Source organism: Aedes albopictus, chromosome 2, assembly GCF_035046485.1.
Source record: "Aedes albopictus strain Foshan chromosome 2, AalbF5, whole genome shotgun sequence".
NCBI classification, from domain to species: domain Eukaryota; kingdom Metazoa; phylum Arthropoda; class Insecta; order Diptera; family Culicidae; genus Aedes; species Aedes albopictus.
This window is the reverse complement of record NC_085137.1, coordinates 170,929,187-171,001,275: the sequence shown is the minus strand read 5'-3', so window position 1 is coordinate 171,001,275 and position 72,089 is coordinate 170,929,187. Positions and strand designations below refer to the sequence as shown.

The window sequence follows — 72,089 nt, the reverse complement described above, 5'->3', positions numbered from 1 at the left end:
TGTGGGAATATCTAAGCATATCAAGCTCCTGGGACCTTGTAAAAATCACCAACCAGCATAATTGAAAGAACAGCCACTAAGAAGGGCAAGCATCTCTATGGAACAACTGGTTTCGGATCATATGGCCGAAAAAAAAAATGCACCAATGTGGCCATGACATTTTTCCATTTAACAGTATAACTTAAAATAACAGCCTGTGATTAAAAAAAGGAAAAATCTCTGATAAAATTGATCACTAGAAAGATATCCTATGTTTTGAAGAAGGATACATATCTGATGTATCAGTTAGAATGTCAGTACGATCAGAAAGAACTGGATATGCTCACTGGTGGATCACTTGGTGTATTGTTATTTACCTAGAGTGGGTTTCCAGATAGGCTTGTAGATAAATCATTCGGGGGAATTGGTAATGGAATTCGTGGTAATGGAATTCGGGGTAATGGATTTCAAGGAAACACCCTAAAGCTGTTCCAGGGGGTCTCAAGGGCATTTTAGGAGGCCCCAGGAGGTTTCAGCGGGTGCCAAGGAATGTTAATGGACTCCACGGGTTTCAAGGGTATTTCACGGGGTACCAGAAAATTTCTGAGGGGCCTTAGGGCCTCAATAGCCATTCATTAGGCCTCAGGACAATTATTGAGGGTTCCATGGGATTTCAGGCTGGTGACTGAAGGTCTCAAATGCGTTTCAAGAGGTCCCAGGGAAGTATCAGGGATCTCAGGGATTAAAGGAGAGTTTCAGTGGGTCTCTGAGGCACTTCAGACTATGTTCAAGTATTATTCCGATGAGCAATTAATCTTGTGAAGGTTTTAAGAACCGTTATAAAACCTGATACCATTTATTTTGATTTTATGATGGTTCTAAGAACCTCTTTTAGTATAATTGATTGAATAATGTTACTTGGGTTGAAACGCTCCTGAAATTCCCGTAATCTCTTTGAGATACCTCTGAACGCCATCAATATCCTGAGGACCCTCCATAATCCCCATGAAACTCCTTGAAACGCCCCGTTAACTTCCTTGATCCATTTGAAACGCCCTTCATTACCCCGTAATCTGAAATTCTTCAAACATCCTTTGGAACGTCCTTGAAACGCACCTGAAACCCTCTTGAAGCGCTTTTCAAACACCTCTAAAACCTCTCTGAAGGCCCTTCAAACGTTCCTGGCCCTTTCTTTCATCCCCTCTTTCTTTTGTTTATCAAGGAGAGTGAGTGAGAGAAAAAAAAACAATGCCTTTAATGGCTCCTAAGATCCTTCTTAATCGCCCTTTATTCGGATTAATGGAGTCGGAGCGGAGGAGTCATGTAAGACCCCGACAATGAAACCGAGCATTACAAAAGTGGTCAAAGCCAGCGAGGTTGCGACATCAGCGGAGAAACCAACTGGCTCCAAAAGGTTAAGTCCCTTGAAACCCCCGTATTATTATTGAGAAGCCCCTGAAATTCCAAATAGCATTGAAATACCAACGAAACCTGGCAGAACGCCCTCAAAAGGTTCCTGAATTCCCCTATATAAACACAATGACTGACCTGAATTGGCTTGGACCAGGTGAAAATTTTAGTTTTAACACCGTATGGATGTTTTCGTCATGACGCTTGATCATTGCAAAATTACATAACGAAGCGCGTGAGTACTCGTTTCATCTTGTGACGATGATGAGACCAACTTGTTAGCCGACATGCGGTGGTCACGACAAATAACAGCGCTGATCTCTATAAATAATAATTATCCCAAGTAACACAGTTTGTTATATAATAGTTTAAAATTCACGTTTCAGACTCAATCAGATGTATTTTGCTTGTATTTTTAACTTGATATCAAGCACTTATAATCTCAAAACAGCGCAAAAAATGGCGGCTTATAAAACATCTTTATAGTTATATAAGATGTATCCTAATACATATATAAAACTAATAATGACGTTCCAACTTAACGCTCTTATATTGACAAGGTATTATCACGTCAACTTTTAGTAACAGATGCTTTCAAAACGCATATATAGTACAATCAAATTTTACATTGCAATATAGTTATTTTAATGACATCCAGCTAGCAGAAAACATTTATAGAACATACAACATGCATAAAGATTAAAACTGTTTTTTTGCCAATCATATGACTTGTACAAAACATGTATAATACAGGTCAATAAAACTCCGCACTAAATGTTTGGCGTAGCAGCAGACATAAAAGCGAAATGAAAAAAAGGTATAATAAATAAAAAAAGAATTTACTTTACCAGATTATTCATTCCGATGAAGGGTTTGATGGTGATGAAGTCAATGTTCCTATACGATAATTGGCGAATAACAAATAATAGAATGACTGACACTTAGTTATGATGATGCTACCTGCGGTTCAAGATTTGTGGTGAATGTTATGATTTTACTTGCCTATTTTTCATGCGCCATTGACCTAGACGAAATAGTATATCATGATCAATCCAATTTACGAGATTTTTTTTAGATCCACATGAATATCAATATGGCTGGCTCTTCTTGAAGCTTACAGTGTCGTTCTAAAGATTTAGGACCACATTATGTTTCAATTGTGGTTAAAATTTAGTCTCTTGTTCATTACTAAATATTTATAAAATAAGATTTGAGTATTATAAACTTAACAAATATACAAATTTCTTCTGAATGATTAACAAAGTTAAAAAATATACATTTATTTTTTCCCGTAATAATACTTGTACTCACATTTTGAGCAGGTACTGTCAGCTAGATATTTTTTCCGAGTGGATTTAGAAATAAGTGGAAAATAGGTTGAAAGAACGTATTGAAAACGACTATAAAATAAAACGTGGAAATACTTGTAATAAAGTTTTTCACACGTTTTTTCTACATCTTTTAGACATGCTCACACATTAGCTGTGAAGATATGTTGCGACAAACAATAAAACAACGTTAAAATAACTCAATTATAACTTGTTTCTTAGCCAGACTCAATCTGTCAAAACATCAAATCAAAACAATTATTTTAGTTTGTTTTGCAAATGGCCCCGTGGCTCGTAAATTTTTCCCCACTCGCAAATGTAAAAAGTCCCGCGTTCCACAGGAATACAAGTTCCCTGTGGCCAACCCTGTGAAAAGAATCGTCGATTCACGAATTCGTTGCTCTTAAATTAAACAGCAGCTGGGCGTGATGGATTGTGATGCACCACATCGGACAGCTGAAGCAAGACTCCGAACCACACCAAGTGGCGCTGTGGTAAGTAGTAGACGATGACCTGTTTTGTTGCGGATGCTTGATGATGATGATGATGATGAGATCTAGCACATCAATATTGATGAAAAGCGGCTCAATTTGTTGTTTTTTTTTTTCGAGAGCTGAAGTGGGTAAAAAGCATTTCGTCCCTTGGACACCAAGTGACACTCGAACATTATCGGGGTCAGTTTCTTGACATATACTAATGTGAAAACGTTAACAGAAGATAGCAAAGTTGTTGCGTTTGCCTGTAGTGTATTTGATGCTCTAATAACGTTATACAACAGTACAAATAACACATTTCGTACCTGGTGAAATTATTGATAGTATTTTGAGGTTATTCATCGTCCAGCCTAAATAGAGCATTATTATAGCTCCAGATGTATTTCCATCCACTTATGTAACATTTATAAAACAACTTTTGATCTTTCAATTTTTTAAGATGTTTTCTGTGTTACTTGGGATCCCTGTGTCTAACAAATATCATAAACTGCAAAATTTTTTACCTTGCCAACAACTATGTCAAAAACAACATCTTCTAGTTAATCGGGATCCATACATGTATGAGTTTTAAAATTTTCATCCTCACTAGCGCCGCATAGTGATGAAATATCAAATCAAACGGTTCTTTATGTGTTTTACCAAATAAACAACGTTATCGAAGATACCAACTCTGTAAGTTCTATCATTTTGTTTAGAGGCATTTCAAACGCTCTTTTGTGCCACTTCCAAAACTAAATTGCTCATCACTTGATAGGTCCTGATTTTTCTAACATATTTACAGAAAATATCACCTTTCTGAAAAGTAAGACGCGAAATACGAAATACACGAAACACGAAATACGCGATAATACATATTGGGGTCCAATGGACCCCAGGGTCATAAAACGGACCTACATTTTATAAGGTATCATCTTGAGGGTTAAAACACAGGATTAAAGCGCTATTTGTTTTTCTTATCAAATTTTGTATTTTTCGGTGAAAGTGAGCATGATTGACACCAACAAAAAAAAAGAATACCTTGCTTCGTGCCATCCACCTCGTTTCACATTGTCATAATGTACCGGTCATAAATGCGTAAGATTTCCGGAAATGGCAAAATAGGCTTCGAACGTCACCAAACATCACGCCGTGTTGAAGAAACATAGGAAATTGAGTTCCAACCTGTTTAATGCAGATCACCGCACCATCGTCGGTAGCGCTGAACCCCCAACAAGGTCTCAATTTTTATACGTATTTCTTGCTGCGGGTGAAAAGCGATTCCCCCGTCGTCGTCACCTTGCCACGCATCCTCTAGCCTCATCAGCAACCGTAAAGGAGGCGGCCCCATCCGAATAACAGGCACGTTATAAAAAATTAAACGGTTCCAATCTGAAAACATTTATAAGGAAATTAGAATAATTGTTACCAAAACCGAAGCTGGTGTGTGCGGCAAAGCAGCCGAAAAAAAACAGATCCAAAAATAAGACTCCGAGACGAGGTTGAACCAGGGAAACGAGGGAAACGATACGTGCTCAAGAGAGCCTGCGTGGTGCGGCGGAAGGTGGAACAAACAAGAGCCAAGTGTGCCGAGCTGAGCCAAGTCGGAGCGAGCGAGGGAGGGATGCAAACAATCAGACTGAAAACCAGGCTTATAAACGCTTCTCGAGGGTTAAGGTACTTAAAGTAGGATCAGGTTGCTAATTAGCGGCGGAGATAAGTGTTTCGCAATTTTGAATTTCGGGGTTCATCATCATTGCAGCAGGGGCCGCCGCCGCGCGCGGTTCGTGGCAGCGCACTCATTTCGGGCTGAGCCCCAGGTTGTGTGGTTGGTAATGATTTCTTCCTCATTTTTTGTAGGCTTTTGTTTTGCGTGCCCCGATGGAGGTGGTGGTGTTCGAATGATCTTTTGCGCAAGGGAGTGATTAAACGAAAGAGATATTTCCACGCAATTAACCGAGGGAGGCTTTGTGGAGACCGTCCTTGCGGGTGAGCGTCCGTTTCGGTAGTCATAATGTGGGGGAAAATATGGTTTACCGTGACGTCAAATGCATTACCGTTATTATTTTTCTCTTTCTTCGCATTACGAGCCTATCAATTTTGTATTTGGACTCCGTTTGTTGTGTTGTGTCCCCTATCCACTGTGAAGTGGTTGCTCCCTTGGTTATAGATTCCGGGGAACGAGTATTCCATGTCCATCCGCTGGATGACAGAACAGACGCTGTTTTAGCTGAACCTCCAAACGCTTGAAACGTACCTCCTGGATAGCAGTGCTTAAATTGTATTGCCAGCTTAACACATTAGTCTTTATTAAGACTGCCGATCTTTGTCATCAACTGACCTATAAATGCATGACGAAAGAACTGCGGACCAGAGGCATGTTAATCTTTCCCTCGAGATTGTCTCACCATTTTGCATTTCAAGTGAAAATTTGCGAAAATTACATATTTTACTCTACATCAATCTTTATTTTACTATAATAACAAACGAACTATTCGACACTCTGAACGGACAGCCATTGCCTTAATTGCAGCCATAAATTAGCAACGGAAATTCCAACGCCATGATTAAGCCACAGCATGCAAACAAAGAAAACAGATATTTCATCGCAACGACAACCGACGCAGTCTTTCGCATCTTTCTTTGTAGACAATCCGACTCGACCAACGCTCCTCAAGGCCTAAGGTGAACCATCATCGATGAATCTCTATAACGCGGTTGACTCTCCACGTCTCCGAACATCGATCGCACGCTGGTTCTCGATTTCAAATGCCATTTCCCACCCACGAATGATAATTTTACACCTGATCAAGCCGCCTGTCGGTCTGTTGCTGGACCTCCATCGGGTACAACCACCGTCATCATCATTTCCCCAATCCAGCCATTCCTCACCATCTCAGCGAATGGCGACTTGACAGGGACATGATCTTTTGCGTTTTTGGTCTTCTCAGTTTTGTTCGAGCGAGCAGCAGGGACATGCGTTTGAGCTGGAAAGATCTCCGCAGACCGAGTGGCACTACGCCGCGCCGCAAACGGCCGCCCATATTTCAGCGGAGATGGTGTGAATTAGTGAACAATACATTCAGGAAAATAAACGACAAATCGTTACACAGCCAGCGCGAGGATGAAATCGGTGTTTTTGGAGTGCGAGCACCGATGAACTCGCGCGAGTTGTGAGGTGCGATGAGTTGACAAATTTGATTTCCAATCCAAATGAGTGGGTGGATGTGGGCCATTTGTTGACAATAAATTATTTTGAATTGAAATCTTGATCACAGTTAAATATCCCTAGTAACATTTTGATGGCTTATTAGTCTTGTAGAGGTTTTTAAGACCGTCATAAATCCTTATACCTTTTATTTTGGTTTTATTATGGTTCTAAGAACCTATTCTAGTATATGTGATAAAAAAAATGATACTTGGGATGTGAGCATATAAATAAATAAAATGCCGGAATTCACAAAACAGAGTAACCCCTATTCAAGGTGTTTTCAGTAGGTTGGCTCCAGAGGCACGTTCTAATCCATTTGGGACTTTTTTAAGGTGTTAAGTGAGCCGCGGCGAGAAATGCATGATCGAGGTGTAAAAGATGCTCGATCGCTAATGGGGCACATGGGCATCCCTAACAGTAATTGGTCGGTAAACGATTGGTACCTAATGGCGACGGCGGGCACAACTAACCGATTCTGATTTTTAAGTTCCTTGCTGATCGCAATCGGTTGACGCCACCGAACAGTGAATGAAGGAGAGAGGAGGAGAATGAAACCGCTTCGACTTTCCCCCAAGAAACGTCAAAATCCGAACCGATTACTAGTGCCTCCCGCCCTCATCACCGCTCGCGATAAGTGGATACTACATGCATTAATTCTTATTTTTGTAAAAATCTTAAAAATAGAATCTTATCTTAACCTTTGAGGAATTCTTCGAGGAATCCCGGGAGAAATTTGTGAAGAAATCCCGGGAGGAATTTGGAGGGAATCCCGGGAGGGATTCCTAAAGGGATCCCGGGAGGAATTCCTGGAGGACTCCCGGGAGGAATTCCTGGAGGAATCCCGGGAGGAATTCCTTGAGCAATCCCGATAGAAATTTCTGGTCGAGTCCCGGGACGAATTCCTGGAGGAATTCCGGGAGGAAATCCTGGAGGAATCCCGGGAGGAAATCCTTGAAGAAGCCTGAAAGGAATTCCTGGAGAAAATCTGGGAAGGATTCCTGGAGGAATCCGGGAAGAAATTCGTATAAGAATCCCAGGACAAATATTTAGCGAAATCCCAAGAAGCATTCCTTGAGGAACCCCGGGAGGAATTCTTGGAGGAATTTTGAGAAGAATTCCTGGAGGAATTTCGGGATGAATTCTTTTAGAAATTCTTTAAGGAATCCCGGGAGGAATTCCTGAAGGAACCCATGGAAAATTCGTGAAAGAATCCCGGGAGGAATTCCTGGAGGAATCCCGGGAGGAATTCCTGGAGGAATTCCAAGAAGAATTCCGGGAGGAATTCCGGGGGGAATTCCTGGAGGAATCACGGGAGAAATTCCTAGAAGAATTCGTGGAGGAATCCCAGCAGGAATTTCTGGAGCATCTCAGGAGGTTTTTCTGGAGGAATCATAGAAGCAATCCCAGGAGAAATATTGGGCGAAATCCTGGGAGATGTTCCTGGAGGAATTCTTGGAAGTATCCCAGGAAGAATTCCTGGAGAAATCCCGGGAGAAATTCCTGGAGGAATCCCAGGAGGAATTCCTAGAGGAATCCTTGAACGAACTCCTGGACGAATTCCGGGAGGAATTCCTGGAAGGGTCCCTGGTGGAATTCCAAGAGGAATCCCGGGTGGACTTGCTGGAGGAATCCCGGGAGGAATTCCTATAGGAATCCTGAGAGGAATTCCTTGAGGAATCGTGGAAGGAATTTCTGGAGGAAATCTGGGAAGGATTCCTGGAGGAATCTGGGAAGAAATTCGTAGAAGAATCCCAGGACGAATATTTAGCGAAATCCCGAGAGAAATTCCTTGAGGAACCCTGGGAGGAATTCTTGGAGGAATTTTGAGAAGAATTCCTGGAGGAATTTTGGAATGAATTCTTTGAGAAATTTTTTAAGAAATCCCGGGAGGAATTCCTGGAGGAATCTCGGGAGAAATTCCTGTAGGAATCACAGGAGGAATTTCTTCAGCATCTCAGAAGGTATTTCATGAGGAATCATGAAAACAATCCCAGGAGAAATATTGGGCGAAATCCCGAGAAAAGTTCCTGGAGGAATCCCGGGAGAAGTTGCTGGAGAAATCCCGGGAGGAATTCCTGGAGGAATCCCGGGAGAAATTCCTAGATAAATCCCGGGGGGAATTTCAGGAGGATTTCCGGGAGGAATTCCTGGAGGAATCCCGGGAGAAATTCCTAGAAGAATCCTGGGAGGAATTTCTGGAGGAATACCGGGAGGAATTCCAGGAGGAATCCCGGGAGGAATTCCTGGAGGCATTCCGGGTGGAATTCCTGGAGGAATCCCGGGAGGAATTCCCGGGAGCAATTCCCCGTGTCCACATTTTCCGCACCATTCGGTAGCTCATCGAAATGCTGCTTCCACCTTTCAATCACCTACACTGAAAAAATATTTTGATGCATTGTACGAAATCGCTCGTCCGGTTTACGAATGCCATTCGTTGTTTTCTGCAACGAAAAGATTTGTAGTGTGCCTGAGTTCATTTCGTAAAAAAGATCACTCCGACGCAATAACACAGATTTTTTCAGTCTCTCTTTTTTTTTGTCGGACCGACATGATTCATGTTGAAAAAAAAAAATAGCACTCGTATATCAGCTTGGTTTTCACAGGCTCCGAACACGTATCTTCTGATTGATACCTACCAGTGCTAGACATCCATCTGTAGGCGCTTGTTGAAACCGTTCCGAAACAACCAGAACGCTTTCTATTCTGATTCAATATATAAATAACTTTTACTTCCAACTGAGAGCATGCTTCCTTTCCTCTTCTCGCGCATGCATCGTCATATGCACATGAAAACAGGTTGCTTTGTTGTCTCTGCGCTCCACTCAAACATCAGTGATGACTACAAAGCTTTGTTGCATTCTACGAAGCGAAATTTTCTTTTTACGCATGGTTAGTAAAAAACGATTGACATTTCTTTGTTTTGTTTCATTCTACAAAGCGGGAGCTAAAATCTACGAATGAGCAAGCTTAGCGTCTGTCGGATTCGTGATTTCGTACATGATACAACTCCATTTGTACTGTTTCAGCGTGGTGGTACGAATGGACCGTACATTTTACGCAAATTGCTTTCAATTTACGAAAACTGGTTTTACGAAGCATATTCGTTGAGCTTTTACGAAAGTATTTTATCAGTGTAACGTCCGCCCATCAAGATGCCCTCATTTACTCTTGCAGATTTTCGCTTGCGACACGAAGCCATTGCGGAATGTATGAGTCTACTGGCAGAATTTTAGTGTTTAGGCAGCGTTTTTTCACCTGAAAGAGGTGGAACTGCTGCTTCCACTTCTGATTGTAACGTTCCATGTTCTGTCGGGTTCCTTGCTGCAGTATTACTGCCCAGGCTGCGCTCTTCTCCTCCAAAATCGCACTGCACTCCTCTTCAATCCATTTGTTTCATCGACTCCATTCCACTCCAATCGCGCCACTTGGGCGGTGGTTTCTATTTTCGTCTGTTTCCCGCTATAACTCAGTCAAATTTGAACCAATTGACACAATTTTGAAGTGAGATAGGTATAGTATCTACCCGTGTACAACATTTCAAGTCAATTGGTTCAAAATTGACTGAGTTATAATGGAAAACAGACGAATATAGAAGCCACCGCCCAAGTGGCGCGATACCCTATCCGATTTTTAAGCGCCACGATAGGTTCTGATGTCAATAATGTCGGAGAAGTGCCGTCCACCAATCAGAACGTGATCGATTTGCGATTCCGTCTGATGTGGGGATCTCCAGGTGTAACGGGTCGGGAGGTAGTGCTTGAAAAAGCTGCTTCGCATGGAAAAACTCCAACTCCTGCATACTTTTTGAGTTCCATTTAGGTGATTTTCCCCATAGTAAATCGTATGAAAACTTAAAACGGCTGGCGCTAAAATATAGTTTCTCCGATCGAGCTGAAATTTTGCACAGTTGATATGGGGTCAAGATGGAACTCAAAAAGTGTACAGGAGTAAAATGTGTTTTTGTGTCCCACGCTAATGGCCGTGTCTAGGAGGCAATGAAACCAATGAGCCGTGAATTGTTTTTGTTTGTCGGTTGGTGGGCGCAAAACTTTCCAATCATCGATCTGAACTTCTTTTCCTGGACTATCTATGCGTTTAGCACTCCTATGATCTTGATCTTGACACCAACCTTGTACTTTCCGGAGAACCGCAGTGTACAGAACAGCTTAGAATCCTTCCCTGATACTCGAATGTCGATCTTCCGACCCAAACATGGAGTACAAACGCTGTTAAATCCGCACTTCCTGGAGAACATGCGCTCGAGCTTGTAGAAGCAAACCACCTCTTCTTTGACAGCTTTCGATTAAATTTCCCATCGGTGTTAGTTACTCGATCTTCCTTAAGGTTGCTCGCAGTTTCCGGATGAAGCCACGGGGAGGTAGGGATAGGAGTTGCTGGATAGAAACTACTGATCTCATTTTGAGCTTATTTATGCAATATCTGGGATATCAAGGAATTTTCCATCATAAAACACCCTCAGCATGATGGTGCAGAATACCCGAGCATTTATCGATCGAGCTATTCGTGCCCCGTTGTACAGCCTTCGAAGCGCCAGAATCGAAATAGCTCCAGTTTCTACAAAATTCGTTAAATAAGTAATTATCCCGACACAATCAATGAACAACGCACCTCACCACAAATACCACAATTAAAAACCATTTGACGTAAGCGCCAAATTATACATCTTCATTACGCACACCAGAGCTTCCACTTTCTCGGTAGTTGCTACCACGGCGCCACCGCCGTATGGTATAGAAGGAACAGTCACTTTTCGCTTTTCGGGAAGCGCTGCTGCTGCAGATTGAGTGATAGAGCAGAGCCGATGACCTAGCGCCTAGCATCGTCCGCGGGGAAGTCTCCCTAACGGTTTAATCAGCATCGCGTACACGCAGCATTCACATTACGGAAAACCTCTGACCTCGAAAAGAAGGAAAAAAATCGTAAAGAAATGATGTTTTCATCTACCGAGTCAGGTTCACCCAGAGGCGTAATCACCGGTTAGGAGTTAATTTCGCATATACATATTTACCGACATTTAGACAATGCATACATGGTCCAGACTCAAGTGGCTTGCCCTAGACGTAGCTTCCCGAAAAAAAAAAAACCAACTTAGTCGAATTGAAATAATTGTAGGGGAGGTATTTTCTCTTTCCAGCTTCGGGTCCTCTTCAAGGGGAAAAAATTGAACCGATAATTACAACAACAGCAGAAGCAGCCACAACCACCTCTTACACTTTGCCCGTTTTTCTATTAATTACATATTTGCAGCTTTAATTGTGATAATTTTTTTTGCGCACCATATTGAACGGTTATGGGATTTGTACGAGCCACTTCCTCCCTTGATGGGCACCGGGTGAGGAATTTAGGCGCCGCTGGCCGACGGATGGATGGACGTACGTCGACGACGGGCAGTCAGCGTCCGAATAATTGCAGTGAACAATTAATCACGTTTTGAGTGCTTGTGGTTATCCCACAATTAAGGCTAGCACGATTTGCGGGTAGGGTAAGCTGCGATGCAAAGAAATTGTTATTATAATTTAAAGAAAGACTTTCTTGTATCCGTTTGGCAGCACATGTCGGTGTTATTGCGTCTGTGAACTGTACTTTCAAAACAGCTGATATTGAGGGTCATTAAATTGTCAGCAATAGAAGTTAGGAAAATTTAGTTTCAGAGCTTCATCTTACCAGAAGCTTAAACAATAAAATGTTTGCACTAATTTTGTCCGGGTCTCCGGGTTTCCCCGCCTTTGGCAATAGAACCAGGCTCTGCCTCTTCCATACTTCTAAGAAAACTCCTTCGTCCAGGCATTTCTGCATACCAGACCCAAACATATCGGGAGACTCTGCAATAGCTACTTTTAAGACCAGGTACGGAAACCCGTCCAGACCTGGGGCCTTATACCTACGCTAAGGGTTTTTGCTATCCCCGAAAGTTCCACATCGGTGACCCTCTTCTCATCGCCAGCCCCGGTCCTTGGCTGTCCTACGGAAGGAGGCCCCTTCATGATCGCCTCCAACATCAATGGAGATTGCTCTGTAGGAGCCATTACACCTCTCGTCTTGACCATCACGATCCTGTAGGCATCACCCCAAAGATTCGCATTGGCACTTTGACAGAGACCCTCAAATCGCACTCAAAATATTTTTTGTTCAACCTTAACGTTGAACTTTTCGTCATTGAAATCATCGTCATTATCAAACATTTAAAAGCAGTTTTTTCGTTCAAAACAAAAGTTTATCCTATGAAAATATATTCACTGTACTCCACATGAGGAATATAATGCAGTGAATATATTTTCATGATCCTTGTTTTGATTTGCAGCGAGAAAACTGCTTTTTATTTTCCGAAAAATGATGACGGATGCTTGAGCCTTAACGATAATGTTTCGTTAAACCAGTTTTCGTAAATTAAAATCAATTTGCGTATATGTAATGTACGGCCCATTCATATCACCATGCTGAAACAGTACAAATGGAGTTGTATCATGTACGAAATCTCAAATCCGACAGACGGTGAATTTGCTCATTCGTAGATTTTAGCTCCAGCTTTGAAGTATGAATCGAAATATACAAATGTCAAACGTTTTTCACTAACCATGCGTAAAAAGAAAAAAATCGCTTTGTTGAATGCAACAATGCTCTGCAGTCATCACTGATTATTGTTTGGGTCGCAGAGAAAACTAAGCAACCTGTTTTCATGTGCATATGACGGCGCATGTGCGAGGAGAAAAGAGGAAGCATGCAATTTTTTTTTCTTTTCATCCCCGAATATATGGTTTTTGAGAATTACGATTGGTCCATGACCATGGGTTGGAAACCACTGATCTTCGAAATGCATCTGTATTAAAGATACTGCTCCTTGAGGTGAACAATCAGAAAAAAAACTCTATTTTCTACTACTTTAGGTGCTTCTGAAATTTTCGTGGCCCATGACCTCATATTGGGAACCACTGGGCTATATTATAGTAAGTCGGGTCAAAGGTGTATAATCTGAAAATCATTTTCATTTCGTCGTCACATTGACGGCTCTTGAGATATCCACGTGGCTCGTGATCATAAATTGGAAACCACTGTTTTTTTTTCAACATAATATTATTATACCCCTTGGTGCTTACGTCTCTTTGCAGAATTACTGCAGAGGTGGTCCCAAGGGGTTGCCGCGGGGTACCAGGAGATCTCAGGGGGGTTTTCGGGGGTCTGAGGGGGTTTCGTAAGTATTGCAGAGAGTTTCAGAGGATTTTCGATGGGGTTTGGACGCGTTACAGATACGTTTTCCGGGGTTTCCGAGGGTCTCACATGCGTTGCATGGGGTCCAAGTGGGTCTTAGAGGGATTCGGAAGCGTTTTTGGGAGTTCAGATGCGTGACCCTATGTAACGCATTTTAGAGATTTTGAAGGCATTTCAGGAAGTTTTAGAGCATTTTTGGCGGGATTCAGAGGCCTTACGGAGGCGTTTTCAGGGGGTTCGGAGGGTCTCAGGTGTGTTACATAAGATCCCCAAGTAACATAATTTGTTATAATAATGTACGTGTTACATGTTTCATACAAACGCCCATGTTTTGTTCCAAATATCGGAAACGTATTTTCGTACACTTATATCACCGAAAAAGCGCAAAAAATGGCGGCTTATAAAACATCTTTGTTGTTACTAAAGATGTTTTTCAATACATTATTATAACATAAAATTAAGTATTGAAAATGTTTTCTGCGAACATCGTAAATACTTCCTTGTGCTTGCAGAGGAATCATAAATTATCAAACACACACTATGTCAATAAATATGACAACTATTTTGGTGCTATTTTGTCATGGCTCAAAATAATTTCTAAGCCTCTCATTTCACTTGTAATTTACCATCTCGATGTTTAGTTACTATAACCCAATTTTATGTGCCATTAAAAATTTATGGTGAAATAAACATATTCACTTTTCATGAATTCATGCGCTTTCCATAGGATTGGAAACCAGTAGGGAGGTTTTTGTCAATCCTCTGATTGTTTTGAGAATGTAGAGCACATTTCAAACATGGCTTCCTTACACAGTACCGTCGTTAAGTTTTGGAATGCTATTTTCATTTATGTTGTATTGATGTGCTTTTAGAATTAGAATTAACCTTCATCGATAAGGAAATAATATTATTTTAATCAATGTTTTTAATATCTCAGATAATCCCAGATAATTAATAATTGAGAGAAAAAAATGTAGATACATCAACGGCTGAAGTGTTATAATGTGAAACTTTTTAGCAGGCACTGTAATCCATCTGGCCTGATATAGTAAGTACAAAATATTAGATATACATTCAAATTACATCTTATAGACATCTTAATAACAAGTTTCTCGAATACCTTAAAAATACATTGAAAAACATCGTTGCAACGTATTTTAAACATCCATTTGACAATAGCGCATACATGGATGGGATTTTTGTTTTTTTTATACCTATTTGAACATAAGTAAGTATAACAATAACAAACTCAGTGTGCAGCTTACGGTGCCAATTACAACGAATTGTTTTCTAATATTTCGCGGGGGCAATTATTGTGTTTAAAGTAGGCTTTTCAGTGCGATTAGGCCGCCACGTAAGTATCGAAAGTGATTAAAAGGTGATAGTGGGACGTACATTAAAGTGAAGTTAAAAATGGTTAATTCTTTCTACGGATCCATTCATGCCTGAAGTGGTTTCCACAGTCACCAACCATTGTAAAGAATATTTCTATACCTGTGTTTACTTGTTAAGCAAACGGCAAGGGAAAAATAAGTGTTGGATGCTACCATTACTTAATTTTCGTGTATTCTATATGTAAAAGATGTTTCATATAATATTCAAGACAGCGATGTTCAAGAAGATACTGTGAACTTATTAACTTGTACATTAACGTATTTTTCATTTAAAAATAACGTATTGGTTACATATTTGGAACCAATGGTTTAAACTATGTGCTGCCAATTTTTCAAAAATCATATTAAATTGGAGCAGACGATGATTAAAAAATCTTGTATAATCAACGTTAAATTTACGTCATTCTAACTTGAGGAGTTGTTGATAAGATATTTTCGAAAGTTGTTTTTGTCAAACATAGATAAAACATGATTTCAACATAAGATGTGTTCAGATACGATTATAGTACTGTACTATAACATCTTTTTCAAATTTAATTTTCAAAGATGTTTTCTGTGTTACTTGGGTCCGAGGGGGTTTTAGACATTTCGGGCAGTTTCAGAGCATTTTCAGGCGAGATTCAGAGGCGTTACGGAAGCCTTATGGAGTAGTTTTTGGGGGTTTCAGAGCGTCTCAGATGCGTTATATGGGGTCCGTGGGAAATTAAGGGGGATTTTGGGGTTTGGAATTCAGAGGTGCTACAGAAGCGTTATGGAGGAGTTTTCGGGGGTTTCGGAGCCTCTCAGGTGCGTTACATGGGGTCCGAGGTGGTTTAAGGGGGATTTTGGTGGCATTTCAGGAAGTTTCAGAGCATTTCCGGTGGGATTCAGAGGCGTTACGGAAACGTTACGGGAGGTTTTAAGGGGGTTTCAGAGTGTTGCTGGTGCGTTACATGGGGTCTGAGGGGGTTTAAGGCTCAAGCATCCGTCATCACTTTTTCAAAAAAATGAAAAGCAGTATATTTTGCTGTAGACCAAAATAATGCCCATGAAAATGTATTCGCTGTATTCCATTCCTAATCTGGAATGCAGTGAATACATTTTCATTAAAAAATCTTTTGTTTTGAAAGAAAAAACTGCTTTCAAATGTTTGATGATGATGATGATGATTTCAATTGTTCAACGTTAAGGGGGATTTTGGAGACATTTCAGAATGTTTCACAGCATTTTCGGCGAAACTCTGAGGCGTTACGGATGCGTTACGGAGGAGTTTTAGGGAGCTTCTGAGCGTCTTGGGTGCGTAACATAGGATCCAAAAGGATTTTAGGAAGATCTTTGAAGCGTTTCAGGGAGTTGCAGAGGATTTTTAGGGACCCCATTTCAAAATCCTTTGAAACCCCCCTGAAATGCTATTTGATTTAAAGATGTTCTTGAAACCCCATGACACGACCCTGACCTGAAATACCCCGAAATGTCCGAAATGCTATCATACGCCCCTAAAATCTCTAGGAACGCCCTTGAAATGATCTTGAAACCCCCTGAAAGTCGCTGAAATTACTCTGAAATGCCGTGAAACGTCGCTCAAACCCCTTGTAACGCCTTTTAAAGGCTCCTGTGATCCCCTGAATAGCCCTTAAGACACATTAAAACATCCCTGGAACCCCCCAAATTCTATTGAAATACCACCGAACTTCCCGTAATCCCATGAAAACGCCATCAAAACCTTACAGATCGCTCTTAAAAGGCACCCCAAATCTCCTGAAACAACCCCCTGAAACGCCCCTGAAGCCCCTTGGAACCCCCTTTTCTGGGCTCTCTGGGAACTTAATGGAAACTTACTTAGCCCCACCTCTAATGCTCAGGACCTGTTCTCACGAACTACATTCCCTCATTTGAGCCCAAACTAAATTTATACATAAATTTCCCTCATTTTATGCCTTTTTTAATTTATGCACCTCCAGCCATGTGCATAAATTGAGGTTTTAGTGTACCTTCAAACCACCTAGAACCCCTTAAGCTTCATGAAACCTTATAAAACACCCTTGTAAGTTTCATGAAATCTCCCAAAACCCGTTTGAACCTTCTTAAATCTTTTTGGAAGCCCCTTAATAACGGCGTCCTGTAACCTTATATTCCATTAAGGTAAAATCACCATTTTTGCATATCTGACTGATTACCAAAATATGTTAATGTTTCGGAGTACTCGAATCGAATTCTACCAAAACAACTGGTAAAGGTAATGCATTTGCACTTTTTTGTAATATTTAGTTCTGTACACCTTAAGACATTAGTAAAGGGTACCTTTTCCTAATTCAGCCGATAGCATAGATCTTGCACATGTAGCTTGAACATGATTTTGCCTTGGGGCACGCCAGAGGTGATATGAAAGTATCGAGATCGAGATTGCGTGCCGTTGATACTACGAAACGTTTGCGGTCTAAATGGCCTGGTCGAAAACGTGCCTAACGCAAATGCTGTAGGGCCAAGGCTGCTTCAGACGGTGCGGCCTGGAAATGCGTTGTTCGTATGCCTACGACTTGCAGATATGTACTATCATTGAATTTGTAGCTTTCGGAGTTCTTAGTAGGGTCTGAGACCAATCCCAGTTAACACAAAGTCGTAAATTATGTTGAATAGGATGCAAAAGTGGAGGCCATATGCGTGCCTGCTTCCATTTAACCGTGTGAAAAGTGTACGCATATCGCCTCCATTTTAGCATCTTATTCAACATCATATGCGATCGTGTGTTGACTGGGTTTGGACAGGGGGAACAATTTTGGGCGTACAGAATCTAGTCATGTGCAACAATTGGGCATCCCCTACCCAAATGGTACCAGACCCTATTATTACCTAAAATTTTTCCTTTCACACTGAAGCAGATTCCCAGGGCCGGATCTAAGTAGGGGCCGGGAGGTCCAGGGCCCCGAGCCCCCACATTTTAGGGGCCCCCACAAAACACAATTTTGGTTCAAGTACGACTCAAAAACAAATAAAAATTGTTTTGCTTATCGCATTTATACCTCCGAGGGGCCTCCACAACTGCAAGGGCTCCGGGCCCCCACAATCCTTAATCCGGGCCTGCAGTTTCCCAACCATGGAAAACCACACTTTTTAAAGAACATTTTAGTTCACTTCCCAGAATATTTAGACTGGGTTTGGGGATCTATTATGAAATTGCTCACGAGAACCAAATATTCGTTATCGTCCATTCAATAGCGCACATTCTTATCAATATCTCACCTAAAAGTCACTCTGAATCACCGTTTGTTGTCTGTACATATCGTACTCATCATGTGCGGGTGACAGCTATCCGCACTTCCTCTGTCGGCTTTCTACGCCCGAAGACAACGCACTTTACCACGAAGTCGATTGTGAAGGTGGCGCTTCGGCTCAGCACCCGGTTTCACTACTTCAGGAATAGGTAAGTAGCGGCGGCGCCTTACAAAACATAGACAAACTCCCCGTGTGTTTGCATATAGATACGCCCCTCTCTAGGCTCGAACCGTTCGTTGTTGTCTTGGAGGCGGCTTTAGATCAGTCACCAAAATCGCTCCCGACGGATTTCGATGCGGCACATAAGCCCTTAATCCGAAGTTTATTTTTCACTTCGACCAAATCGAACAACAGTCGGTAAGTGCCACTGCCACCGCCGCCGCCAGCGCCTTTTGGGATACGGTTCTACAGTATGGGCTCCTGTAATAGATTACCTAACGAAAGCAGAAGCTGCTGCAGACTGAGGTTAGCGAACGTAGTAGAACTTTGGCTTGGCACGTTTGCGGTCAGGGCTTTCGAGAGCCGCACCCCTTCTCGCGTGATTTTCTGGAGACACAACGATGCACGACCCGGGATTAATTGGACCTCTGACGTGCGTTTTTGTTTGTTTGTAGAGAACAGTTTTACCATGTGCGCAGCTGGATGGCGATAAAGAAAGCACACATTGGGGTTTTGCGGGGATGCAAAATGTTGTGATTAAATTTAAATCCGATAATACTGGCTGCTGACTGTGTGTGACTTTCAATTTCGGGGCGCGTCGGCGGCGTTCGTCGGTCAACGAGACAGTGTGACGAACGGAAAGTACTTTATGCCACAAAGAGAGATAGCCGCGTACGGACGGGCGCTTGTTTTTCATCGCGAAACGACGGAAACACGCCTACACCCACGTTGAACTCGTGTTAACCAGATAGCGGCGGAAAGTGATTTCAATGCGTAGGTGGAGGGAAAATCGAACCTTGTTATGAATGGGATGTGGATGTAGTTGATTCTGGAAATAAGGAATTTTTCCAAGCCAAAGCAATGGCAATGCGTCAGATGTTAAATATTGTACACAACTTGCTGCAAAATCGATAACTTCATTCAGATGCAAGTTCTTAATCCACAATGTGTGAAGATCCACAATCTATCAAGTTTACATCTACGATTAGACTCTCCCACTTCATTGCAAATTGATTCTTGCTCTGATGCTGTTTAGTTAAAACCTCCAACTATTAGCACTGTTGATCACGTGTAGCAGATTTGTAGACGATGAGCCAAATCGTTTTCACGCTCTGGTGAGTAGTCTGAATGGGTAATTTGCGCTTCTCTATGTTGTGTACCGACTGCCGACTGTTGAGCGCCCCCAACAAACATGTATGGACCCCAAAGCTGTTGCCGGCTAGACTGGCGTGCAGTTGTGGGTTGTGTGCTTGGGCACTGAAGTTGATGATGATGATGAAGGTTTGCGGCTCCACAACTTTAAAGCAGGGGCGGGTCAGAACTAGTGTTGGTTCACCACTAAAAATTAAAGAGTTGTTTTAGCCTAGCCAAACGTCGCGGTTTTGAACTCTTGCCTTGTGTGAATTTGTTTAATATTGAACACTTTGTTGAGCATAATTATAGCACCACATGGGCATTGATGTTTTTATAATAACAAATATTTGGCGTAGGAAAGTAAGTGGTGAATTTATCACAATAACAAGAATAATGTGGATGTCTGTTATTGGATGGTAGGCAATCTCTTTTTCTCATTTTGCTTTTTTTTTTATTTTACCTTATTTTGTTTTATGTTTTGCAAGAACAGCACCTTTCGACCAAATAAAAATGCCAAATGTTATTGAAGAGAGATTTAACTTTTATTATCAACTATTTTAACATTGAAGCCATTATTTAGTTTGATATTTGTGTTTCTACTTCTACTGCTGCTATTGACAATAAAAACCCGGATTAATCCACCTAGTGGTGATAGTGCCTTTCTCGTCAAATATGTATTAATGATCTTTCCGTCGACGTAAGCATCCTGAATTCTGTGAATACTATATATATATATATATATATATATATATATATATATATATATATATAAACATATATATAAAAGCAAGAATTTTCTCCAAGCCATCATCAAAGTTTGGAAACTTATTGATGGCACATATTTCCGACGTTATGTTCAATGTATAGGTAGAGCTCAATATCAGACCTCTTAGTTGACTACTTGAACACCTTCACTATTACTGGAGGCCTATCAGTACCAAGATGATCATAACAAGCTAAAAAATAACTTATTTCACAATCAAAAATCACTTTACAATCTACGATAAACTTTCTGCGCACTTTAGGCTATATTTTATAATTATTGGTTACTAGATTTATGAAATTTTCCCAAAAAATGAAAGCAAGTGAAATTGTTCATACTGAATCCAATTCAAATTTGATCCATATCACAGAGCGCGAGGAGCAACCAGTTGGATCAAAATTTTGCGCAAATTTTAGACGCAAAAGAGGATTGTAAAACTTTGTTCGAGGTTGATGCGATTTAATTTCAATTTTCCCATGTTACCCCCATTATATCCCCATATGTACATTTTCCCTTCGGGATTTTGAAAAGGTGTGATTTGATGAGCGTGCTTTAGTTTTGTCTTGATGTTGTTCTTTAACACATATTTATCGCTTGCGTTGATTATTTTCACTGTTTTTACCACTTACTGTGAGATACCCGGAACCGGTTCCATGACTGTACCTATTGTCTCAAATATGGTCTGAGACTAGCTTCTATTACTAGTTAATATTCAACAGGTTTTCTGAAAGGCCGAAAATTGATGTGCATGCATGGGTCTCCAGATAGCCTAGTGGTTAAGGCTATGGATCGCCGATCCGGAGACGGCGGGTCCGATTCCCGTTCCGGTCGAGTTAATTTTCTCAACTGCCTGAGCATAACATATCATTGAACTTGCCACACAATGTTTCAAAATGCATGCAATGGCAGGCAAAGAAAGCCCTTCAATTAATAACTGTGGAAGTGCTCTCAGAACACTATGTTGAAAAGAGGCAGGCCTAGTTCCAATGTGAACGTCGAGCCATAAAGAAGAAGAAGCCCAAGTAACACAAGTTGTTATATAATAGTTATAAATTCACGATTCATACATAATCGTTTGTTTATTTCTTGTATTCTTAACTCAATATCGAACACTTATATAAGCAAAACAGCGCAAAAAATGGCGGCTTATAAAACATCCTACAGGTTGTATAAGATGTATCCCCATACACTAATAATACTCCCCATGTACGTTCCCATCAACTCTGTAACGTTGATTAGTTGCAATCAGGCTATTTATCAGTTTGAAAATCATATAGAATATTGATATAATACAATCACATTCGTAGGCTGGAATTAAGATTTTTTCAAGTCATTGAACGTGCATAAAATGTTTATAGTACATAACCATCTGCATTTTCATAAATAAGCTATTTGAAAGGTATATGACTTGGAAAATTCACTTATACAACAAAATATCAAGTGACAGTCGCAAAACAGGGTAACCGACAGAAAAAAAACCACATCAAAACAAATGTTGAAGGCGGTAAATAAAGAGATAAATATATATTTTACGAAAAATCACGATGATGTAAACTTGAAAAATGCTTTCCAAATGTTGAAGTTAATCATATTAAATTATTCGAACAACTATGAAATGGTCTTGCTCAGTAGCGATGGTGTTGTATCATATGCGCTTCAGAATTTATCGTGCAGTTTCCAATTTAAATTTTCCATAATTCATGCGCCTCTGAACTGGACTAAAAAATGTATCATAGACTAGCCATATTATCCAGTTGTGTTATTTTTTTTAAATCCACACGAAAATAAACTGCCCATATTCGCATAGTCGATGTAACCACCACTGGCAATGCCATCGTACAAACGCTAATATCTAACGCGTGTGCATATTTGTGACCAGTTTTATTCAATAGATCACAACATCTAACCCTTAGTTAGATGCCAACGTGGTAAAAAATCTTGAAATTTATATTTATTCATTGTTGAAACTCCAAAAGCATGCTGAAAAGTACAGTGGCGCTTACATCGACTATGCGAATATGGGCAGTAAAGCAATATGGCAGACAGTCCAGGAAGCTTACAGTACCGTTCAAAAATGTTAAAATAATTTAAATTTCAATAATCTTTATAATTGAGTACATGATCTAATCCAGTGGAGACGTTATGCCAAGAAGAAGAAGGAGAACATCTGATACGGAGCTATTACTGCCTTAAGCCTTCACTACACGCTTTGCCAAGTGTGCAAATTTTTCCGCACGCATAACCCAGCAGGCCAACAGCGGTCGCAACATTGACAAAACATCGGAAATGTCAAACGTTTGCTTTGATGTTGATTGATGCTTGCGGAAAAGTTTGCACACTTGGCAAAGCGTGTACTGAAGGCTTTATTAAAGCCCAAGTTCTTCTTCTTCTTCTTTGCGTGACATCCTCCCTTCCTCGCTTCTCAGATTAGTGCTTCCGGGAATCGAACCCGTCACCCCCAGCATAATCCTGCTGAATATCCACGCTTTTACAACTGTGGCTATATGAGCCCTATATAAGAGATTCAAGTAAAAGCCTCAAATTACTACCTAATACAATATCCACTTGTTTATGATGACCAACAAGTAAGGGAAAATTAGTTGCAACTTATTAATTTTTATTTGTGGATCTATATTTTTATCCGTATTTTTATTTGATGAATATGATGGTTAAAATTACATATCAATAACATCATTTGAACAACTCTGCAATAAATTTCACAAAACTTGTTAAAACGTTTATATTACATCTAGGTAACATTTGTTCAGCATACGTATTAATTGGTTTTATTTTTGATTTTCGGTACTTATCACAACGCCAAAATAACAGTATTATACCTTATTGCCAAGCCTGGCGAAGTCTATCGAAATGTCAAAATATTATCAAAAGTAAACACCAATAATTCTGGCAATAGTCCATTGCCTCGTTATTGTTTTGTAGTTCCCGCGGGATTTAACAAGAGCCCGAAATAATCCGCAATTGCGCGGTTCACGGTTGGGAAAATTAGCCTGCAGTTCTCAGTGACGCGATCAATGGCAATGCAGTTCATCAGATCAAGACAGTCGCGGGCCGCGACTCGTGGTGGTGATGTGACCGTGATGCGAAGTTAATATGATGTGGCCGGATTGGGGATTTGGTTGTGGATTCTATTTTGACCAACCAGAATGTGAAGCGCACCGACGGGATGCTAGCCAGGATTGCAGATGTTGACCCTTTGATGACGTAACGGGAAAAGCGGCGCGAATAAAGATGAGACCCCTGTAGCGCGTCTTGCAGGAGAATTCAGCTTGATCGATAGCTGGTTCTCAGTTGGGTGTCAAGCAGTTTCGTCCCATTTTAAATCAAGTGATATTCGATTCTGCTGGTGTTTAGTTTTGTTAACAAGTTACTTTATATTTTGAAGAAACCTTTGGTGTATACTTCGTTGATGAAAAAACAATTTGGCTGGAGCATGGTCATAATGTTTGTTACGATTGAGTGAAAAAGTAAACATTGCGTATTGCCAAGATTATAAGAAGAACATAAACAATGTTCTATAAGTGTTGTATAATCACATAATCATCAAATTTCGAGCATGATGGAGTTAATTATATTATTTTCTTATTTGTTATGAGCCAACATAAATAAAACTAAATAAAAACATAAGATGTTTACTAATACGCTTATAACTCTTTTATAAAACATCTTTTGAAGTTAAGATTTCTAAAGATGTTTTCTGTGTTGCTTGGGAGATGATGTACATGCATGGATTTGATTCATTTTACATTTTGGTCATTCTAGCGCTACATACACAACGGGTCCTGGAACACTACCGATAGTCTCTATCGTGATCTGAGACTTATTTTCTTGTAAACCGTTCATCAGGTTATCTAATGAGCCGCGATTTGATGTGTCGCATGCATGCAAAGGCCATTTTCCTGCTCACTGTTCATCAGGTTATCGAAAAAGCCGCTATTTGATGTGTCGCATGCATGGATTTGGCTCACTTTTATATTTTGCCACATCCGGCGGGACACCCGGAACACTACCGGTTCAGATATGGCCTGAGACTATTTTCCTGCTTACCGTTCGTCAAATTATCGAAAAAGTCGCGGTCTGATGTGTCCCATGCATGGTTTTGTAGCACTTTCATATCTTGCCCCTTCCTGGGGTACCGGTCCGGAACACCTAAATGGCCATAACTCCGGAACGGCTAGACCGATCTGAACCATTTTCAATAGGAAACAATGGGACCAGATTCAGCGTCGAATGAACTATCGGTCATTAAAATTGGTTAAGGTTTATTGCCAAATAGTGATGTGAGTTTTTTTTGTACATACACGCAAAACAATAAAGGCTACAGAAAATTGAGATATGCCTTTTCTACCAATTAATGTATTAAAAACGTACAGAAAATGTGTTAAATCATAATCTATTCGCAGGGCCGGATCTAAGGGGGGCCGAGGGGGCCGGGCCCCCACATTTTAGGGGCCCCCACATTTTAGGGGCCCCCACAAAAACATTTTTTGGTTGCTAACATTAACTTTATTTTTCATATTGCTCAAGTACTGTTCGAAAATAAGGAAAAACATTTTTGGTCATCTCTCCGAGGGGCCTCCACATCCGCTCGGGCCCCGGGCCCCCACAATCCTTAATCCGGGCCTGTCTATTCGTTGTATTAAGATGCGCTACACGGTTCCACAGGTTCCATACTACTACACACAAACACCGCTATTCAAACCCGAGAAGTTGAACCGGGTTGCGTCTAAAAATAACTTTCGCTTCACTGCTGAGCTTCGCGTCCTATTGTCTACTAGGAAATTTCCACTAGTAAACAGCACACTGCCGGATGCGGGCTGTTCAGTGCACAATGGGTTTAGAGTCGTATTTACGAAGACAAAAATGTTTCTGCCAAGTTCTGTCATTTTTTTTGTATTATTGTGAAATGAGTACGGTCACTCGAGTGTGGCTTATCCAAAAATCTGTTGATTAATTATTTTCTATGCAATTTCATAATGTTCTACAAAGTTGTAGCAAATTTGCACACAAACCAGCCGCTCACTCTCTAGCATCCATTGCGGCACTCTCAAAATGAGTGCTCAAACAAAAGTTAGAACAAACATGTTTTTTGCCTTTCTCGTACACTAAGTGTACTGGAAAGGCTATATGTTCACTCCAAAAATGACTTTTTGATAGAAGGCCCGGAGGGTCGAGTCACATATACCAATCGACTCAGCTCGACGAATTGAGGTGATGTCTGTGTGTGTGTATGTGTGTATGTGTGTATGTGTGTGTGTGCGTGTGTGTATGTGTGTATGTGTGTGTACAAAAAACTCACATCACTTTTTGGCAGTAAACCTCAACCGATTTTAATGACCGACGGTTCATTCGACGCGGCATACAGTCCCATTGTTTCCTATTGAAAATGGTTCAGATCGGTCCAGCCGTTCCGGAGTTATGGCCATTTAGGTGTTCCGGACCGGTACCCCTGGAGGGGGCCAGACATGAAAATGCAACAAACCCAAGCATTCGACATATCAAACCACGGGATTTTCGATCATCTGATGAACGGTTAACAGGAAAATAGTCTCAGATCATATCAGAACCGGTAGTGTTCCGGAACCGGTTCCGGATGCCCCGCCGGAAGTGGGCAAATATAAAAGATAACCAAACCCATGCATGCGACACGTCAAACTACGGCGTTTTCGATAACCTGATGAACGGTTAGCATGAAAACAGTCTCAGACCATATCTGAACCGGTAGGGTTCCGGAACCGGTTCTGGGTGTTTCGCCTGAAGTGGCCAAATATAAAATTTAACATAAATCATTCATGCGACACATCAAACAGCGGCATTTTCGATTACCTAAGCAGGAAAATAGTCTCAGACCATATCTGAACCAGGAATGTTCCGGAACCGGTTCCGGATGTCCCGCCGGAAGTGGCCAAATATCAAAGATAACCAAACCCATGCATGCGACACATCAAACAGCGGCATTTTCGATTACCTGATGAACGGTAAGCAGGAAAATAGTTTCAGACCATATCTGAACCGGTAGTGTTCCGAAACCGGTTCTTGGTGCCCCGCCGGAATTGGCCAAATATAAAATTGAACATAACTAATTCATGCGACACATCAAACAGCGGCGTTTTCAGTAACCTGATGATCGGTAAGCAGGAAAATAGTTTCAGACCATATAAGAACCGGGAGTGTTCCGGAACCAATTTCGGATGTCCCGCTGGAAGTTGCCAAATATAAAAGAGAACCAAACCCATGTATGCGACACATCAAACAGCGACATTTTCGATAACCTGATGAAAGGCTAGCAGGAAAACAGTATCAAACCATATCTGAACCGGTAGTGTTCCGGAACCGGTTCTGGGGGGTCCCGATGGGTGGATGCAAACTTTTTAAGGAGTGATAGAGGGGTCTCCAGTTAGGCTAATGGATAAGGCTATGGATCGCCAATCCGGAGACGGCGGGTTCGATTCCCGTTCCGGTCGGGAAAATTTTCTCGACTCCCTGGGCATAATGTACCATTGTACTTGCCACACAATGTACAAATTCATGCAATGGCGGGCGAAGAAAGCCCTTCAATTAATAACTGTGGAAGTGCTCTAAGAACACTAAGTCGAGTCACATATACCAATCCACTCAGTTCGACGAATTGAGATGATGTCTGTATGTGTGTATTAGAGTGGGTCAACATTGTATGGAGCTGAAAAAGCGTTGCTTTTTCAATCTGTATTAGCGTCCAAAGCAACTGTGCAAAATTTGGAAGCGATTGGTTGCGTCCCCGTAATCCGCATTGCGATTGAAATTTGTATGGAATTTAGTATGGAAAAACGTTCTTTTTTGCATTTTATTCCCAATTTGAATTCTTTTGTCTAACACCATGTAACTAATGACGTTAAAGTATAGCCTAGAATATGCCGAAAAACTTTGTCGAAGACCGCAAAGTGATCCGACGCTTGTGAAAAAAGTTATTTTTTCGGTAACTTAGGCCAAAAGTTGAGATTTTATTGATGTTATTCCTTTACATGTTAAATGTTAAGCACCACTGGGCAATCTGCACGTTATAACTTTTTTCACAAGTGTCGGATTATTTTGCGGTCCTCGGCAAAGTTTTTCAGCATGTAGGCTAGACTATACTTCAACGTCATTAGTTGGATCGTTTTAGACAAAAAAAAATCAATTTAGGAGAAAAATGCAAAAAACACGTTTTTCCATTCTAAATTCCATACAAATTTCAATCGCAATGCAGAATACGGGAACGCAACCAATCGCTCCCAAATTTTGCACTGTTGTTTTGGACGACAAAAGGAATCGAAAAAATCGACTTTGTTGATCCAGTCTATTGTGTATTGCTATTAAAAATGGTACGGATAGGTCGAGGCGTTCCGGAGTTATGGCCATTTCAGTGATTCAGACCAGCACCGGTGGAACTGGCCGTATATAAAACTGAACCAAGCCCCATTATGCGACTTATCAAACCGCGGCGATTTTTGTAACCTTAAGCATGGTTTACGAATTTTATGCGAAAATGAAAACTGGAGACCAGAAATTCCACGATATCGGTCGAAAATTCAAGATGGCATCCTAATATTCAAGATGGCGGCTGTTTAAAGGAGTTTCAGGCTTTAAAACCATGCAATATTTGGTATTGGAAAGATGTGGGAAGTCCAAAAATGACGATTAAAATATCCTAGATGGCGACCAAAATATCCGAGATCGCGTCTCAAAACTCAAGATGGCGACTGTTTAATGGAGTTTTAGGACTTGAAACCATGCACCAATGGTGGGGAAGAAATCTTTACTCCAAAAATGACAAACAGAGTATCCAAGATGGTGGTCTACAATCCAAGATGGCAGATCAAAACTTTAAATGACTTCTGTTTAATGGAGTTTCGGGCGCTAAAACCGTAGGGGTAGGCGGGGCATAATGAGCAGGTGGGGCATAATGAGCACTTTGTATTTTCACTATAAATCTTCAAATTAACAAAACAAATTGCTTGATTGTAGCCTTATTATCTAAAATCCAATGAGTTGATGACAAAACATTAGTCAAAAAATCCGTTTACCTTGAAAAAAAAATATCAAAATGCGTAAAGTGGTCATGTACTTGGAAAATATTATAAGAATCGGGTGACCTAAAATAAGGTTTTGGGTATCAAAATCACAACTTAGTGGGCATCTATCGATTTTCTTGATATTCCCTAGGCCAATAAAATGTATTTGTAACACTTTTCAACTATTTGTATGATTATTTTGTTGAAAAAATATGCTTCAAAGAGTTGGTAGTAGGGTGGGGCAGAATGAACAACTAGTGATAAAATAATGAAAATGGTAAACATCTTCAACAAACAAATTTTAATTTTGGTTTTCTCTGTTTTGATGCATATAGTAAGGTTTTGTTTGTAACTTTCAATTTATTAACTTGATAATTTCAGTATCTGTAAATTATCATCGTTTAAAAATTCCTCAATAGAAGACTCATTGAAACCCCACAGTTCCCTACAAATTAAACCCCGTAATCCCTTCAAATTCTCATTGATTGTTGCCGGTATGCTTTATCATTGACAAGAATAGTCAATTAGCATTTGATTGTGTACAAAACTGATATTGATCACCCTGCCCCACCTAGGGTGCTCATTATGCCCCACCCCCAAAACGCAACTCGCAATTTTATACGTTTTTAAAAACATAAAATTCTACAACATTTATAACTTTATTCGGAATTTCAACGATTAGCTTTTGTCAGTTAAGGTTCAAATGAGGATTGAACGTTAAAATTACACATTGGTTGCATTTAATTTACTGGATTTGGTGGCAAAATGCTTAGGCTGCTCATTATGCCCCGCCTACCCCTACAATATGGGTGTATCTTGTATGGGGAAGAAGTCTGGAGTCTAAAAATAGTGACCAGAATTTCCAAGCTGCCGGACTTTAATCCTAAACGGCGGCTCAAGAATCAAAAACCAGATAAACGATATGGTCTCTGATGCCATGAAATGGATTTCTGTTAAATGTATGAAAGTGCAATATCCATCAACATGTCACTTGAGTTGTGTTGAAATGTGTTTTCGAAGGCACGAGAAAGGCGCCATCACCGCTAGGTGGATTAATTAGGGTTTTTCAGTTACTGCCTGCACATTTTGTGCGCGCAGAAAATGTGCACACAAAAATTCGTGTTAAGAGCGCACTCAGTCGTGCTTCCAGTGCACGACAAGTGCACAGACAAGTAGATGTGACACTAACGAAATTTCAATCTCATATGTCTCATGATCCTGATTACTTAGAGAGTTGGTGTCTTCGGCAAAGTTGTTCGGCTGGTCAAGGACTAACCAATAATGAGACTTAAGATTCAAAATTCCCCCGCTAGGCGGTGCTAGTAAGCTAACAAATTTTGATTTTCATATATATCAGGAAACTTTGCAAAAATTGCAACTAGCGCCGCCTAGCTGCAGAAACTTGGACCAAACGGTAATTATTCTGAAAGCCCTTGATCTACCAAACAATATTGCCGAAGACACCATCTTTCTACAAAATGAGGATGCTGAGATATGCGAAATTTGAAATTTGTTTGCTCTCTAGCGCCGCCTAGCGGTGGAATTTTGAACCTTAAGTCTTATTATCGGTTAGTTCTTGACCAGCCAAACAACTTTGCCGAAGACACCAACTCTCTAAGTACCGTAATCTGGGGGGTAGTTGATCAGCGGGGTGAAGTTGATCACAATGGGTTCCACGTTCTTCAACCGCTGAGGACGCCTCAATACTGTTTCAATGGAAGAACTTTTGATGTAAATCGATCGTGTGAATATATTTGAAGAATTTTTGAAAATTTGTATGGCAATTGTGACAGATTTTACACAAAAATATCTACTTTTTTGGATGCGTATTGACACTCGGTGAAAAGACTGCCTTTCAAAAAAACGGCTCCCAGCAACACCTTGTATATCGGATGACTTACAAAACACTTTTATTTATTCATGGTAGGCTTATTGAACATAGCTTTGAGTTAAATTTGATGTTAACATATAAGTTTTATTAAAAAAAAGTATATTTTTGCGAAAGTAAGACGTTTTCTTAAGGCAATTGCATACCTTTAGGCGTTTAGTGTGGGTCATTTTGTAACTTACTAAACTTTATTTTATTTTTAACTTACAAATTACACCAGTTGTAAGAATTTTAAAAACTTATTCGGATTCAGCATCATCAAATTTAATTTGTTCAATAATTTTCTATTCTTAGAATGTTATGTCATTGGTTGATCAACTTCACCCCGGATTGAAAGTTTTCAAATTTGGTCATTTGAGCAATTTTTATAAAATTTAGCAATTTCTTGTGAGAATTTCGTTTACGGAACTTGAAACAGGTCCTCTCAGTACATGTTTTAAAAATATTTGTTTGGAGTCATGTGCATTGTACTTGATTTTATTCAAAAGAATAGAGGAAAAATGCTCAACTTCCCCCCAGATTACGGTAATCAGGATCATGAGATGTATGAGATTGAAATTTCGTTAGTGTCACATCTACTTGTCTGTGATATCTTAGACAAGCAGATGCAACACTGACAAAATTTCCATCCCATATATCTCAGGATCCTGATTACTTAAAGAGTTGATTTCTTCGGCAAAGTTGTTCAGCTGGTCAAGGACTTTCAGAATATGGACCATATGATTCGTGATTTCACCACTAGGCGGCGCTAGACAGCGTACAAATTTTACATTTCACATATCTCAGCATTATGATTCTTTAGAAAGATGGTGTCTTCGACACAATTGTTTGGCTTGATCTACCAAACAATTTCAGAATAATTATCGTTTGGTTCGAGTTTCTGCAGCTAGGCGGCGCTAGTTGCAATGTTTTGCAAATTTTCCTAATATATATGGAAAACAAAATTTGTTAGCTCACTAGCACCACCTGTTGGTGGAATTTGGAACCAAAATATCAATCAACTGTAAGTCTTTGACCAGCTTAAGACGTCTGCTTGTCTCTGATATCACAGGATTTGATACCCCGTAGTGGGTTTTGGACTCACTGGCATGCTTTCGGTTCACCAAATGCTCAAACAACACATACCCCTTTAAACACACTGCGTGTGCACTGAGTTCTGTTTTTTTTTCTGCGTGTACTATGTATTATCATGATACTGCCACCTACCAATTTTTGTACTTGCAAAGCCTTAATACAATATTTGTATATGTTTCAAACCGTAGTGTAGGGTAATTCATGTATTTTGGACAGGCTGAGGACAACGTTGAAAAAATTGTCCCCTAGCTTTCTTAGACAGCAATTGATTATTTTGCAAAGTTACCAATACGCTTATAATATGATTGTGCTTTGCCTTCCTGGTGACAAAAACCTTAACGAAAGCATTTTAAGCTGAGCAAATCGCAATTTCCGATCGCATGTAAGAATTGCATTTTGGACACCGAATATATGTTTTGGACACCCTCTCAGGCAGTGCTGAAAAATTCATATCGTCATATCTAAATTCAATCACCTACAGCTCATGTTAGAAGCTGAACTTGAGAATATGGTATATGAAAAACTTGTGCGGCTAGAACAGTTCTGCAAGAAAGTCACGGAAAAACCGCTATTTTTTAAATACTTAAGGTAAATGTCACGGACTACTTTCGGAAAATGCCAATGATATTCACGGTGAATATCATTTGGCATTTTTCAAAGGTAGTGCGTGACATTTACTTTAAATATTCGAAAAATAGCGGTTTTTCCATGACTTTCTTGCAGAACTGGTCGAGCCGCACAAGTTTTTCATATATCATATTCTCAGGTTCAGCTTCTGAAATGAGCTGTAGGTGGTTGCATTTAAATATGACGAAATGAATTTTTCAGCACTGCTCTCAGGTATATATAATTTGGACAGGGAAATTATCTCAATGTTTAGCCATGAATACTGCTAAATCATGGAAGTAGCATAAATTAACAAATATTTTCTTACAAATAATCAAATTTCTCCGCTTAACAGGCATCTATTTTGATAACTATTACAGTTTTTGTTAAAATCTAGGAAATATCGCCAGACCCACAGAATACGCCTCCAAGTATGCAATCGCAGTGCATCCCCATGGAGTTCGTCAGATGACCAAAATATATTTTCAGTAGAAAACTTGTAATGTATTTTGGACACCACCTATTTGAAGCGTTCTATATGAATGTTAAGAGATTGGCTACCTAATGCTTCTTTATTGAACAGGTTTCAATGCAATAAGGCTTTCAAATTTCTTACAATTATTGTTTCAACGATTTTGAGGTGAATATTGTATGTGACTGTGAAGTGTATGTCGTCTTGCATACCTGTGCATTTGAGGGGTTTTAGTGAAATAATTTACATTTTCGATAATTTTGAAGTAAATTCTTAATTGTTAAGCGTATTTTCAACGTAAGTCATCAGAATAGGGTCTTTTCGATCCAATAATCGATATTGAGAAGTATCTACTTTTATTAGCTCTCCGGAACAAGGCATAGATCACCGTGCATGTCCAAATTATATACATGTCCAAATTACATTTTTTACCCTATTAGAATCTGCCAATCTCCGGTTGCGTGTACATACACACATGCACACACATACATACACACAGACATCACCTCAATTCGTCGAGCTGAGTCGATTGGTATATAAGACTTGACCTCTCCGGGGGCTCTACCAAATTTTCGTTTTTGGAGTGAACATAAAGCGTGAGTCGTCAATTATTGTGCCACCCTACCTTCAACTGATTCGCAAATTGTCTACAGTTAACGAAATGAAACCAAATTTTTACAGTAGTTTAGTATACGTATGTATTTCAACTTTTTGGTATAGGTTCAAATTTAGGATAGGATGCGTTTTAGTGAAATTCACGACATTTTCATTTAACGCTCTCCATGTGGACATGTTCAGGCTCTACTTGAAACAAATAATAAAAGCTCTCTGGTTTGTTTATGCACATCGTGCCTGGTTTTCACCCTGCTCCAAGCTAATGTTTCACTGACAACCGTTCCTGAAACCTATTGACGAACATTAAGATGATCTGATAATGTATAATTATTAATTGTTCCAAAGCGCGATACCATGATTTTTTTATTTTAGCATGTGATTGTACAACATCTTTTTTAGAACTGTTAACTAAACTTATTAACTTATCCAGCTTTTTATGCTGCTTTAAAACAACGAGGGGTGAATCGATTTTGACATTTCTTGCCGGCAGCTTTTATAGTAAGGTCTAAGTAGGCTAAAAGTTTTGGTTGTTGATCTAACTGTCAAATTTTTTAGACCATTTCGCGTTGTGTTTCTCATATATCCTTTGTGAAAATTACAATGTTTTATATATTCTAGGGATTCAGTTCAATGGATTGACCGTCATTATATTCCTGGAAAATGGGCCTTGCTGCTGTTCGGAGAACTTGGGGCCAAAATTTAGCTAGACCAGTATTCCAGTACATCGACTTCTATCCCCAGCAATAGTGTGATTTGTCGAAGCGGAAGAAGCTCTTCCGATCCATAGCAGAATGTAGCGGGTAGTAGAACCTTATATACTTCAACTATGTCTGATACCCGGTCTGTCATCTCTCCGATCCCGAACAGTTGTATTAATAACTACCCTTAATTATGAAATTCGTTACTATTATTTAATCGGCGAGGGCGATTCAATTACTTAAATTCTGTTGAAAAACCTTATTGTTTCTATATAACAAAAAAAAACAAAATAAATTGTGTTTTCCGTCGTATTATATTATAATGCACAGTGGAAACAGCCTAATTTGGCGTTAGAACTTGGCTCAAACTGGACCTGCCCAGGGCGTTATATGATTTATTGAGGAATCTGTCGTAATCCTAGCCCAAGCAAATAACCACTCGCACAACAGGACCCCATTGCATGCTCACAATCTGGTCCCGGCGAATTAAAAAATCTTTAAAGTTCCATCTTCGAGGTCGGTTCTACTGCCTTCAGGCGTCCGTCTCCGGTAGTTTTCATTGAGCGTCTCATCCTCCATGGGCACATTAATTTGACATTCTGTTCATACCTCAAAATTCCTCGCATCATGCATGTCTAGCAATATTAACCTAAAATACAATAATTACAGACTTAAATATTAAATATTAAATATTTACAATTGAGTTCCTGAACACAAGAATTGGAATTTTTGACGTTTTTAATCAACAATAAAGATTTTCATCACCACAGAGCTTGCTTCGATCAACCCATAATAAAATTATAGTGTCGGCACGAATTGTCATATAGGGGTGATTCAAAATTTATGGAAAGCCAGCGTAAAAAGCTGGATTCTATATCGACCGGAATCTCACTGATAATTGCTCAATTCATTATATGTAAACAATAGACTATAAGGAGAAACTGTGCAAAATTTGGTTGATTTTGGTGAAGAAGGAAAAAAGTTACGTTAGTTTGAAAATGGCACAATAATTATCGACTCACCCTTCGGTACACCTTGGTGCACGAGAAAGGCAAAAAGTCGTGAAAATAAGTAACTTAGAAGAGAGAGCAACTTTTCAAAGTTTAGTAAATAAAATCTTTCTATTCGTAGTTGTGGCTGCATTCTTAACATAAAGGGATTCAAGTTTTACTAGCTTTAGGAAAAAAATATCACCCCCAAGACGCGATTGTACCCATTTTGGGAATCATTGACCTAGAATAACCCCTTTTGAGTTAAGTTTTTTTTTAAGTAAACACCGAAGAAAAACAACGAAATCTATTTGCTCAGTTTTGTGAGTAACTAGCTGCATGTCAAACATTCATATCTGTATAAAAAGAAGTATTCTACCGTCGTCAATCCAAACAACATATTTCACCGTTACTCACAAAGAGTACTCAAATAGATAGGTTTATATGCCACTACCAATTTGCGGAAGGTAAGTGCACGAAAAGTGCTCTCCTGATGCATTCGAAATGTTTGTTTGCCAGTTAGAAACGTTTTCCACATTACGTACGGAATTTCCAAATTACCCAGTAGGTGTAACCGACCCTGAACGCACCAAAGACCCATTTAGGGCAATTATGGGATTGTTTGCACACGCACCTCTATCTGCCCCGCGAAAATGATCATCTCCGCCATCATGCCTTTTTTCCGAACCACGATCGCCGACGAAAATCTAGAACCCAAATTTGTTACGGGCGATAAAAACCGAAAGCACAAAAACATCGGGGAATTTCTCTGGAAGTGCCAAATGCCGGATCAGCAGACGGCGCGCGATGATGGATGGGATCAAGTGGTTGTTGGTCGGTCTCCGTTTCTTGTTGGGTTGTTGTTATACCTGCAAACTTTTCACTCAGCTTTATCCACCCCCTCCAGCTCTCCGGCCGCCGCCGCCCCGAATGCATCCGTCTGGACTGGTCTGGTTTGCAGATTTTCGGTGATAATCGTACAGTTACATTTTCAATTCGTAAAAATGTGTAATTTGATATCATTTGATAATTATGTATCTTTATCCCGCTGCTGCCAGCCAGGCCTCGCCGGCGCAGAAGGTGCATCTCTCCGTCTCGGAAATTGGGCATCTCATGTGGTGGCCGTGGGGGATCTCCGACTGCAAAGAGGGGGAGACCCCGAGATGGAATCACTTCATCCCACACATTTTCGAAACGCTTTGAATTTAGGCGATTTTCGGAGGTGCAATTAAGTGTATTTTTCGGATTGGAATCGTTTATGTTAATGATAGGTTCCGGGGCAGAGCCACAGCCACGGCGATCTAAGACGTTTTGCGCTCTTGGGGCGAGAGAGATACAGCGGAAAGCGACAAAAAAAACTGTGGGCAATGCTATTGCAACGATCTGTGCGCGCAGCGAAAATGATATCTGTAGCACGCGGTGAAATGATAGGAAATTATCTAAAATTTTCAGACGGATTTCACCCGAAGAGATGGATGGTCTCCCGCGAGCTCGAGAAGTTGAAAGAACTATGGCGAATGAAGCAATTGCGGGTTAGGAAAGGTTCTGTTGAATTTAGGGGTGTGCGGTATATATGTTTTTTGAATTAGTTATCAAACATTTATGTTGTTTTAGGTTAACCCTTTGAAGCCGGAGTTTTTTAAGCGTTATTATAAAGTTTTTTCTACGTATTACTGTGGATTTGGTGCTCAATAGCATAGAAAAGGTAGAATATGATGCAGAACTTTTTTCTGGGCATCCTAACGGTAACTTTTCTTATTTTACAAAGCTACGATTTGTACTCTATCATGTCCAGTTAGTCTTCTGAAAGTTCAATAGACAGTATCAGATCAGTCAGAATATCCTAGGTCATCCAAACTGTCCTTGAGTACAGATCCTGAAGTCTAGGGGTGTAACGGTAACATAATTCATTATACAAAGCTACGATTTGTATTCTACCATGTCCAGTAAGTCTTCTGAAAGTTCAATAGACAGTATCAGATCAGTCGGGATATTCTAGGTCATGCAAATTGAGTATAGATCCTAAAGCTGACCTACTGATAAAACCTACGGGTGTAACGGTAATCAGTCTTGCGAATAATCGCGATCATCACGCGACAATCACTTGAACCGCTTTCTGGAACCACCCTTCCCAAGGTGATATGAACCAGCTAGCATGTCACGCCTGGAATGACAAACATGTTGCGGGTTCCACCCTTCGCAGCTTTGCAGCGATTGGTGATTTGATGTTGCATGAAAAAGAAGAAGAAGAAGAAGAAGAAGAAGAAGAAGAAGAAGAAGAAGAACGATGATGTTTTGAAAAAATCCTATCCCTACAACACAGGGGAAGTTTTTAAAATGCCTCTATAAAATTTAAAACAAAATCTAATTAAAAACGGTTTGATGTACGGTGTTAGACTTTGAACGGACTACAAATTCAGTACCATATCAAGAAAAAATGTTAAATTTAAATTTATACTTTCAATATGTTGTTCGTCCAAAGTCCAAGCGTTTCTGAAGTCATGGCCGTTAGTGAGTGATATTTGGAGTGTGATTCAAAAGAGAAATTTGTGCTGTTATTCTCCTGATCAATTACATTTCTGGCCTTCATCATGTAAATTAGTGACGGACAGTATCGAGGAGTATGAAGGACAACAACTAAATCAATTATTGCTGCTGTTTACGCGTGATTAAAGTGGCATGATGATAGCTTTATTTATTCTCCATATTGAAAAGCTATTTATGGTCTAATGTATAGAGGGCACTCATTCGAACAACAATAGTTGCACAACACCTACGGGTACTCACTACTATAGCGTGGACAGAAGAACCATAGTCATTACCAATAATGATCGTATCAGGAAGCGTGTTACAACCACCACATCAATCGGGTTTCAAGATAAGTGCAGCGTTTCTATCCAGAATGTATCAAATGTTCCGCGAAGGACAGGAACAGTTGCAGTCGAATATTGATAGATCTCTGGCCGATCTAAAAAGGGATTTGGTGGCGTCGAGAAGTGAAGCAATCGGCTCGGCGAGCGATATTGTGGTTCATTCCATTGTTTATGACCAAAAATCGAAGCTGATATACGATGATCCGATTGTATCTTCTCAAAACAATCTGCCTGATTCGAACAACGATACTGCGCCGGACTGTGATGAATCTGGAGATGCTATTAGTGTGGACTTTTCGCGAGGATCCATGCTTTGCTTCACGCCGTTTGCCTTACTCAGTCCTGAAGTTACTATGAAGCACGCTGCTTGGCCGACATGGAAATCCCAAACAAGCCGAAATCCCTACCTTGTCCAGCTAGCACTTCTCTACATTTCCAAAACATTCCCCTCGATCATGATGTCGGATATGCGTCTGATGGACCGCTGGAAGCCACGACATGTGGATCTAGCCTGTTATTGGACTGTATTTTTCGCAACCTGATCAGTAGAATGCAATAGACTCATTCCTCCTCATTTTTTTTTTGTAACTCGCTATGTCCTACCAATTATATCCATCGTTCGTATCCCGGAATTCCCGCGTTGCTCCATTCTGAAAGCTGGATTGCTCAATACTGATGTAGGCTGCTGTTGAATGCCGTGTTGCTGCTGTTGTTGAATGCTGTTGAGGACTGCTGCTGTTGTTGCCGAATGCTTTACTGTTGTTGTAATTGATCAATTAGTAATCGTTCTCTATGAATCAATTTCATACATTGCATACTAAGGTTTTTTTTTTATCAAAAATGGATTTACCGTTTTTTAGATTTGCTCACTCACTTACTTCTACTACTGATTATATTGAGTTCATTGAGGTGCATTCTTCCTGGGGCTCGTACAACACATTCTTAATTGATGTTGGATAGCGGGAACAGAAACAATGCACGAACGTCCTACATTCCCCGTGCAGTTATGCACGCTGCTTTGTTACCTGATAAATTAAGTATATGTCACACAAATATTCAGAGCCTATGCGCACGCCAACTTAACAAGCTCAGTGAATTCAAGTTTTGCTTCGAAAACAGTAATGTTGATATTATCTGTGTTACAGAAACTTGGTTAACCTCTAATATTACAGATGAAGTAATTGCTGTTGAAGGTTACAGACTTCTCAGAAATGATCGGAATTATGCCCGTGGTGGAGGTGATTGCATTTATTATAGAGCTGACTTGGTTTGTCGTATTGTTGCAGCATCTGAAATAAATAATACCGATGGGGATGATCTAACAGAATACTTGTTTGTGGAAGTTTCTGTTAGCAACTGCACTTTTTTGTTAGGAGTCATCTACAATCCACCAAGAAATGACTGCTCTGAAACGTTTGAACAAAAAATGGCAGAGCTTTCTCTTCAATATCAAAATGTCTTTTTGATCGGGGATTTTAATACCGACGTGGATGTGGTTAATGCCAGATCTGATAGATTTCGGAGCGTTCTGGACAGCTTTGACATGCATTTGATTAATCACGAACCAACACACTTTCATCCTGGTGGCTCTTCATTGATTGACTTGTTTCTGACGAATAACCCAGACTTAATCATCAACTTCAATCAAGTTGCCGCAGCTGGATTTTCAATGCATGACATGATTTTTGGTACTTTAAACATGTCTCGTTCAAATATGCCTAGCTACCAAACATTCAGGGATTATGCTCATGTTGATTACTCTGCGCTCAGTGATGCTCTTTGTTCAATAGATTGGAATCAATTATATTCCATCACTGATTCTGATATCGCTTTAGACTTTTTCAATCTTCATTTAGTTCAACTTCATGACTGCTTTATTCCACTAAAAGTTTTCAAACCTAGAAATCAGAATAGTTGGTTCAACAATGAAATTCAATTAGCTATAATAGAAAGAGACACAGCATATCGTTTATGGCTATCTGATAGATGTCAGAACAATCATGACCAGTATAAACGCTTACGTAACCGTGCAAATCATAAGATAAAACAAGCTAAAATAAGATACGTTTCGCAAACTGTTAACAATTCGCTGTCCAGTAAAGATCTTTGGCGAAGACTGAAGCAGCTCAATGTAACACAAAGCTCTAAGTCATCAACACAGCCATTGAATACATGTGATGAAATAAATACTTACTTTGCTAGTAATTTTTCGGAAGCATCGACGACTGTTCCAATTTCTCCTGAAAACTCTCAAGGTCTGCATTTTTGTCAAGTAACTGAGTATGAAGTTATAAATGCGATTGATTCTATTAAATCCAATGCTGTAGGATTTGACAACGTTCCACTGAAATTAGTTAAAATGATTCTACCGCACATAATAGCCCCGATCACCTATGTTTTTAATTTAATTATCAGTACATCGAAATTTCCTAGAGAATGGAAAATGGCTAAAATAATTCCCATACCAAAGAAATGTACTGGTAATGGATTGAGTAATTTTCGACCGATTAGTATTCTGAGCTCATTATCCAAAGCATTTGAAAAAAATATTAAATCGCAAATTAAAACATTCTTGGATAACTATGACTTGCTTAGTCCACGACAATCAGGTTTTCGCAGTGATCATAGCACTACGACAACTCTTTTGTCTGTTTATGATGACATCCATCGAGAAATAGACAAAAACGGTGTTGGTTTTCTTTTAATGCTCGATTTCTCTAAGGCCTTCGACCGTGTATCCCATTCTAAGTTGTTGCAAAAACTGTCCAACAATTTTAGTTTTTCCCGGCAAGCAGTTACACTTATTCGATCGTATCTCTTAAATCGTAAACAAGCTGTTTCAATTGATGGAAAATATTCCAATTTCATTGATATCGTTTCAGGGGTTCCACAGGGATCGGTCTTGGGACCAATTCTGTTTTCGCTCTTCATTAATGACCTTCCGACAGTGATAAAATTCTGCAAAGTGCATCTTGTCGCAGATGACGTACAAATTTACTTATGTTCTCACAGTATGACAATTCCTGAAATGGCTAGGTTGATAAACTTTGATTTAAAAAAATATTTTCCGGTGGTCTGAACTGAACTTTTTACCTTTGAACCCTGAAAAATCACATGTTTTGTTTATTAACCGATCTCGCAACGCTACTGTTTCATTACCTTCGATGATCCTTAACAATACTCCAATCGGATATGTTGATAAAATTTCCAACCTGGGTGTTGTGTTTCAGGGCAACTTAGAATGGGACAGCCAAATCAACTCTCAGTGCAGGAAAGTTTACAGCGGACTTCGTCACTTGAAACTTACAGCTAGTGTACTACCTACTGGAACAAAAATCAAGTTGTTTAAAACTCTTTTGCTGCCTCATCTTACGTACGGAACTGAATTTTTGTTGAATGTCTCGTCACGTTCTCTTAGTAGATTACGTGTAGCTGGTAATTATTGTATTAGATGGATATTTAATCTAACCTGGTTTTCTAGCGTTTCATACCTTCAACCACAATTACTGGGATGCTCTTTTTCAAATTTTGTTAAATATCGTTGTTATATAGCGTTACACAAAATAATAAACACAGCAAAGCCTCTTTATTTGTATGACAAACTTAGACCATTTCGTAGTACTCGCGAGAGAAATTTTCAAATATCGCTTGCAAGTACTTCACATTACAGCAATACTTTGTTTGTTCGTGGCATTGTTTACTGGAACCAGCTTCCAGCCCAAATTAAAGCTTCACGATCTCTAAACGAGTTTCGTAGGGGGTGCATCTTATGGTTGAACACAAGTAATCAGTAGTTTTTAGTTTATAACCTATTCCAATATTGTTAACTGAATTAGAAATAGTAGTATAATGTTAATATGAATTCTGTACTTCTTCTGATTGTAGAATTAAAAAAAGCTAAAGCCTTACTCTACATGTATTATATGAAATTTATGCAACGTTACTCAATATAGCAGATATGGCCCAAGTAACACAACTTGTTATATAACAGTTCAAATTACACATTTAATACTATATGTGATGTATTTTTCTTGCATTATTAACATAATATGGAACACTTATATAATCAAAACAGCGCAAAAAATGGCGGCTTATAAAACATCTAATAAGTTATATAAGATGTATGCCAATACACTTCTAGTACTAATAATTTCTTTCCACCCAAGCCCTTGGTTGTAAATAAGCTATTTATCATAATTGCTAACTTTCAAAATACCAATGTAAGACAATCACTTTCATTAGTTGGAATAAGGTTACTTTCAAGTAAAACAGCTTATAGAATGCCTTATTATGACATACCATAAGTATTCGTTGGAATTAAGTTATTTGGAGGTAATATAACTTGTAGCATCCCATAATACAATACTTATAGGAATATGAGCTATGTACATCAATACGTATACGTGTCCTATCAACGGACACAAACTTATAGCATTGATAACCGCAACAACATAATATTTCTTCCAGGTGTAAAGGCATGAAGTGCATTAATAAACTATGCTGTCAATATAATTTGTCAAATGGCTATATCCAATATAGGGGGTGTTTTTTACATGCGCTGCTAGATTCACGGTGAAACTTCAGATTTTACTACATCAGAATTCAAGCGCCACTGAGTCAAATTAAAAAATGAACATTAAAATTATGATATTTCTCTAAAATTCTCCTGAAAAACAATATGGCAGCTTTCCATGAGAAATACAGTAACGGTTGACAGTATTGAGAATGGTGAAAATTTTCAATCATACTCATAGTTATATTTACTGATAATTTTTCAATTGCGATTCAAATGTAATAATGTTTAGGAAGTAATTTTCAGCCGAATATCAAAGAAAAAGAAAAGAATGTCAATTCGTAACACTTTTTAATTTGTGTAATTATATTTTTAGGCGGTACTGTGATCAGAATATTTTTATTTTGGTGGGACACAGACCGCAATTCAAATCAAGTGTTTTGGTTGTAAATAAGTTAAAATTACGCTATAATAAGTTTTCAATAACTATGTTGCAATAGCTCGTAAAAGAACTTATTGTAACGGTAATAATACATTCAAAAAGCATCTGTCTAGTGTGTTCGTGCATTTATTTTCGATTTTGTTATAGAAAGAATTTTCCGACGCCAAAATAACTTATATACAGCTTATCTTTTAACGCAGCTTAGCTGCATCTGTCAAATGTCAAAATATTTTTATTAGCAATTACGGCGCTTGTTTTGTCGGTGATCCGCCGGAGTTTTTCCAGTTTCCACGGGATTCCTGTTGGTCGATGATGTATCCGACCATCCCGTGTTCGGAGTAGTCTGCGGCGCTATGAATGTATGGTTTTGCAGTTCGTGAAATTTTTGAGACAGTGGCCCGGCAAGACCTACGTTCCGATGACCATCGGTCACCAGCAGCAGTTACGACATTTACGGTGATGTTCGAATAAATTCTACGGCAAACACTTTCACGGTGACCGGAGTACAAACTGTGCGGTATTACGTTGGAAGTTGGATCTTTATTGCAAATATTGCAGTAGCAGCGTTTGGTCAACGAAACTGGCGCAATCACGGCCGCAGAGGGTGCATCGTTTTAAAGAAAGGTTGATGTGGCTACACTGATTTACCATAGTGATTAGAATATGGTATGTGGCGGTACGAGAAGTAATCTTGATGGATACATTGTTCTTTATAGAACTGCTGGTCGTCTGTTTACCGAAATCATTTAATATATGCGGATTACTTATCAGCGACAGCAAACCATAAAAATTACCTGCATTAACCTGATTTTGTTGTTTTTGTAGTGCTATATAATAGTAAATGTAGCATATTTCATACGTTGCTGAGTCAAAATTATTTTTATTGATGTTTGTTTTTGGCCAACTTGATTTCAGCTTAATTATACCATAAGAAGTTGTCAGGTGCGCTTATAGTACTACAATAAAACATCTTCTGCAATTTTTATTGCTGAAGATGTTTTCTGTGTTACTTGGGGGCTGCTGTTACGAGTGTAGACCTGAAGTTCTAAACTCCAAGATAGTTTGGCTGACCCGGATTATCCCTATAGTGTCTCTTATGACATTTGAGATTTCAAGAGCCTCACGGATCCCAGCAGAATGCAATGCTATTATTTATGGTGAAAACACATATGTACAGTTATTCTTGTGGATTCGAAGGGCTTAGTTATAGAACAGTCTGGACGACCCTGAATGTTTCGAAGGTTTATAACGTGGTTTATAATAATATCAAGTAGATTTCAGATTGGTTCAGTAAGTGCAATAGGTTATGCAATGTTACTCAGTATAACAGATATGGCTACTGTCACAAGTGTAGACCTAAAGTTCTGAACTCCACAGTAGTTTGGCTGACCAGGAATATCCCAATAGTGTCTCTAAATGACTTCTGAGATTCCCTGAGCTTTACGAATCCCAGGGGTGCAAAACATGGTCCAAAGGCGCTATTAAGGGAGTCGAAAAAGAATGCAGGAGATTTTGATGAGATAGACATATTCAAGGAAATGACAATCGAGTTGAAAATGACAGCATGACAGCTTCAGAAGAAGACTCCGTTAAATTTGGCGACCACGAACCCTCATAGGTAGTAGACACCAACTCCTCGACGGGGTATTTACCCGTCGTCCATATCGCCACCGTTTTTGTGGACCCATCCGCGTTCCAATTGCCGTTGCCAGCGGGTACTCGGTATACGTCTGCTATGGTGGCGATATCCGTCTCCCACTAAGAAACCGCCTAACAAAGCAGTTCTTGCGTTATAGTGGTTCAGGTTCAGCTGTGTTACCTGCACTGTGATTTGTTCTTGAAAGCCGAGCACGTTGAGCGCTTGTTGTTCACAGTTTTCCCGGTACAAATCAGACAAATGGGTGGGCTCGTGCAGCCTTGTGCCTTATGGCCTGCGGCGCCGCATGTCCTACACAGTTCGCTCCTGTCAGGGCCATTGCAGTCCCATGACTTGTGCTCTGGTTTCGCCTTCAAGACGTCTGAGTACTTCGACTGTTCGGTCTTGATGACGAGCGCATTGTCTCTCTCGCGCTTGGCACCTACTCTTTTACGCCTTGGTTTGACATCCCTGGCATCCTCAACCTACGTCTTTTTCTTTTTCTTCTTCCTCCACGACCTTCATCCAAGGGTGTCCTCCCCCATGGTTCACCCTACTCTGTAGTTGTTGAGGGTCTAGCATCGGTCGCAACCATCTGTTCCCTTCCATCCGGGACGGGCCAGCCTTTTCAGGCCCACCCTTTAAGGGACGCCTGGCTGGGGTGCGACTTGCCGGCATTATTGCCGACCTTAGGGGTTAGTTTCCTCCTGGTCTTGCGGACACCGCCAGACAGCTCATCACCTGACGGCTGCCTCACCCACTTCTGCGAGTGCTTAACACGAGTGGTCGCATCCACCGTCGTATGACCCTTGTTTGCAGCGCAAATCAGGCATTTTGGTGCCGAGTTACACTACCAGGCGATATCGCCCTCCACTCCGCACTTCCTGCAGAGCTTGCTCATGTCGGGGCCTTTACATGCCCACGGCTTACGTCCTTCATCAAAGCACTTGATGCACGCCACTGGCGGCGGTCCGTATATGCTGAGCAGGCACACTGACCACCTACCATGATCTTTCCTACTGCAGTCGCCTTGTTCACCTCATCTACGGGGAGCTTGGTCGTGGCGATCTGCGTGCTTGCCGGGTCCTTTCGTAGGCAGATCGATGCACTCAAAGCATCTACCGCGCACTGCTGTTTAAGTGCGACTGCGAGCTCTTCTGCGTCGGATCTCGTCCAGGTTTTTACACTGGAGAATCGCCTCCGCTGTTAGGGCTCTCACCTGCATTTTTTCGCCTAATACCTCTTGAGCTAGTGCCTTGCTTTAGCCGCCTCCTTCTTCAGCACTAGCATCATCTCTCCAGTCCTGGTGCGCTGGATGCTTTTTATGTCCGCGCCCAGCGGTGAGAGACGATTTTCGCCTCGCATGGCCCTCAGCACCGCGGCGTACGTGTCTGCCTCAATTTTGTAGACCAGCGCGTTTACGGGCAGACTTCAGTTTTCTCATTACCTTCTTATTTCCAACCGTAATCCAAGGGTACTTCTTCCCTTGGTCCGGTTGACCACCATTCCTCTTAGGGTTGGCCTCCTGGGACTTGGTTTCCCTGTCCTTTGAGCGTTTCTCAGCCGGCTTGGCAGCCTGGTTACTCGAGCTGGCCGTCCCTTTTTCCTCTTTGGCCTTTCGCTCGCCTCTGACGGACGCTTCTTGGGTCGCGTCTCCTCGGCAGGTTTCGGCCGTGCAGCTCGAACCGCAGGGCGGTTTGACCTCTCCGCTACGGCTCCGGCGAGCTGCATGGTTTCGTGCATCGTCGCGTTGCCAGCAAAAAGGAAGCTGTCCGTTTTGGTAGACCGCTCCTCCATGCTCGCATCCGCCGCACTGCGCTCTGCCACCAGGAGATCATACTCCTTCTTGAGCAATTTGTGGAGCTTCAGCAGGTCCTGTTTCAGTTCGTTGTTGATGGTAGTCTGCCCGCTCGTGTAGCCGATCAGCTCGTCCAGCTGTTCGTCAACTACCAACTATTTAGGTAGTCCGCTTCTATTGCGATTTGGCTCCCACGTGAGGTCCGCGTCGGTAATCTGCGCTTCCTTGGCTGGTGTTGCGCCGACTCTGCTCCTCCAGTTGAATTTCCTGCCATTTGCTCGCTGGTGGGTACACCAGCCCCTCGTAGTGGCGATCTCGCAATTCCTCCTCGCGCGAACGGGTCCAACGCCGTTCCCTCTGCCTCTCCATTCTCGATCACATTATTTGTAGCCTGGTTTGCATGCTTTTGTTAAATACTCGTGAGCTTATCGCTTCGTCTATAATGCATGCGTCCATGCATATCGACGAAACAACTCAACATCTCGCATACCCTTAGCAGAACCAGCGATCTCCCACAAGCTAGTCTCGGAACTGGGCTGCTCCGGGCAAGAATGTCAGACTGAGAGCTCACCACCCGTCCAAATCACCGTGCAGGTATGTATACGAATTTCATGCTTTTATTCCAGGAAACGGCTGCTGATCGGCGCGCGGCGGCCAGGCGGTGAGCGAGCGCCGCGAAATTTTCAAAATTGGAAAATTGCTTCCCGCTTAAGCTTGAATAGTGCACACAAATCACTCATCGCGGCTTCCCTCTCACACGTGATGCACAAGCGCCACGCGAAGCGAACGATCTTTATTGCCTCCTTCCGAAGTGGCTAGGTGGTATAAGTTAAAGCTGCTCCGCTTAATTGTCCAGTTTAAAATGCAAACGAAGAAAAAAGCAACACGATGAGCTCTATTTTCTAGACAATTTGTTTGGTCGCTCCTCGCGGCCCCTCACGAGAGGAGGGGCGCCTAATAGATGCACCTGTAGTAGGTAGGTAGATAGACATGCCGTGATGGCCCGTGGGAAATAATTTACAACTAGGGTATCGCGCCACTTGGGCGGTGGCTTCTATATTCGTCTGTTTGCCACTATAACTCAGTCAATTTTGAACCAATTGACTTGAAATGTTGTACACGGGTAGATACTATACCTATCTCACTGCATTCCAAAAATTGTGCCAATTGGTTCAAATTTGACTGAGGTATAGCGGGAAACAGACGAAAATAGAAGCCACCGCCCAAGTGGCGCGATTCCCTATAGACAATGAGTCGAAGCGTGCGGAAAAGCGGAGAGAACGAAGTCCACGTGCCAACAATGGGGGCTTGATTATGCGGGAATTTGTAGTGTCAACGTGGTGTTTACACCACTCCGGGGTAATAAAAGCCGTTTTGTTACGGTTGGTGAAGCGTGGGGCGCAATTTACATGTGGTTTAAGGCTGTGACGTGGAGTGTAGGTGTATGAGGTCCGAAAAATTAGGGGTTTGTTTTGATCTTAATGTTACCTACAAAACAATATGAAGAGCACCTGCACTCGGCAGGGTGCTCATAATTCCTGTGAGAAGATTATTGTCACATATTTTCTCAATTTTAAATCGATTTTAGTTACCACAAAAAGCGACCGGTATCAACAAGTGGTTTCTACCGAGGCCTCGGTGACCTAAAGTACCGTCAAACGGGGTTACTTGCAACAGCGGTGTAACTTGCAACACTATGACATACATTAAATGTGAACATTTTTTTCATAATATTGAAAGCTAGTATGCTTCACCGTTTCGGTTAACAAAATAAGGTGTACCAAAGATCGTTTAAGTGAAAAAATCAGTTTGGTTTCTTTGTTTATTGTTCAGCTACACTGTTAAAATGGTTTGCTCATTTTATGCCAAAAAAACAAGTATGAAAATCGTGCTTTACCTGCTTTACCATAGGAGTAAGTGCGATAAGTCTGATGACCTTGCTTGCAGTTAGGGTACCTAATAGTAAGCTTAGCTGAACGATTAAAGTTTGATAAACTTATCGACTAAGTAATGTAAAAAATCATAATCATATTCGACAACCACTATGAGGTAACTTGCAACAGTTGAAATCAATAAAACATTCTGTAATTTGTTCTCTTTTTAGGATATTTTGGATAGAAATAGTCGAAACGAATCATTTATTAATTACGTAACGTGTTGATCTTCAAATATCCACTCAATTTTACCATTTTTTTGCACGTGCCTTTCAAACATTGTTAAAGACTTCCATATTTTGAAACTTCATTCATGTTTCACCTTGATGAAAGTTTAATTCAGTTTATGAACGTTCTCAAACAATCACCAACATCTAATCTGAACCTAGATTGAGTGAATTATTTCAATAGAATGCCCAAATTGACGGCTTTTAAAGTTTGTAAATTGCTGAATGGGTGTTTAAAACATGTAATTTGAGCTGAAGTAGCCAAACACCACTTCATATTGAAAATTATGACTCACTTTACCTTTCCAACAAATTACATTGAGCATTGTTGACATTTTGTAACTAGTACTGAGTCATGAGATCCATAAATATTTTATATTTGAGGGACGTAAGACCTGCTATGAAAGGTTATACTCTCGCTCATAATAACTACCAACCCTTAAGGGAAAAATAATAATTTAATTGGTTAGTTTACATCTTTTCAAAGTATTTTTCATGCATTACTCCAAAAACTTATAGTATGATCAAGAACTAAAATATTAGTGCAGTTTAATGGTAGCTCACTTAGCTTCATGTCATGTGTTGCAAGTTACCCCACAGATGGGGTAACTTGCAACAAGCATGTATTTCACACCTCCTGTTTAGGTGGCAACGTATTTTAGTAAATAAAGTTCTGCATAGCATTCTACTCGTGGTAATTAGTGTACATGATGCTTTACAGTATGTTTGAAATGTTTAGATTTTCAATGATGTTGCTTCAAAGTCGAAAAGTGTTGCAAGTTACCCCATTTGACGGTAGTGGATGATTTCGTCATTTTAGCGCGCTTAATTAATAACTTTTTAACTATGACGTTAAGCGTCGTGGTGTCTTCGAAAAAGTTTTTCACTATCACAAGGAGCTTCTTTTTAACAATTGTGGAAATTGATCAATCCCCCTAAAGGTGAGATAGAAAATTTGTTTTTAATTTTTTTCAAGATATTAGTTTGGTGTCTTCACAAAAGTTGTAGAAAATGTTGTTTGGAGCAACTTTGTCGAAGACGCCAAGTTTGTAACTCCGTTACTTTTCAAGATACGTTACGTTTCCTATCATCAGCCCCTTGAAAGAGTATTTTTTTCGCTATAACTTTCTAATAACTGATTCTTCATTTTTGTCATGTTCTACAAAGTTGTATAGATAATGGTAAAATACACCATTTTACCGACCATAACATCACAATAATTTCAATGACTTTCGGAATTTGGATTCCAGCTTCCGACTATGTTCTATCACAGTAAGATCGCTTTCAACCAGACCCATATTACTTACCTGTTACTACGTAGGCTTACGGCGGGCACGGTAAAGGCTGGATATATCGCGCAATCCAGATTCTATTGAGATTAACCTCTGCCCAGACCTCATGGTCCATTAGTGGCCCAACATACGATAAAAATGATCCGACTGTAACCCGACATTCGATAATTTTTAGGTGGCGGAAGTTTGCAGAGCTATTCGTGTTTCGTGACCAGCTAGCGCAGCCTCAGAAACAACCGAAAACGCCCCTGAAACTATTCTCCCTTCTTAAACTTCTTTGCAATCTTGTGCTCCTTTTAGATAATAAACTGAATTCATTAAAGTTATGGCTTCATTTAGGTAAAAATTCTATTTAGGCAGTCCCGTCTCATTTCCTAAAGAGAGGTTTGGGTGTACGTGGCAACTGCCGATCTTTGAACTTCATTGGGAGCACCTACATACTCGTCGATCTACTGGAAGATCGCGGGTTCGGCACCGTAGCGCTGCTGGAGGTGTGTTGGATAGCAACACACGCGCGCTGGGAACATCTTTCATCCTGGTGAACTATATAGAGAAGCCCATGATCGGATGGCGGCCGATCGATGAAAGAATGTGCAGGTTGAGAGTAAAGGGCCGATTCTTTTACTCCATCATAATCTATGCTGTGCACACTTCGGAAGTACTTACTGATGTTAACAAGGACGTATTCTATGCGCAGTTCGTATGCGAGTACGACAAACAGTCGTGACGTCAAAATCATCATAGAGGATCCAAACGCTCAGGTAGGCCAGGAGGTAGAATTTAGACCGACGATTGGAAAGTTCCACACTCATCAGCTGACGAACGAAAACGATTCATCTCATGCCTCCAAGAACATGGGCATACGTAGCACCTTCTTCCAACACAGCCTCCTTTATCATTACACCTGGAGATCACCACAGCAGACGGAATCTCAAATCGACCACGTTCTGATTGACGGATGGCACTTCTCTGATATTATTGACGGCAGGACCAATCATGACGCTAACATCGATTCTGATCACTGTCAGGTGATCGTCAAATAGTGCCCAAAACTTTCCGTCATCAATATTGCACGGCACTGGCGATAGCCACCTAGAGCACCTGATGCAACCGGATGTTGCCTCAGCATACGCGCAGAATCTCGAGACAGCGTTGCCAAACGAGGTCAAGCACGATGTGGCATTTCTAGAAGACTGCTGGAGCACGGTAAGGGCAGTCAGAAATCGAAGCAGCCGAGAGCACCATCGGGTAAGTGGAAAGGAGTCGTCGAAACGAATGGGTTGACGAGGAGTGTAGATTGATTATGGAGGAGAAGAACGCAGCACGAGTGGTAATGCTGCAGCAAGGAACCCGGCAGAACGTGTAACGTTACAAATAGAAGCGGAAGCAGCAGACCTGCCTCTTTCGGGAGAAAAAGCGCCGCCTGGAAGAAGCGGAGTGCAAAGTAATGGAACTGCAGTGCCGTTCTCGAGAAACACGTTCTAAAGAGAAGCTCAACGCATCCCGCAACGGCTTCGTGGCGCGAGCCAAAATATGCTGGTATAAGGACGGAGGTCTCTTGACGGACGGACGTGAGGTGATCGAAAGGTGGAAGGAGCACCTCGACGAGCACCTTTATGGCGTGGCGGACGTAGGCACGGAAGAGCACGACATCGGAGGCAACGACTACGTCATTGCAGCAGAGCACGGACAGAGCATCCCCATGCTGGGGTAAGTTAATGATGCCATTAACAAGTTCAAAACCAACAAATCAGCTGGTAAGGATGGTATCGCAGCTGAACTCATCAAGATGGGCTCAGAAAAGTTGGCCACCTGTCTGCGCCGGTTGATAGTCAGGATCTGGAAAACCGAACAGCTACCGGAGGAGTAGAAGGAAGGATTAACCTGCCCCATTCACAAGAAATGTGCCCTTTTTGAATGTGAGTACTTCAGAGTGATCACTATTTTGAATGCTGCTTACAAAGTGCAATCCCAAATCATCTTCCGTCTTCTGTCGCATAAAACGAATGAGTTCGTTGGAAGTTATCAAGCTGGCCCTATTGACGGCCGGCCGATAACGGACCAGATCTTCACTGTACGGCAAATCCTCCAGAAATGCCATGAATACCAGGTCCCAACGCATCACCTTTTCATCGACTTCAAACTGGCATACGACAGTATCGACCGCACAGAGCTATGGAAAATCATGGACGAAGACGGCTTTCCGGGTGAATTATCCAGTTCATTCGAATCTTGCCGTGGGCTGCGACAAGGTGACGGACTCTCATACCAACTTTTTAACGTGTGTGGCAGAACTGTACTCCCGCCAGAAACGCAAAGCTGCAGAGGATTGTTGGTGAATGCGTCCAAAACAAAGAACATGCTGGCAGAGAGTACCGAACACGACCGGCATACCTTCGAAGTGCTGGAGGAATTCGTCTACCTAGGATCCTTACTGACTGTTGACAACAATGCTAGTCGTGAAGTACGAAAGCGCCTCATCAGTGGAAGTTGTGCCTACTATGGGCTCCAAAAAAACAGCGGTTTAAAAAGAGTGCGCCATGTACAAGACCACCATTTGACAGCCTAGCGACCAACACCGCAACGTAAACTCTGTTAAGATACAATGTAACTAAACCCCCCTCTCCCCCTTGCCACCACTCCACCCCCTACTTTATATACGGGGATGAACCAGCCTCGGGCTGAATTTCCCCATAATAAAAAAGTCAATAATAATAATAATGTACAAGACGCTGATAAGAACGGTGGCCTCTACGGACACCAGACACGGACCATGCTCGAGGAGGACCTGCAAGCACTCGGAGTTTTCGAGCGATACGTGTCAAGGACGATCTTCGGCGGTGTGCAGGAGAATGGTGTGTGGCAGAGAAGGATGAACTACGAGCTCGCTGCACTCTACGGCGAAGTCAGCACCCAGAAGGACATGTTGTAAGAATGCCGGACAACAACCCTGCAAAGTTGGTGTTCGCGACTGATCCGGTTGGCACAAGAAGGCGACGTACTTTGACTATGTCACACTTCCAGTTTTTCTCAGTGTTAAGGGATGTTAGTTTAACTCAATTCCAGAATCCGCGTAATCAACCAGTCATGCCTTAAATTGACAGTCTTTTGGTTACTACAGTACGGCTTAATTTCCAAAAATTCCGACTAGAACAAAAACATCATTACACTGCGTTTAAATAACACCAAACTGCTTAAGTGTTGACGCAAATGAACTTTTTTTTTGCGGAACCTGTGAACATTTCTAGTAGGGAAAATAGAGAAACCCCGAGATCCTAACTTGTATCTCTCATTGAAATCTCTTCATGAATCTCTTACTACACATTCGTCACAGACATCACTTTACCACAGCTGAGCTGCCGCAATGCTATATGAAGAGGTGTGTCGGCCGTCTGTGTAACTGTTGTGCCTGCTAGAACGGATTTGATGAGAATTATTAGAGATAATTTGAGCATACACTCGAACTACCTAGCGATCCTCATTCCATTCATGACTTCCATGGCCAGTAGGTATGAATGTGTGGTGATGACTCCATGGGGACGGCAAGGGATGTGGTGAGATGTAGGATAGATACAATGCCACCACCACGTTCTTTTTTGGCCATATTATGGGCTGGGGCATCTGATGTCCAAAGGGAGCAGGTATCTACCTAAGGAAGAAGGTAGAAATGAGCTGGTTGGTCAAAACGCGCTAAAAAGATCCAAACACAAGGTTGTTCAAAAAAATATCTTTGCTGGAAATTGAATAACTGTTGTTTTGCATCTTTAAGATACATATTTGACAAAGCCACAATTCCAATGTTCAAGGGCATAAATCTGAAGCAGATAATGACGAATTCAACTGAAAGTTGGTCGAAAGCATACATGTTGCGGCTTGGATAAATTTAGTTACATCCTTATTCATTCTCGTGTACCTATTTATTTGTTCATGATCAGCAAGACACATGTGGGCAACTAGAATAAATTGTTTCGACAAGCTCTATAACTAATATTGATCCTTCCTTTAAAGGTTGCATTTTACTCCACTCTCACCTATCACCACACCGGCTGAAGTTTTGTTTGGACCACTGACTGGTTAGCTAGTTGCGCTACTCTGTTGATGGCGTTTGATGATGATGATTATCGAACTGATGCTGAGATCTAGATAGCTTGATATAGATAGACAGTTGCGGTTTCGTGCTCTGCCACTGTTGTTCCTGCGCGCGCAGTCAGCCTTCTTTCTCCCCGGTGCGGCCCTAGGCAGGCCCGACCTGCCGGAGTAACTTTTTCACCTATTTGTTTGATAAATGATTTCGAGAGGTGAAATGAAGGGGAAACAGCAGTCCAATTATCTGGTTTTAAGCGCCGAATTAATATAACTGTTTTGATTCATGAATAAAATATGTGCGTGCGTGCAGAGCGAGGAAGGGGTGGTCAGCGAGAAAAAAAATCAAAATAATCTCGAGACTTTCATTTATCGGCTCCACCCGGGAGTGAGTTCTACGAACCGACCAACCAAATCAAGCCTAATGTAAGATGCCATTCATGACGAGATCAGGGAGTCTGAGTCTGGATGATTTTTTTTTTCTGTGGACGAACAGTCGTCCGATGATAGCATGTGCCTCCATCGCATCGCATCGCCAGCCTCACGTGAGTTCATTTGTGCAGTCGTTAACATATATGATTTGGAATAACTGTGCCTGCCGTGGGCTGGATTCACCGGCAAATTGGTCACCAATTGTTTCGTGATGGCGTGGAGCTGGTCCATTATCTTTTCGGGGAATGCAACGGTTTCCCTGCAAGAGATTTCTATCGCACAGGGGGAACAGTTAGCAGCCGACTGAAGGGCGTGAATTTCAGCGCATTCAGAGCTTAGGCGCCGTTTGTGCACTTGCATGTTACGGGATGGGAATGCGTTCAGATATGTAATATGCTTCTTCTTCTTCTTTCTGGCTCGACGTCCCAACTGGAACTTGGCCTGCCTTTTCTCCAACTTAGTGTTCTTTGAGCACTTCCACAGTTATTAATTGGAGGGCTTTCTTTGCCAGCCATTGCATTAATTCGTATATTGTGAGGCAAGCACAATGATACACTATGCCCAGGGAGTCGAGAAAATTTTCCCGACCGGAACGGGAATCGAACCCGCCGTCTCCGGATTGGCGATCCATAGCCTTAACCACTAGACTAACTGGAGACTCCATATGCCCCATATGCGGTTTACCCCCCTCCAGCATGAGCTGTTCCAGAAGAAAGAGGGGGGGGTGAACCGTTCATCCTGTTCCAGCTCCGTTATAGCTTGAACAAATTGGCCGTTGGTAGTGTTGTTAGAAGCGCGAACCGAATTCTGTGAATATTATTAGTGTTCTAGAAGTGAATCCCTACGTTTTTTTTAAATATTGTTTTAGACGGATTATGTTTTCACAAAGCTTTTCAGAACGAAAGCGATTAACACTTCTAATTCCCTGACGAAGATGTAATAAACATCGAAACGTCGGATGAAGGAGAATATCTGATCGTTTGATTGCAATTGCGACTGCCAAGCCGAAAATCGTCCCAGGTTTCTGGAGAAATATTTCACGCTTTCTGGAGAATTTTCTGGAGAAATGTCTGGAGGATCTTTTCGAGAAATTCTTGAAGGTGTTCCCGGAGGAATTTCTGGAGGAATTTTTGAAGAATTTCTGGAGAAATCCATTGATAAATTCCTTAAGCAATTCCTGGAGGAATCCCTGGAGGAATCCCTGGAGGAATGAATGGAGAAATACCTGAAGGAATTCTTGGTGGAATCCCAGTGTAAATTCCTGGAGGAATCTCAGTAAAAAATCCGAAAGGTATTTCTGAAGGAATTTTTGGAGGAACTACTGGAGAAATTCCTGGCGAAATTGCTGGAGAAATTCCTTTTCCCTATCATCCCATTCCTTATTCCTTTCCATCTCTCTAGGGTATATGATGAATAGGCCGTGTTCATGGCTTTGGCATAAATTTACCTAATGGAGAAGAATGTGCCTCTGGAGCCGACCTACTGATACCCGATACCTAATTTCTTGCGTACTTTAGCTTTGCAGGGTTATTACCCGGCATTCTGACAATATGCACTGCCTAGCCCATCGTGTCCTTCTAGTTTTTCCCGCCTTCCGGATGCTAGGTTCGCCGTAAAGTACTGCGAGATCGCGGTTCTTATCAATAGCCATTACCCATTGTTCTCCTGAACCCGCCAAGGACCCAAGCAGCACACAAGTCACAAAGGAGTGTTGACTGCACAGTTTTATGGTTGGACACGAGTCATTTTCAAGTTATTCCGCCTTTGAGTTAGAATTACATGAATGCAGCTCCTATACAACCAAAAACCTGCGCTGTCGACACTGCTTTGCAGTGATGCCAGATTTACAGATTTTTCTGTATTATACAGATTTTTTACCTTCCATACAGACAAGATACAGAGTACAGAAAAATACAGATTTTTGAAATGTGATACAGATTTCTACAGAAACCATTAAATTTGAAGTAATTTTCAATGAATTCAATGAAAACTTTGTAAATTGCTGCTTAAATTTTGAAGAATTTATGAAAAATTGTACTTTTTCACACATGTTTTAGAGATATAAATACCAGCAAAAAATTAAAATCGTCTAAAAGTAGTACATTTTTGTTAGTTTTTATTGAAATCTAGGACTTCCGGTGTATGCTATACCCTCAAATACGGCGATACAGAAAAATCTGTATTGATACAGATTTTTGATGAAAATAATCTGGCATCTCTGCTGCTTTGTGACTTGTGTGCTGCTTGGGGATGGTCATAAGCACCCGATACTAGAACACTTCGAGTGCTGGCATGTCCTCTTCGAGCATAGCCCAAGTCTCGTGCTCGTAGAGAGCTACCGGTCATATTGGCGTCTTGTACATGGTGCATTTGGTGCGACGGAAAATCCTTTTCGACCGCAGATTCTAGTGGAGTCCATATTCCGACTTCAATTAATGATACGTTTTCGAAATCAACGGCTAACGTTGTTGTCAGCGGTTCATACGGATCCTAGGTAAACGAAGTTCTCCGATATCTTGAAAGCGTTCCCGTTTATCGTATAACACTGCTGTCTAGGATTGCCCGCTAGTTCTGTCGATCGCTGTACCTCTTGTCTGTTTCGTTTCTAATGCGTTCACCATCAATCAGATCTTTGCTGCTCCACGTTTCAGACGGTTTGTACAGTTATGTCCACATAACAGATGACAAATTAACCACATTTTGTGAGAATCTTGCCCCGGCTGTTGAACCCGGTTCGTCTCAAAACACCTTACAAAAAGATATTGAGCAGCTTGATGATGATCTGGGTTAGCACTTTGTTGGCTGTTTTCAGAAATGCGATCGCTCGGAAGTTGTCTACACTCCAACCTATTTCCTTTTCTTGCAGGTGGTACAAATGGCCACTTCTTTACACTCCTCCGGGCTCTGGTAGACATCCCAAATTCAGACTACTAATAATTAATAATTAATAATAATTCATTTATTTATCTTTTGATAATTTACAAACATAATTACAAATTCAACTTATTACATATATCTTAATTTAATCCATTCTGAACATTTTCGTTTGAATTCTTGAACACTTCGTACATTTTTCATTTCATTTGGTAATTCATTGAAAATTCTAATTCCTTTATAATACATCGACTTTTGTGTACTTGTCATTGTGAACGGCACAACACGCAAATCATTATTTTGTCTAGTCCTATGTGAATGCATATTTCGTCCTCTTACAATAATATTTGTCAAGTACTCTGGCAACATGTGTTTAGTCAATTTAAAAATAGTCGTCATTACATTAAAGATTATTCGTTCTTTTATTGAAAGCCACTGCAAAGCTTCCAACATACCCAATATTGGAGTGAGCTTACCGCAATTTAATATGTACCTCATAAATTTATTTTGTAACTTCTGCAACCTTTTCAAGTGCGTATCACTGGCTAAAAACAACACAGATGAACAATAGTCAATATGAGGCGCCACTAATGTTTTATATAAATATATTTTGCTCCAAAACGTCAATTGACTTTTCAAACGAATCAACATTCCATATTTTTTTGCTACTTTTTTTACTACATTATCTATATGCTCTTTAAATGACAATTTACAATCAATGTGAACTCCAAGGTATTTAAAAACATCTACTTTTTCAGTTTCAATCCCTTCAATCTCTATTTTAAGTTCTGTATTGTTCAAATTCTTTTTGTTGCTGATTATCATTGACTTGGTTTTCTGTACATTCAGTTTAAGCTTTTTTATTTTCAACCACTTGTTTAATAACGCTAAATCATCTTTTATCTTCCTAATAGCTATTCTCACATTCTTTTCGACAATAAAAACAACTGTGTCGTCTGCAAAGAGGTTAATATCACAGTGTTTAATAGCTTTCTTCATATCGTTAATATACAAAATTAACAGAATCGGTCCTAAAACACTTCCCTGCGGAACACCGAGCGGCACTAATTTTGATGACGAAGTGGAATTTCCATATTGACATATTTGTGTACGACTAGATAAATAAGATTCAAACCACTTGAGGACATTTCCTCCTATACCATATTTTCTCAAAGTTTTCAACATTTCTGTGCGAGATATGGTTTCAAATGCACGCTTGAGGTCCAAAAACAATACAACAATAGTTTTCTTCTCCTCAATCATTCGTTTCCATTTGTATAAAAGCAAATTCAATGCAGATTCGCATGAATGGTTCTGCCTAAATCCAGATTGTTCACTTATCAATATATTCCGCTCATTAACGTACTCAAGCAATTGATCTTTAACAATGATCTCCAATACTTTCTCGTAAATTGGCAGCATATTTATTGGCCTATATTCCTCTGCTTTTGTTGTTCCAGCCACCTTTGGAATGGGAACAACTGTTGATTGTTTCCAGCTACTTGGGAATTTTCCCTGCTCAAGAGAATCATTAATAATTCCTAGTAAATAATCTCCAGTAACCTCCAAAGAATCTTTCAGAACCTGTAAGTTTACATTATTGATACCTGATGAACTACCAATTTTTTCAATAGATTTACATAACTTATCATGAGAAATACTATGAAATACATTAAAATTTTCAGTCAACTGTTCATTTTCACTTTCAAAGCAGGCACTTACATCTTCAATGCTGTCATTAATTTGCTGAATACTGTCTACAAAATAACTGTTGAACCTTTCGCATATTTCACGGTCATTGGTTACATTATCTCCATTGAAACTGATATTATTCACATGATTTTCTTTACTTTTCCAAAGAGATTTAAGAGTTTTCCATAGTCCCTTACTGTTTCCCCTGTTTTGTTCAATCTTCCTCTGTGTGAATGTTGCCTTCACGGTAAAAATTCTGCACGCTAGATGTAAGGGAAAAATCCCTTAACTATTCAATGTCGTAATCAACATGATCAGAAGTGCTTTTCCTTTGAGATCGCAATGCTGTCAGTGTTGATTTGAGGACCAAAACAAACCCACCAGAGAAATCAACAGAAAATCCCTTCGATTTGCACTACTGTTAAAAGCAATACGATCCAAAGTGAAAAGTTGTTGATTTGGTAATGACTGTTTTGGGCATGAAAGTAAATATAGATGACAGGCGGTAGAAAGTGCTTCGCTTCGATTCGCACCTCTCTAACAGATGTGAAGCAGTGTTGTGGTAAAATAGTTGATCGTGACTCTAAAGGTCGTGGTATCGAATCTGGGTGCGGCTGTACAATTTTTTTTTATTTTAGTTTTGAAATCAAAACATTGTCAACGACGAATTGATGTGAAGATACATTAAAATTGAAGAGGCATTAGATGTTCTTTGTCAAATGATATGTAATTGATAACAAACTGATTGAACAGTAGTGCGAATTCAAGTGCCAATCAGTTTATATCACAGTGCAGATTTTTTACCGTGTTCGCTTTTCTGATAGAATATGAATATTCATTCCTCAATACTCTATATTGCTGCCAATCGGCTTCATCCCAACTAGCACTTGCTCTCCTGTACGCTTGGTCTCTCGAGACTTGTAAATTTTTTAATTCAATCGTGTACCATTTTTTTCGATATCTACATTTAATGTTTTTGACAACAACAAGTTTGTTTATGCTATCAGTTAACACTGTGCTCAATATATCTGCCTTTACATCTAATTCTCTATCGCTATTATCGGGCATACTACACTCAAACCTCCATTTAGGTAGGATCCATTTAGGTAAAATCTATTTAGGTCCCTCCATTTAGGTAACGTTACCTAAACAGAATTTGGCTGTGTTCAGAACAGCTGGAGTACTTGAGATTGATGACGTCATACCCGACATTAACCTTTCATTCACCTGTTTTTATTTTGGCCACCAAACCCAACATAGACCCAACAGTTGTTCGATGTTGGTCCAACAGTGGCCCAACATACGATAAAAATTGACCCGACTTTGACCCGACATTCAACAATTTTTCAGTCTGGCGGAATTTTGCAGGTTTTTTTGTGTTCCGTGCCCAGCTAGTCATTTGCATGACAATTTTCACCTGAGACCCTCCAAAACCCCCGAAAACGCCCCTGAAATCCCTCCCCTCCGGAAACTCCCTTGAAAGTTCTCTGAAACTCCGCATGACCATCTTTAAATCTCCTATTCGAGTCACTCTCCCTAGTTAAACTTCTTTGCAACCTTGTACTCCATTTAGGTAATAAACTGAATCCATTTAGGTAATGAATCCATTTAGGTAAAAATTCTATTTAGGCAGTCCCGAGTCATTACCTAAATGGAGGTTTTAGTGTACGTCTGAGCAACGAGACTAGTGCGTTCTTAGAGTATTTTCTCCAACTTTTCAAAGTAACAAATTCTTCCAAAGGTTCTGAACTCTCACCAAAATGGACCTGCATTGTTTCGTGATCGGAAATTTTATTGTACTGATCTACACTGTGGTGCATAATTGATCGGACAAACGCCGATTTTCATACAAAATGGCCAAGTTTGAGATGCTGTAACTATGGTTTGGTTTGGTGGGTTGAGCTCAATTTTTGACACGGAACTACAAATATGCTGAATTTTGTGTATACAAAGTATAAAATGTTTTCGTTCACAGGTCTGGGCGTGGCAAGGCGTTGAAAATATTGCAAAAGTGATCGGACAGCGGCACGCGTGTAAATCAAAGGGGTACCGCTGTCCGATCACTTTTGCAATATTTTCAACGCCTTGCCACGCCCAGACCTGTGAACGAAAACATTTTATACTTTGTATACACAAAATTCAGCATATTTGTAGTTCCGTGTCAAAAATTGAGCTCAATCCACCAAACCAAACCATAGTTACAGCATCTCAAACTTGGCCATTTTGTATGAAAATCGGCGTTTGTCCGATCAATTTTGCACCACAGTGTATGTTGACCTTCACCTCGTCAATATTACAGAATACTAAATCAATAATAGTTTGCGATCTGACAGTTTGTCGTGTAATCTCTTTCACTTTCTGACTCAAATCAAAACACTGCATTAAGTTACGAAGATTTCTGCTCTCGCTGGTATTCCGCCAATTTATGTTGAAATCACCCGCTATCAGGGTCATTTCTTTCTCGTCGACTATATTCTCAAGCCAGTTTTGTTCCAAATGTTGCAAAAAATCTTGCTCACTAGCGCTTGGTGAATGATACAACAACCCATTTGTTCCAGCATTTAACCCTTTGGCTATTTTTATAGCAATGAACCAATTTAGCCCACATGTAGAATTGTCAACTAAGTGATATTTTATTGACTTATGAACGTACATGATTACGCCTCCTGTATGCCTAGAACATGAATAGCAACACTCTACTTTATAATTTTGCATATTGTACTCACTTACTCCTACATCTGAAGTTAAATGTGTTTCTGTTAACATAAGAATTTTTGGTTTCATTCTACTTACCAAAATTTCAAACTCAGTGAAATGCGACGTTATGCCTGCAATATTGACAAGAACGACATCCGTCGCTATTTTTGATTGCTATGCATCATAATTTATAAAACTTTTTGAAATTGAGACTTTCTTCAAATAAATTGGACAATCAACACTCCACGATGAATGATTAATGTCAAACTGTGTTTTTCTTTCTTTGTTGGAATAAATACAATTGACGCAAAATTCTTGGTCAGATGAACAGTCCTTTACATCATGACTTTTTGCACATTTCGCGTAATGGAGATTATTTTTGCATTCAGTAGATTTGTGTCCAAATCCGCAACACTTGAAGCATCTGATTAAATTAACACTTTCCAATACTCGACACCTTTCAAAGTCTATATTGAGCATCTACTTCGCAAATAAGAGAATATTCATTCTCGGAGTTTTTCTTTGAAGGAATGCATTTCAACACCTTCAAGAACTGCACATCCTCAATTCCGTTCTGTTCACTTAAAATTTCCATTAACTCATTTGATTCGTAATTACCTGTTACTCCCAAGATTTTTATCTTTAGTCTCCTTGGCTGCTCAATATCGGCTGAATAAGCCCCGTTAAACTTATCTTTAATAACTTTCACAAGTCCTTCCGCTTCATTCACATTTCCACATTCAACAATTATTGAACCATTGATGCCATTTCTCACACTCTTTATTCCCATTTGGGACGGATCAACTTTGCTTCTCACCTCTTTTTTCGTTTGATGATTAGACTGCGTCGCAATAGGTTTAACCCGCACTGTACAACCAAACTTCTTATTGGAACTTGTTCCGCTTATGTCCACCACATCAACCGCACTAGAATTGTTAATTTGCTGTGCCCTTGCACTCTCACGTCTGGTCTCGTTATTAATCAGGCAGGTGACCCGCTTTTCTGAGCCCATCTGGGTTAGTTCAGCTCCCATACCATCCTCACCAGCTGACTTACTATTCTTGAGCTGCTGGAAGCATCCTTAACTTCTCTCAACGTGAGAGTTATCTAGTTGATGCTCCCTTAGTCTCTCCCTTAGTGCTCGATGTGATAATCACGGGTTTAACCATCACACTACCTACGTCCGCTCCACGGTTAACGATGTTAATTTTTTGGTTAACAGCACTAGCGTGCGCAGGGTTCTTCCTTAGGGAGTGGGGGGGGGGGCACTACAATGATGGTGCAACACATGATCATGGTGCAATATAGAATCATGGTGTTACACGCAATATGAATTTCCAAGAAGGGGTTTCAACATGCTGTGGTGCTAACACCACCAAGAACTTCTTCTGGTGAAAGCTTCGAATGGTGATGATCTCAATGCAATGCAAAACTTCAATATGAAGTCGTTATCTCGACTCTTATAAAATTTTATAAACGTATCAAATACAATGGAAAAATCAAGAAAATTAAAATTTATGAAAAAATAATGTTGTTGTGAAAAAATTTCAATCTTGGACAATTAGTGCTACTAGAATTGAAGAAATCTCCAAAGATTAGGTCAAAATTCCTAGATAGAAAATTTCGATCAGAATCCTTGTTGCAATCTACAGAGATTCCTTTAAGGATTCGTGCATGAATTTCTCCAGGAATTCTCGCAAAAGTTCTTCCAGGAGTTCCTCCAGAAATTCTTCCAAAATGCCTTCAGGGATTTCTTCCAGGAATTGCTCCACGGATTCCTACAGAAAATACTAAAGGAATTTTCCCGAAACTATTCCTGGAATTCCTCCAGGGTATCCTCCACGGATTCTTCCAAGAGTTTCCCCAGGATTTTTTCCAGGAATTTCCTCAGGAATTTCTCCAGGGATTCATTAATGATTTTTTTTAGAAATTCCTTAAAAAATCCTCAAAAAATTCCTCCAGGAATTCCTTCAGAAATTCCTCCAGTAATTTCTCCAGGAAGCCTCATAAATATTTCTCCAGAAATTCCTCAAATAATTCCTCCAGGAATTTCTCCAGTAAACATTCAAAGAATTCCTCCTAAGATTCCTCCTGAAATTTCTTCCGGGATTTTTTTTAGGAATGTCTGCCAGAATTCCTCCAATATTTCCTCCAGAGATTCCTCTGGGAATGGCTCAACGGATTCCTCCAGAAAATTCTTAAGAAATTTCTCACGGAACACTTCCAGGAATTCCTCGAGAAATTTCGCTAGGAAATTCTGTCAGAATTTCCCGGGAATGTGTCCCGGAATTCTTGCAGGAATTCTTAGAAGAATTCCGCCATAAATTCCTCCAGGGACTCATTAAAGAATTTCTTCAGAAATTCCTCAAAATATTCTTCCAGAAATTCCTCCAGGAATTCTTTCAGAAATTCTTCTAGGAGTTCCTTCAGACATTCCTCCAGTAATTTCTTCAGGAAGTCTCATATATTTCTTAAGAAATTCCTCAAAAAAATCCTCCAGGAATTCCTCCAGTGAATACTCCAAGAATTCCTCTAGAGATTCCTCCTGAACTTTCTTCTAGAAAAAACATATTAGGAATGGTTGTCAGAGTTCCTTCAATATTTTCTCCAGATATTCCTCTAGAAATTCTCCACGGACACATTTCTCCAGGAATTTCTTCAGGAATTCCTCCACGAATTCCTCCAGAAAATCGTAAAGAACTTCTTCCGGAACTCTTCCTGGCATTCCTTCAGGAAATCATCCACGGATTCCTCCAAGAATTTCTCCGAGAATTTCTTCAGAAATTCCTCAAAAAAATCCTCCAGGAATTCTTTCAAAAATTCCTCTAGGAGTTCCTTCAGACATTCCTCCAGTAATTTCTCCAGGAAGCCTCATATAGTTTTCCAGGAATTTCTTAAATGATTCCTCCAGGAATTTCTCGAGTGAATATTCCAAAAATTTCTCCAGAGATACCTCTTAAAATTTCTTAACATCTTTTAGGATTTTTCCTGGAATTTCTTTAGGAATTCCTCCAAGGATTCAATAATGAATTTCTTCAGAAATTTACCAAAAAAAACTTCCAGAAATTCCGCTAGGAATTGCGTCAGAAATTCCTCAAGGAGTTTCTTCAGACGTTCCTCCAGAAATTTCTCCAGGAAGCCTTACATATTTCTCAAGAAAATTCTCAAATAATACCTCCAAGAATTCCTTCAGAGTTTCCTTCTGAATTTTCTTGTGGGAAAAATCTTTTTGGAATGCCTGCCAGAATTCCTCCAATAGTTGGAGGGATCCAGGGATTCCTGTAGCAATTGCTCCACGGATTCCACCAGAAAATCCTAAAGGATTCCTCCAGAAAATTCTCAAGGAATTTCTTCAGAAATTCATCCATGAATTTCTTGTGAAATTCCTAAAAAATTCTTCCAGAAATACCTCCAGGAAAATCCTTTGGGAATTTTTGCCAGAATTCTCCGAGAATGTCTTTCGGAACTTGATCAAGAATTCCTCGAGAAATACCGTGAATAATTTGTCCAGGGAATCCTCCACGAATTCCTTAAGGAATTTCTCCAGGATTTTTTCCAGAAATTTCTCCAGAGAATCCTCGAGGGATTCATTAATGAATTTCCTCAGAAATTCCTCAAAAAATTCCTCACGGTATTCGTTCAGAAATTTCTCGAAGAGTTCCACGGATTCCTCCAGAAAATACTAAAGGAATTTCTCCCGGGACTCTTCCAGGAGTTTCTCGAGAAATTCCTCCTGGGAATCCTACACGTAATCCTCCAGAAATTTTCCAGGTTTTTTCTCCAGAAATTTCTTCAGGAATACAATGATCCAGGGATACAATGATAAATTTCTTCAGTAATTCCTCAAATGATTCCTCCAGGAATTTTTCCAGTTAATATTTTAAAATTTTCTCCAGAAATTCCTCCTGAAATTTCTTCTAGAAATAATCTTTTAGAATTTCTGCCACAATTCCCCGGGAATGTCTCTCGGAACTCTTCCAAAAATTCCTCGAGGAATTCTGCGAGGAATTTTTCCAGGGAATTCTCCACGGATTCGTCCAGGAGTTTCTCCAGGATTTTTTCCAGAATTGCTCCAAGGATTCATTAATGAAATTCTTCAAAATTTTTAAAAAAAAATCCTCCAGATATTCCGCTAGGAGTTGCTTCAGAAATTCCTCAAGGAGTTTCTTCAAACATTTCTACAGAAATTTAAGCCTCATATATTTCCCCAGAAATTTCTCCAAGAAGCCTCATATATTTATCCAGAAAATTCTCAAATAATTCCTGCAAGAATTCCTTCTGAATGTCTGCCAAAATTCCTCCAGGGATTCCTCTAGGAATTGCTTCACGGATTCCACCAGAAAATCCTAAAGGAATTTCTCACGAAGCTCTTCCAAAATTTCCTCAAGAAATTCCTCCAAGGAAATTTTCAAGGGAATTCTTCAGCAATTCTTTCAGGGATTTATTCATGAATTTCTTCTGAAATTCCTCAAAAATTCTTCCAGAAATACCTCCAGGAATTCTTTCGGAAATTTCTCGAGAAAGAACTCCAGAAATTCTTCCAGGAGTTCTTCCAGGGATTCTTCCAGAAAATCCTCCAGGAATTTCTGCCGGAATTCCCCGGGAATGTTCTTTGGACCTCTTCCAAGAATTCATCGAGAAATTCCGTGAATAATTTGTCCAGGGAATCCTCCACGAATTTCTTAAGGAATTTCTCCAGGATTTTTTCCAGAAATTTCTCGAGAAATTCCTCCAGGGAATTCTCCTCCTCTAGGAATTTCTCCAATTTTTTTCTCCAGAAATTTCTCCAGGAATTCCTACATGGAATGCTATTTTGTATGCGAAATGCTCAAATTAAAATGTAAACCACATTATAATGGTGCATAAGATGCCCTAATATTATATTGAATGCCAAAATGGTGCATGGAATGATTTGAAGAAGGCGCATGATGCTAGGTGATGCAGTAGATGTCACCGTTATTCAAAGATTATCAACATGCTGCATGGCTAGGTGTACAAATTGCAAAAATGGTGCATAAAATACAAAATAAAACTATTTTATGTGATGCTCACAACATAATGGTGCATCAGATGCCTATATGATATAATAAATGCTCAAATGGTGCTTGGAAAGCATTTATGGTGCATGAAATTTAATGATGGTGCATATCAGTATGATGGATTAGATTTCTAGTTGTTTAAAAAATAGTGCATGATATCAGCATGGTGCGTAGATACCTAGATGAATCTGTGGACGCTTTGAAGAAGGTGCATGATGTTTGTGTGCTGTATTAGTTGTCGCCGTTATTCAGCGATACTCGACATTTTGTATGGCTAGGTGAACGAATTGCAAAAAGGGTGCTTGAAATTCAGTGCGGTGCCGAAGTCATCATGGTTCACGTACATGGAATACAGTTTTAGAACACGAAATACCAAACTGGTGCATGTTATTCCATAGATTCCTTCATATGGTGCTGACATCACTAATTATTCAAAAGATTACAAAATGTCAAAATGGTGCATGTTATTCTAAAATTATTTTTATAAAAGAGGGGGGCAAGTGCCCCCCCTCTTGCCCCCCCCCCTCACCCCTGGTCACGCTAGTGGTTAACTGTGCCCATCACTGCTCTGAAGGATGTAAAGTAGCAGAAACTGTCAAAGTTTGCCAAGAAATACATGATTTGCCCAGTGATCAGCTCATGTGCTAAACGGAGTGCACCGTTGGTGACTACCGCGACTGTAAACGGATATATCTACCGCTTAGAATGTTTTAAACATTCAACAGTAAATGTAAAATGTTTACAGAAGTGTTCATCAGTTGGAGTTAGATTACACAAAATCCAGTCAATTTATCTGCTTCATGAATGACACGGGAGCACCTTGGTACTAGCTTGCTGCGGCTTCTGAACGGTGAATAGAATACCAGGTAACAACTCTGCAGAGTCGAGCGCAAGAATTTGGTATCAATCCCTCAGATAGCATCGGTTTTTTTTAAATTTATTTATTCAACAGAAAAAACGTTACAAAACTTAATCCTAGTATGTACAGTTAACAAATATTCATAAATACACTGAAATGTCTTTTCGGTTTAAGGACAGACTTGTTAGAATCCCAAAATGGCCGCCACAATGGCCGACTTTGGCACCTACTCACGATTTCGAGGGCAGATAATTTGATCTACCGTATTTAATTGAACACTCGTAGCGTAGCATTACGCTGCAGGGTGCTAGCTGTGTTTCGGTATCCACTACTGGGGCGATTTATTCCATTCATAGTAAACGGATCGAAGTGTTCTGGAATCTCCTTCCATCGGATAAATAAAATAGTCAGCATATACCTTTCCAAACCCAAACAACCAACGCGAGGCCATGCGGTTGGAGCTGAACCCAAAATACAAGTGTAACGAAATTTTATTCACGGCCGGCAGCAATACCTTTCGTGATCCCACCTCGATCGACACGCCACGGCGGATAAGGACCTATCAAAACCTTCTGAATTGAGGGCCGAAACACGAGCATACCTAAACATAACGAATGTATGACGGAAGGCCAGAAAAAAAAGCAAAGCAGAGCAAGATGATGATGATGATGATGAGCAGTAAATCGTAGCACCTGCTGCTTGCGTTCCCCTGCTATGTGTGTCACGATATGTGGTTATGCGAAGAAATTAAAACAACATCAGAAAAATTTAGATCGAAAGCAAATGATTACGGGGCGGTGCGTGGTGAGCCCTAGTGCACCACGCACGCACGATTCGAAAAGCCACCGACAGATCCGAACGTCTGTCGGTGGAACCTGCTTTACGGGAAGTTTTCTCCCGTCGCGCGTCTGTCTGGCCTGGCATGCGTTGCTGCTGCTGCTGTTGCTACTGATAGGAAGTCACGGACAGACGACGGCGCGACGATCGTCTTGAGTTGAGGCACATAAACATGCGTCAAATCGTTTGTCCTATCGCACGACGACGACGGCGGAGATTGACATGAGCGGGTGTGCGTATACGATTGGGTTGAATGCCAGATAAGGAAGCCGATGATCTTGTTTTGTCGACCTAACGTAACGGGAGCTGTTTGACATGGTGGAAACATTGTTTTAGAAAATCGTGAGGTTATGATGGTAGATCATCGATGAGATTCGGGTTTTGATAGCAACGCCTATTTTCATGCAGCTCTTGGTGCAAGCAAGTGCAAGAATATATACATAAAAAAAAATATGACGATAATAATATATTACATTGAATTTAGAATAGTACTGTACAGTAACTGTTGAGTTTCAGGTTTCAATTCTGGTCAATATTCAAACAACAAATAATGTTGCTAATCATCTTCAACTGAAAATATGCAATGTTAAAGGTGTATGTCTCGAATTCGCCACGTCCAAGAGCATTATCATTCGTAGCACCATCTTCCAACACAGCATCCCTTATCGTTACATCGTAGTTCATCACAACAATCGCTATCGCAAATTGATCATGCTCAGCTGCTCGGAGTCTTGTTCAGTAATGGTCCCCGCTAGCGCTTTTGTGTGTATGGGTGTTTATGGGAAACCCTCCTGAGACCCCTTGGAACCCTCTTTGTTTGAGCTCTTCAACTTCCTGGAAACGCACTTGGCCCCAACTTAAACTCCCAGGAGCAAGACCTGTTATCGCTTCTGAGACTCTCTGAAGGGTCATAGACTGGCCCGGATTAAGGATTGTTGTGGCCCGGGGCCTGAGCGGATGTGGAGAGCCCTCGGAGAGATGACTAAAATGTTTTTCCTTATTTTCGAACAGTTCTTCAGCAATATGAGAAATAAAGCTAATGTTAGCAACCAAAAAAAGTTTTTGTGGGGGCCCGGGGCCCGCTGCCCCCCGTCTCCCCTTAGATCCGGCCCTGGCATAGAGTTCTCCTCGAATATCCCTGATGACCGGCACATATCATTAAAGTGAGCCCCAGCTAGCAGGTATAAAGTGTGGTGTCGAAGGTTTAGTGCTTTGTTCGTCATTGATGACATATGACCTGACATAAACCTATCATTGACCTATTTTTTTTTAATTTTTCTACCAAACATAAATCCAACAGTTATCCAATGCCGCTGCTGGAGCCAACTTACTGATATCCGATGTCGGTTCCAACATTGGTTAGAATTTGACCTAACTTTCCGATAATGCTCCTGGGACCTCCAAGTACCCCCAGGACTCCCTAAAACATTTGTGAGGCTTCCTTGGAACGCCTTGAAAACTTCTGCTATTCCTCTGAAACGCTCCTGCAACCTCCATTTGCACCCCTTTAAACGCCTTCTGGCCGACGATACCATCAGGTATCAGTAGGTCGGCTCCAGAGGCACGTTCTCCTCCATTTGGTAAATTTGTGACATCGCCATGAACACGAGCCTATTCATCATTTACCTGACGGAGAAGGAAAGCAAAAAGGATAGGACAGGGGAAAGGACAGGTAAGGGAATAGGATCGTCATACACGCATAAGCGTACCACAATGGGTTCAAGCAGCGCCCTGAGAAGGGCACTGTGGTAACACATAAAGCGTAAAGAGAGCCTATAGCTCTTTACCACAGCGGGTCAAGAACAACTGAACGTCGTTTCCGAGTACTCAGAAACGCAATTGCGCAAAAACTGGACAGTTACATATTAAATGATACGAAGTTCCATAATCGGATTCACAGCTATCACACGCAAATGAATCAGCTTGCTGAATATTCGCCATGTGATAGCTGAGTCGGTTTAATTAGGCAGAGTGACTTGAATAGGTGATTCAAAGAGGGTCATGCGGAGTTTTGGGGAACTTTCAAAGGAGTTTCAGGAGGGGTGGAGCTTCAGGGGCGTTTTCGGGGGTTTTGGAGGGTCTCAGATGAGAATTGTCATTCAAATGACTAGCTGGACACAAGAACCCCTGCATAGTTCCGCCAGACTGAAAAAAATATTGAATGTCGGGTCAAAGTCGGGTTAATTTTTATCGTATGTTGGGCCACTGTTGAACCAACATTGAACAACTGTTGGGTCTAAGTTGGGTTAAGTGGCCAAAATAAAAACAGGTGAATGATAGGTTAATGTCGGGTATGACGTCATCAGAGGTGGTAAAAGCCTTAAACCTACAACAGCACATCTATCTCAATTGCTCCTGGAAATGTCGTTTTATACTGCCACTTCGCCACACTGGGGGGGTTGGGTTTGAGGTACATTTGGGGGTTGAGGTCCCACACACAAATATCCCCTTAACTCCCGTAAACCAACCTTATACCTAATCTTAAGTACTCCAACTGCTCTGAACACAATCAAATTCTATTAAGGTAACGTTACCTAAATGGAGGGACCTAAATGAATTTTACCTAAATGAAGGCTTGAGTGTACTGGAATAGCTGGCTCAGAGCCAATGAAGTCATGTGATGCTCCAGTCCAGTGCGAGCTAACTCATCAGCCAATTCATTTCCAACGACGGAAGAATGGCCAGGTACCCATACAAAGTGAACAGCGTTTGCTGAATTCAGCTCCTCGATTAAAGTTCGACAAGCGATAACTATCTTCGATCTGGAGTTGGCCGAAGCAAGTGCTTTAATAGCAGCCTGGCTATCTGAACAGAAGTATATTACTTTGCCCATTACGTGCTGCTGAAGTGCTGATTGCACTCCGCACATAAGAGCAAAGATTTCGGCCTGAAAAACGGTGCAGTGTCTACCAAGTGAATAAGACTGATGCACCCTCACTGATGCTCACGAGAATAAACACCAGCACCTGCTCGACCTTCGAGAAGGGAGCCATCAGCGTAACATACGATGCCGACTGAAATACTTCTCTCCAGATAACCAGATGCCCACTCTTTCCGGGAAGGGAACTTCGTGGAAAATGATCTATATGGAAAATAACAAGCAATTGTAAGATCACTTGGAGCAAGGACAACTTTGTCCCAACTCACCAAAAGTGGAAACAACGCACAGTGGAGGGGCCCCATACAAATGCCGGACAAAACCTAAAACTTTCTCCAATTGCGCTGAAATTCACATGTCTAGATAATTTGGGTGTGCTGAATCTATTTCTGGCATCAAAATTTACATAACTTGCATTATTTCTGTATAAAAGTAATTTTAAAGAATTAAATTAATTTTATTTTTAATAAAAATAATAAAAATCTCATAATAAATAAGTCAGCATCATGTTTATTTGTTTTGAAATATAGTTTTAGTGCTCTATGTTTCAAAAAAAGATTGGATAATATGTTAATCTACATAGTTTTTTTGATGAAGCATGTTGAATTGTATACAAATGCGAGTTAACAAGGAAAAATTGCTACACACTTTTTATTAAGTGAGGGTTACATTCTATTCATCATGTCCGCTTGTCACACAGGGAAAATAACAATGACGATATCTCATACCACATCTAGGTGGAACAAAAGTTGACAATACAAGCTCACAACACAGACAAACAGACATCTCATGCTACTCACTTCCCATTGATCCTCTTATTAACAGTTAGTTCAAATAATCGGTAGTTCGTAAATCGTACGCTCATGGCTCTCGCATAATGTTTGCTCCTGTATGACGTTTGTTCACTACCGCCACCTAGTTATGAGATTGCGAAACATTGGCATTGGTTGGCGGTTTGATTGGCATTGAGCGATTATGTTCTCGTGACCATTATTTAAATCGCAATTTGTTCGAAGTGATACGTCTGTTTGTCTGTGCGTTAGTCTGTGGTCACCATTTCAGTGGCTTTTTTGAGTTGATCATTATTGAAATTATTGTCGCTGAATTTTCGACAACGTATTTTAGCAAATGAAACCTTGAATGATTAGTTGATAAAATAATAAATATGCATATGTAAGGTACATCCGTTTTTTAATGTACAAGAAATCCATTATTCCATTATACTTATTAACCCTCTAATACCCAAATTTTTGATTTTGATCTAAA

The 72,089-nt window shown here is 40.5% G+C and overlaps 1 protein-coding gene across 1 annotated transcript; it reads left to right on the top strand.

Annotated features, from left to right (window-relative positions):
* The first annotated feature begins 37,259 nt into the window (after positions 1-37,259).
* LOC134286266 (uncharacterized) lies at positions 37,260-69,308 on the top strand. Its single transcript, XM_062847853.1, has 3 exons — positions 37,260-38,114; positions 38,248-39,985; positions 69,246-69,308. Exons 2-3 carry the CDS (start codon positions 38,540-38,542, stop codon positions 69,306-69,308), a joined length of 1,509 nt encoding a protein of 502 aa, XP_062703837.1. The 5' UTR covers positions 37,260-38,114; positions 38,248-38,539.
* The last annotated feature ends 2,781 nt before the right edge of the window (positions 69,309-72,089 follow it).

Coding starts and splice junctions, on each gene's coding strand:
- LOC134286266 (XM_062847853.1), top strand. CDS start 38,540: ATGTTGGATAGCGGGAACAGAAACAATGCACGAACGTCCTACATTCCC. Junction 39,986..69,245: donor TAATAGCCCCGATCACCTAT/GTTTTTAATTTA, acceptor TAAATCCAACAG/TTATCCAATGCCGCTGCTGG.